Source organism: Gopherus flavomarginatus, chromosome 15 (genome assembly GCF_025201925.1).
Source record: "Gopherus flavomarginatus isolate rGopFla2 chromosome 15, rGopFla2.mat.asm, whole genome shotgun sequence".
Taxonomy (NCBI): Eukaryota; Metazoa; Chordata; order Testudines; family Testudinidae; genus Gopherus; species Gopherus flavomarginatus.
Window position 1 is genome coordinate 15606830 of NC_066631.1, and position 72089 is coordinate 15678918.

General features: G+C 42.4%; 2 protein-coding genes across 3 annotated transcripts in view; both read left to right on the top strand.

Moving 5' to 3' along the window:
• The first annotated feature begins 20518 nt into the window (after nucleotides 1-20518).
• Nucleotides 20519-43709, top strand: TOP3B (DNA topoisomerase III beta). Of its 2 annotated transcripts, XM_050923988.1 has the most exons (19): nucleotides 20519-20603; nucleotides 22220-22383; nucleotides 22459-22677; nucleotides 23228-23359; nucleotides 24419-24525; nucleotides 28742-28816; nucleotides 29769-29965; nucleotides 30453-30609; nucleotides 31768-31881; nucleotides 33662-33752; nucleotides 34111-34265; nucleotides 34536-34641; nucleotides 36279-36425; nucleotides 37179-37352; nucleotides 38236-38364; nucleotides 38841-38990; nucleotides 40158-40258; nucleotides 40532-40733; nucleotides 43187-43709. In XM_050923988.1, the coding sequence occupies exons 4-19, from the start codon at nucleotides 23233-23235 to the stop codon at nucleotides 43666-43668; spliced, it is 2514 nt and encodes an 837-aa protein (XP_050779945.1). In that variant the 5' UTR covers nucleotides 20519-20603; nucleotides 22220-22383; nucleotides 22459-22677; nucleotides 23228-23232; the 3' UTR covers nucleotides 43669-43709. The 2 variants fall into 2 exon arrangements, with proteins under 2 accessions (XP_050779945.1, XP_050779943.1); XM_050923986.1 differs by lacking the exon at nucleotides 22459-22677.
• A 13400-nt stretch (nucleotides 43710-57109) lies between these two features.
• Nucleotides 57110-72089, top strand: part of PPM1F (protein phosphatase, Mg2+/Mn2+ dependent 1F) — a 25409-nt gene continuing 10429 nt past the window's right edge. Inside the window, exons 1-2 of the mRNA XM_050923996.1 lie at nucleotides 57110-57319; nucleotides 69440-69570. Of these exons, the coding sequence (XP_050779953.1) occupies nucleotides 57144-57319; nucleotides 69440-69570 (307 nt within the window). The 5' untranslated portion in view covers nucleotides 57110-57143. The remainder of the gene's footprint in view (nucleotides 57320-69439; nucleotides 69571-72089) is intronic.

The window sequence follows — 72089 nt, forward strand, 5'->3', positions numbered from 1 at the left end:
GGCCAAGGAGTACAGCTAGAGAGACTACAGTGATGCATCACAGTAAAGATGTCTGTGGCAAGCAGACTATGCACTGAAGTACTCTGAATCTCCTAGCAAGTAGTCTTTGGGCAGTATCTGGACTCCACTCCACCTCGGGAATTCCCAGAGAACTTTGCACTACCAATCAGCCTCTGCTGTTTACTGAGTCACCTCATGCCATGGCTGATGTTCACTAATCCAATCCAATGTTATGTAGGGCTCCTACAAGAACGTCTTACATTCAACAGTGCACATAAGAATCCAGCCAGCAGATACAAATGACAAATGCATAAAGAATTAGCTGTTTCCAACATACAAAGCCAAATGGATGTCTTGCTGCTCAGAATATTTCAGTAAGTGAAGCATGAAACCAACTGTTCACTTTAGCTAAACTGTTCACTTAAGCTCGGATGATTAAACTTTCACCAGCGGCTGAAGTATCCTGCAGCCTTAACAGGGATACGAACACATTAATGTTTCACTGGCTTCACCTTTAATGAGCAATGTTCCCTATAGTCTTAAACCATTAACATTCTTGGGAACTGAAAAGATTCCAGTCTCAGAGTGGCTGGCAGATTTCAAATGTTTTCCAGTCTTAAAGAGGCCCCCTCATTGCCCCTTCCATGACAAAAAATAATAAAAAGGGAGAGGGAAAATAGAACCCCCTCTGATTTTTCCTAACATGAGTGAACTTTCATGGTATGGCTCAGATTTTGTGACTACAGTTCACTTTTAATGAGATGAAAGATTGAGAGGAAGGATGGTCCAGGGGTTAGGGGGCCGGCCGGGGCATGTGTCAGGAAACCCTGCACTGCAATGGACTTCCTGTGTGTGACCCCAGGCAAGCCACTTAGTTTCTGTGGCCGAGATCCTTGAAGGTGTTCAGATGCCTAACTTCCATTGATTTCAATACCTAAATAGCCTTGAGCAACTTGACCTGTCTCTCCTGTGGCTCAGCTTCTTCTCTGTAAAATGGAAATAAAGGGACTTCCCTTCCTCACCACGAGGGTGTTGTGAAGGTGAACACGTTAACAGTTGTGGCTGTGAGGGGCTCAGATACCACAGTCATGGAGGCCTAAAATAGTAAAAGGAAGAAAATGTAGCTAAAGTCACAAGTCTGGCTCCAGCACACTCCTAAGAGCAGCCAGCATGTACTAGCTGAAAGAGGACAGTGATAGGAGCAATAATTTCACAAGTTGGCCATTACCTTTAAAAACTCTCAAGTGTGGCTTGTTAGGTCCTTATTTGCCTGTGCTAATGTTTCACATCACGCTGCCCACTCCCAGTTATACAGCTTATGTGATTTATGTGGTATTTCATTTGTAAAGTTTTATTTTCAACCAGCTGGTTATATAAATGTGTCCATTGTGGCCAGGTTGTGCTGATTGGCTGGTGGGCAGGCCTGTGCTGGCGTGGGTGGTTTGGTTAATGGGCTGAGGGAGGGTTTGGAATAGCAGGGCGTTGTGTTGACTCACTGCTGTGTGAGACATGAGCCAATCTTTAAAGTTTTCAGTGGTGCTTTCTCACCTGCAGTTCCTGGTTGCCATTTCTGTGTTTCCTGTGGTGTCGCAGTTTCTTCCTGTTTTACTTTGATCCTTGTTATATTAGTGACCGTATTTCACTCTATAAAGCCCTGTGTAGTTTGGGCCCTGACTTTATTAGCAACCATAGTCCCGATTCTGCTGTCACTCACACAGCTGATAAGCAGGACTCTAAGCAGGAGAAGTTCTCACCTGGCTCTGCACACACTGGATATGGTCCAAACTTGACAGTGGGCTTGCCTTTAAGCTTAGCTCATATGACAACCACAAAACACAAACCTCAGCCCTAGGTAATGCCAGTGATGATTGCTTCACCACAGACTACACAGCAGTTAAAACACCAGCATCCATCTATGCCCTGACTATATTAGCACTCCCACTGCTGTCATTGGTGGAGCTGCACATGTGGGAGAGAAACAGTGGGAGAGTTTAAGATTGATGCTGGAGTAGACAAAGCCTTATTTGCCTAGACTTTAGTAAACTTAAAACCCCTGATCTAAACTCAGAATGACTTGGGATGTCTATCCTATGATCAAGCCCCTGACAGAATGGAAGAACCCCACATTCCCATGCAGGGCCTAGAATCTGTTACAAGCAGTAACTCCACTGAAGTCAACAGAGTTGCATCAGTGTAAAACCAGAATATGGGAGGTTGCCACCTTAAGAGGGAAGATTACCTGAGATGCACTTGCTGCAGTTCTCAGACTTGAAAGGCTGATGGGCTGCAGGAGGGCATTCTCCATAGATGGCCTTCTTCTCTGGAATTCTCTTCCCACATTGGTCAAGTCTGTGGACCTTCAGGGTTCACTGCAAGGCCTGTCTATTCTCTTTGGGTTTTGTCCTGGGTAGTATGTGAGGGGTTTGCGGGGGAAGGAGGGGTTTATCTTGAGGAATTTCTTTCACGTGCCACATAGTCACTTCAGCTATGTTTCAGTCTTAAATGGACCTATGTTTCAAGGAAATAAAAGACAACAATACAATAAATTCAGGACAAAGCTTATTTGTATGGGGCCCTTAAACTGTTTTATTTGTAGTAGTGAAATACAGGGCAAAATGCGTTCTCAAGGCAAGACATGGGATTAGGTACCAACATGCCTGAAAATAAGGACTTGATAGGAGTGAAAGACATGGAGGCTTCCAAAATGCCTGACAGTGTTGTTCTGGGCTGAGGGTAGGATACCTGGCCTGCATCTTGGAGTGAGTGGGTTTCTGGGCTCTGTGAGGCTAAGCTGCTGCTGCCTGCTCAGGAATAGTTCACGTCAAAAAGTCCTGTTACTGTTCTCTCTCTTTTTTTTTTTCTCTTCTTCTTCTGAAAAACAGCATGTTACGCACCTGCATGGATTTCATGTCACTTTATTGTTAGGATTTTTCTGTTTGTTGTTAGTGTGAGAGGGAGGGAAATTTATTGAAGGAGGAAAGAGAGAGGCTGCCTCTCTGAGAGCATGAAAGTCTCTGACACAGGCTCAGGTTCTTTTTGTCGTCCATCTTGAACTAAATATCTTACAGTGTGGCTAAGCCATGAAATCTAATAACTATCTCCAGGTATCTGACGAATATAAACTTCAAGGAGAAAGAGTTCTGTAAGGTGGCCCAAGGGAATATAATCCAAGGAATGAAATGAAATTTGGGAAAGGAAACTTAGGCTGGATATCAGGCACACTCTGCTGATAGTGAGGACTGTTACATTAAGGAATAGACTTGCAAGAGATAAAGTGGAATCCCACTATGTAATCTAAAACTTAATCAGTCGCAACGTTCATGAAAATTCAGCAGGTGGAGTTGGATGAGTCATTCATAACATGCAATTTATTAGGCTTTCTATTTGGCCTCTTTTTCTTGCAACTCTAGCACCCCCTAGTTCCAGCACCTGTGGCTTGGGCTGTTGGTTGGTCACAATTTATTACAAATATTTGGTACTCAAAATTCAAGCTGTTTGAATTAAACAATTCAGTCACATGTTACTGGGCTGCACTGGGAGCAAATTTTTCAATAATGCCTAAGTGACTGAGGAGCCTCTGTTCCATTATGCTCCTAAGTGCCAAAGTTGCTTTTTGAGTCTCCTTGAGCGCTTTTAAAACATTTACCAGGGTGAGTGTAACTCTTAGGATCAGGGTGCTGGTGCAAAGAATCATGACTCAATTTGCATTTTTCATTCCTTGAATATTCTACACTATCCCCATAAAATAGATTAGCACATTGTCACCACTTAGTGAATAACAAATAATAACGAAAGCGATTTTTGGAGTGAACACTCTTGCCAGTGAATTCATTTGTTTGGATTTTTGCAGGAGGCAAACACAAGGAGAATGAACACAAGCTGATATTCAGAATTCAAATGAATAGTATAATTTTTTTCTTCAGTTTTTATCCATTTCTAAGTATCAGGACTAACAGTGCACTGACTAAGGCCCCAAATCAGCACTCCATCCCTATTCAGCAAAGCACATAAGCACATGCTGAACTCCCATTGACTGCAACGGGGCTTAAGAATGTACCTGAAGTTCAGCATGTTCTTAGTAGTGACGGACAAGATGAGGTGGTCTTCCATCTTCTGCGATTTGGGGATTTATTTACCTATTTAAATAAATAACTAAATGAGTAAATATTTAAATAATATTTATTTAAAATCAAATTAGCGTCACTGCTTCAAACTTCAGCAAGTTTAGCTGAGAAGCCATTTGCGTTCTGAGGAAAATTTAGGTCATTTGTTTCATCCAATCTAGTTTGTGGGTCCCTAATTGTAACTGTACCCTGAATTTTTTGTTGGAAACTCCCTCAGCATGAGCCAGCTGGAAAAAGCACACTCTGAGCACAGGCAGTGCAGTATATATCCAGTGCATATTTGCATTAAAAGTTCGTAAGCAAGGTTGATGTTTGTGGAAAATGTATTTGGTGTTTGTGTTTTACTGATCTTTAGAGATTGAAGGTGAGCACAAAGGGGCCACATGTAACAGGACAATAAATCTGGAATCTGCTAGATTTCATAAATGTGGCACACAATGTTTCCTTTCCTGTAGTTGAGAAAATATTGATTTGATCCTTGTTAGGCGATGAATGCCCACAAAATAAACCCCTTTTTCTGGAACGATGACCGGGGAAAGATAAGAGCAGCTAGGTAAGAAATCAGCAACTATTTATCAAAGGCCTCTAAGGCAGTGCAAACTATAGTGAGTTCAAAAGCAAGAGACTTTTAGTCTTCGTACAACTGACAGGGTCATAACGTTTCAAGAATTCCAAGAATCCATGTGGCTGTTCCATTAAACACCCCTGATTAGTGAATGTGCTGATAAACTTCAAGAGTCAGAGGTCAACATTGTGAAGTGGAAGGTACCCCAGGTATCTGAAAGTGTCTTCAGAATTCGTACTTCTCTTGTTCAGTTAACCCTTCCTTCACTTTACAAACTGCTGCTGGGATTGTGAAAAAGAGAGAAAGAAACCATCTTTCAGATAATAGTTTCAACAGCATTCTGTGTAAGTATGGAGGGCTATTTTGAAAGCTATGCACAAATGACCTAAGAGCATCACCTTGAAATTGATTTGGGTTGCTAGTTGTTTTTTTTTTAAATTTCAGATGCATGCTAATGCAACAGGATGAAGAACTAATAAACATGTTAAATACTGCGTTTACCCTCCCAGTTCATCCAGCCTCCTGATCACCCCCTCTATATCCCTCCCTTTACATACCCCATCACATACCTCAGATGATAAAATTATGGCAGCAGCCCATCCATTTAAATACCTTAACCTATCAAATTGCAAACTGGAATGGAATTTCAAAATACCTGACCGGGAGCAGTCACACAACTCTGCCAGCAAATGAAGCTCTCTCCTTTGTTAACAGTTTCACTGTAGTAGCTACTCTTGCTAAGTGACTGTAATAAACAACCACCCACCAATGAGCTAGACATGATTGGTAAGACCAGAGAAACACAGTTGCATGAAAGTGCTATTAGCTCCTGTATAACATAGACACACCTACCAAAGGCTAGCAGACGCCATGGCTTTCTTAGTGCAAGTGTTAGATTTTAAGTATTCTCAGGCCATATCAATATTAGAAAGTTGTACAGGTTGTATTTGTGCCAACATACAGCTGCTGACATTGCAATTTCACTAGCGCTCATGCACGCTTGGCTGCCTTTCCTGGTGCAGCATGTGCTCACAGTGAGTTGTTGTACTGGCAAAGGACACATTGCACTGTAGGTAGGCATCACAGTGCTCCCTGTGCCACCATCCAGTGAACTGCCTGTGGGACTATTTGCAGTGCATTGTGGAATACCCGTGCTCCTACCAGGGGATTATGGGAGTGTGGGGTGAAGCTCCCACAATTCCCTCTGTTCCAGCCCATAATCTTATCTTTCATGCCATTTTTTTAAAACTCCTACAGGTCCCTCTGGTCTGTCCCATAATTTACTGGTTTCAGAATAGCAGCCGTGTTAGTCTGTATCTGCAAAAAGAACAGGAGTACTTGTGGCACCTTAGAGATAAATTTATTTGAGCATAAGCTTTCATGGTCTACAGCCCACTTCATCGGACGCATAGAATGGAACATATAGTGAGGAGATATATACACATACAGAGAACATGAAAAGGTAGGAGTTGCCCAACCAACAATTTACTGTTTTTCACAACAATTTTCAGTCTCAGAACATACAACGCTTCAAACTACATTGTGTTTTTGACCATCTGGAGGGTAAAAAAGTTCATTTCTTGCTCAGTTTAGGACCTTGGCTTGGCTTACCAAGAAGTTTCTGTCAAAAGAAATGTCAGAGAATGTGGGAAAACACAAATGGAGCAGGAAAAGCCATCTCAGAGACAAGCAATGTTCTGTAATGGCTATAATGATTTTGAGAAACACAAGGTCGCAGATAATTAGGAACCTAATTCTTCTTTGAAAGAATCTGTCAAGCTGCTTCCCTAGCTCAAAATAATCGCTGATTGACGTTATTGCTGTGCTAACAAATTCATTGAAGATAATATCTATGTAGGTTGTACTGCCTATGCTAACTAGATGAAGTTCAGTAATTACTGCCTTGCCTTGAAGTAAGACCAAATGAAGATTTCCATTATTCTTCTAACGAAATAATTCTAACCGGGCCTGATTTTCAGAGGTGCTGAATGACTACAACTTTCAGTGAAGTCAAGCTGAGGTGCAGGTGCTTGGCACCTCTTAAAATCAGGCCCATGATTGTTTATGCCAGATATATCCATGTGGCCAGGTGCTTTGCGGGACTATGTCGGAGACTGAGTTCATTTACTGAGAAAGTGAAAGAAATGATTGTCATGCAAATGAAATATTAAAAGAGGAGGAAACAGGCAAAGAGTAAAATTAATTTGTTCCAGTGTTCTGGTCACAGTTGGCTGGTTACTATGACAGTATGTACTGTTTCTTTAAAACTCTACCGGGAAGCCAGGTAGGAGTGGGCTGGTGAAGGTTTTAACACAAACTTTGCAGTAAAAGAGAGAATAAGATGGTGAGTCTGATTCTCCATCCATTGCCTGACACCCTGGGGTAGTCATTTATACCTGAGCAAGGACGATGTAAAATACTGTCACTCTTATCTGGTAGGATTTTGCACCCACTTTACACTGGTGTCAATGGCCATACATCCACATTGGGGCCAGTAGCTTTGGAGATAATATTGTTTTTCCTTATTCTACGAAAGTTTTTTCTTCAGTGTTGGAAGAAAGTGATCCTTTCTGTTATCTGTCACCATTGCCACTTGGCACTTACAGTCCAACCTCCAACACCGTTTTGGTGTGGTCCACAAATGGGATCACAATTCAGTTTACATGTAAAAAAGCACCTGGCAAAGAAATAACATTTAAAGCATCAGCACAGGCAAGAGAGAGAGGCTTGTTTCTTAGTTCATGGGGTCAAAAAAAGTATCTGGCAATGGTAGAAATGGATTGGGCTCCTATTAGCAAGAAGTTCACTGCTTGCAACATGATAGATGTTTCCCTGTTGTGACAGATGCCGCTGCACAGACTTGAGTGGCTTGAGAACCATTGGAGTTGGATAAGAAAGCTACATTGTCAAAGCAGTAAAGAAGTAAATTGTTGTGTACTAGTTAACGCTTGGAATAGAAGGATGCTCTAAAGGTGGGGAGGGGGTGGCTGGAGATGTATGTCTACTGTGGATTACAGCAAAGAAGTTTTATAATATTTGAAGCAAGTGGCTCAAAAGGAGAGACCACCTAAGTGAAACAGCAACTCCCTGACCAGGTTGACTCAGACGGTACGGATTGAGGAGCAGAGGAAGTAGGGGTATAAAAGAAGGGTGCCTCGGATCCAGGGAGAGTTTGGAAAACCAGGAGGATAATGGTGAAATGAATTCTGAGAGTAATGCTTCGCTAGATAGTAATGTACCATCCTTTCCTAATGATTTCTGAGCGCTTGATCAGCTATAGACAGCACCACTGAAATTCAGCCAGCTCTGGGGTGGAGTGCAATAGCATAACAGTGCGTGTGTGCAAGCACATGGCTGGAGGTGGATTTTGACCAAAGAGGCAACAGAACACATTTACTCTTATGAAAAGTATCATGGAATGTATAATGTTTGTGCAGAGCAGACAGGACCTCAGTTTTGAAGGTCTCATTCAAAACAGCCATTCAGCATAAACTATATAGAGCTCACTGTTCCTTCCTAGAAAGATGAAAGGATAAGAAGATCCTGCTGGAATTTGATACTGTGGTTGTAAGCAGTCTAACAATTTCTGGTGCTTTGGCCACTAAGCCATCCCTTCCACCTGGATGGGATCCCAGCATATGTGATGGAAGATGGGGGTGATATGGCCCTTAATGGAGTGAGGGAGCAGTTTAGCTGCAGTACTTTGGACACCTGAAACTTAACGTTGGATATAGGAAGACCATAGAGGAAGGGGTTTGCAATAATCAAGGGAAGAGCTAATAAAAGCATAGCTAAGAAGTACAGCAGAAGCAGGGTCTCTTTAAAGATGACATCTAACCATGTCCTGGAGTGAGAGGCAAGCTTAAAGCCAAGGGAGGGATGGGAGGCTAACATTGTATGCAGGTTTTTGTATTTTTTAGAACACTGGACCAAATCCTCAACTAGTATATATTGGTATAGCTCCACTGAAGTCACCAGCTGACACCAGCTGAGTATTTAGCCTGTTAATTCAACGCAGAAATTTTACATACAAGGTTTGTTCCAAAACAATCAAACAAACAAAAAATTGTTTCACAAACCAGCTAAGATTGCTAAGTGACAGCCCAAAGTTATCATATCCATAATTTACAGAATCCAAGCCTTTAAATGCAAGGAAACGAATCATTAGGGTCATAAAAAAACTTGTGCAAGCCAGATAAAAAACAAACATATTTTCTTAAGTATAAAGAAGCATGTACTTCATCACACTACAATCTTAACTTTGACCGATGGATACTTTTAATGTATTGTTTTTATCTTGAATTCAGTATCTAAATTTTTTCTTTTAATGAATACTGTTAAATTGGAAATATCAGTTAATATATTTATCAATTAACAGTGGAAATATTTTTGTGACATATTTATATTGACTATGTACAGTAGATGGAATTTACTAGGAAATGTATAACATTGATTTATGGTGACACTGTATGTGGACTTGCATTTGAGAACACCATTCCTTATTCTTCTTGACTTATAGATTCATAGACTTTAAGGTCAGAAGGGACCATTATGATAGTCTAGTCTGACCTCCTGCACAACGCAGGCCACAGAATCTCACCCACCCAATCCTGTAATAAACCCCTAACCTATGTCTGAGCTATTGAGGTCCTCAAATCATGGTTTAAAGACTTCAAGGTGCAGAGAATCCTCCAGCAAGTGACCCATGCCCCACGCTGCAGAGGAAGACGAAAAATCCTCAGGGCCTCTGCCAATCTGCCCTGGAGGAAAATTCCTGCCCAACTCCATATATGGTGATCAGTTAAACCCTGAGCATGTGGGCAAGACTCACGAGCCAGACACCCAGAAAAGAAACTTCACTCCTCTGATGATTAGAAACCTTTGTCTAATTTCAAGTCTAAACTTCCTGATGGCCAGTTTATATCCATTTGTTCTTGTGTCCACATTGGTAGTGAGCTTAAATAATTCCTCTCCCTCCCTGGTATTTATCCCTCTAATATATTTATAGAGAGCAATCATATCTCCCCTCAGCCTTCTTTTGGGTTAGGCTAAACAAGCCAAGCTCTTTGAGTCTCCTTTCATAAGACAGGTTTTCCATTCCTTGGATCATCCTAGTAGCCCTTCTCTGTACCTGTTCCAGTTTGAATTCATCCTTCTGAAACATGGGAGACCAGAACTGCAGTGTTCCAGATGAGGCCTCACCAGTGCCTTGTATAACGGTACTAACATCTCCTTATCTCTACTGGAAATACCTCGCCTGATGCATCCCAAGACCGCATTAGCTTTTTTCCCTGCCATATCACATTGGCAGCTCATAGACATCATATAATCAACCAATACTCCAAGGTTCTTCTCCCCTCTGATGAGTCCCCAGCTTGTAACAAAAATTCTTGTTATTAATCCCTAAATGCGTGACCTTGTACTTTTCACTATTAGATTTCACCTGTTATTATTACTCCAGTTTACAAGGTCATCCAGATCTTCCTGTATGATATCCCGATCCTTCTCTGTGTTGGCAATACCTCCCAGCTTTGTGTCATCTGCAAACTTTATTAACACACTCCCACTTTTTGTGCCAAGGTCAGTAATAAAAAGATTAAATAAGATTGGTCCCAAAACTGATCCCTGAAGAACTCCACTAGTAACTTCCCTCCAACCTGACATTTCACCTTTCAGTATGACCCGTTGTAGTCTCCCCTTTAACCAGTTCCTTATCCACCTTTCTCCTTCAAAGCGCTGCTTCTCTCCAGCCACTCGCTGAGCAGCTGCTCCTGCTCCTCCTGAGTCCTCTGGCCTGTGCTCGCAGAGCCGCATCCTGAAAGGGGCTTTAGAGCTGCAGGCCAAGGCCCTGGGGCCCCCTTAGCCCAAGGCCCTGCAGCCCCTAAAGCCCCTGCATTCTGGGTAGCCCTGCCTGCTGGGGGTGGACAGCTTCCCTGCTCGCTCGCTCCCTCCCAGAAAGTCCTAAGCGCCGCCAAACAGCTGTTTGTGGCAGTGGGAAAAGCGCTGGGAGGGAGGGAGTGAGGGGGAGGAGGCAGAGAAGAGGAACTTGTGCAATGCTTCCTTGCAAAGTCAGCCAAACGACATTATAAGGGAGCATTGCACAACTTTAAATGAGTATGTTCCCTAATGGAGCAGCGACGTAACATCAAAACAAAGTTAAGCGGGAGGATGGTAAGTGAGGAGTTACTATATTAGACTGATATCTACACTACCCTTCCTCCTTATGTCCATTCTCCAACCCATGGCTGTTTCTTACTTCATTTTCTTCCCTCTCAATGTTAAAATCTGGCGTGGAGATTACCTGAACATCTCCCAACCATCTCCCCCAAATTCTTAGTTTAAAGCTCTCTTAATCAGTTGTGCCAGCCTCCATCCTAGAAGTCTATTTCCCGCCATACTCAGGTGGAGTCCATCCCAAGAGAACAGTCCTCTGTCCATGAATGCCTCCCAGTGGCCATACATCCCAAAGCCCTCCTTATAGCACTGCTGCCTGAGCCATCTGTTGATCATCATAATCTTGTCACACCTTTGTTGCCCTTCTCTAGGAACAGGTAGAATCCCACTGAAGTTCACCTGAGCCTCGATTTCCTTAAGTGTCTTCCCCAGCCTGGCATAGTCTCCCTTGATACGTTTCAGCGAGAATCTAGCTGTATCATTTGTTCCCAAATGAAGGACAACCAGTGGATTCTTTCCCACTCCCATTAGGATCCTCTTCAGCCTCAGGTTTACATCCCATACCTTAGCACCCAGCAGACAGCACACCCTTCTATTCTCTGGATCAGCTCTGGTAACAGGCCTGTCTATTCTTCTCAGTAAGGACACTTCAATCATGTAGACCTGCCTTTTCCTGGTGATGGTGCGATTCTCTGGTCTATCCCCTGTTCCCTCAGGCTGCAAGTCCTCTCGATTCCTATTGTCCCTTGCAACTTTCTGAAACCCATCCTGTATCCTCCTGGGGCTCATATTTGGTGTTATCTCCATTGACTCTTCCCTTCTTCCTATAGAACTAGCTGCTTTTCTCTTCTTCCTTGCCCTCCCACCTTCAGTGACCACCTGCTGTGCCCTGTCTTCATTTTCCAACTCAGCAAACCTGTTCCTGAGCAATATTTCTCCATCACTGACCCATCTTTTCCTCTGCCTGGTTCTCTTAGTCACATGCTTCCACTGTCCACTTTCCTCACCCAGCAGTCTCCCCTCAGAGTTATTTGGTCCTGCTTCCATCTGCAAGTCTGAGCTTTTCCCTTCAGCCTCCTCATGTCTTTGCTCCATCATCTGCTCAAAACCCCTTCTAAACTCAACCATAGTGTTCACCTGCATCTCCAATCCTCGGATCTTTTCTTCCATCAGCTCTATCAGGCAGCACTTCATGCAGACGAAACTCTTTTCAGGTGCCCCCTCCAGGATCATGTAGAGGATCTCTCTCCAGCTGCTGTTATTTACTCTGTAATTGTACTATTTACGGTAACTCCTTTGGAAATAGATTGTATGGAAGATGCTAAACAAAATTAAGTTGCACTGTATATTGTCCTATGAAAGTCCAAACATCAAACAAAATGGAGACAACATACTTATTCGGTTTTTCTTCCATACTTGTGGGCCTGTTTCTCCTTTACACTACAACGCTTCTACATCTTGCTGGCAGTGTAAAAGGACCTTGCAGTGTGTGTAAATGTAATTAATATAATGAGAATCAGGCCCTTATATCTCCAGGTTCTCGGCTTCCTCATATTCTTTCCCATTAATTTTATTCTAGTACTTTTTTGTCCTCCAACTGTATTGCTGGCTACCACAGGTATATACAGGATTGGATGTATATAGGATTTGCAGCCTAGATGTCTTCTGGCATAGAAGGTTGTTTACCTGATAACTTTTTTTCTCTTCCCCTGGATAAAGAGCTAAAAATTGGAGAGAAAAGTACAAGCAAGATCCATCAAGTTGATTATCCTGTTTGGTTTGGTTTTTTTTTCCCTAGCAGCTAATTGTACATTATCTCTGTCCTTGTCTGAGCATGAGAATCACTATTCAAAGGTTTTTTATTTTGTAGAATGGAAGCTGACTATAATTTTTATCATACCTATGGCCCTCCAGTAAGATCTATTTCAGTGGATATTGTTTGTATCTGTACAATGGAATTCTGTCCGCTCACTCTGAAAGCACAAAAATCATGCACATAGATTTCATGCTCTGAGTTCCAAGCACCTTTTATGTGGCTGCACAGTTCTTACATAGTTTTATAAAGTTTTACATTAACAATTTGACCTGCATTTTCCTCCTTTTAAATTTCTGAGACTTCCTTCCAGATGTGTTTCTGCCTGCCTGACCCTGCTGTCAATATCTGTTAATTTCATGGCCATTTTTGTGTATGTGTTTGGAAACAAACAGGGAAAAGTAAATTTGAAGTCAAGAATGAGCCCAGTGCTTCTGACAGAGGGAACAAAGTCATTAATCATCATCACCAACATCGTGATCCTTCTATATCTTCTTCCATCTGACAAAATCAATGTGCTTCACAAACATTCATCCTCAAAACATTCCTGTGAGGTAGAGGAGCAATATGCCCCATCTTACAGATGAGAGCATTGGATGCACAAAGAGGTTGAGCGACCAAAGTTACACAGTGACTTGGTGGTACCAGTGGGACTAGAAAACAAGAGTCCAGACTGCAGGTCCTGTTCTTTAACCACTAGATAATTTGCCTCTCAGTAACTGTCAAAGAGATGAGACAGACGTTTCACCAAGAAGAGGGACTTTAGTCTTTGAAATAATCAATAATAGGAAGTTGGTGTAGCTAGGAACTGAGATTATTTAGTTCAGTTTAAGCATTTAGCCAAAGATCTAGCATTATAGATTAATAATTAGGAGTAAGGCAGATGAGTGTCTTATGCAATTCCTTGTAGAAAAAGTAAGCTAAATATTTTAACTAGGAATGAAACGTGTCTTCCTCTGACAAGAAGGATGGGAAGGGGCTGCTTCCTTTGTTATAGCACCCCAATCAGACAGCTATAGAGTGGCATTTTTATGGCTTTCAGCTGCCCCAGACAGAGACTGAAGAGACAAGGACCAGTTGAAAGGATTGGGGTGGGGGTCAAATTAGTATGGGCTAAAAATTGCACCTAGTACAAAGGTTACTGTTGGGGGCTGGGTAACTGAGATGAGGGCTGTAGTCCCAATCTAACATTCTGCTCCACTTCTTCAAGCATTCATCTGCTGTCCGGCTTTTAACTCTTGTGATGAGGAATGAACCCCCTTCCCTAATGGCCTGAACACTCTCCCAAAACGGTGATGGGCATCAGTATCAGAACAGAGATAAACAGATACCAAACCCGTTCAACAGAATTTCTAATATACGGGCTAGTTCATCCGACGTGGTAATAATTCTGTGACACAGCATGAAGGTAGCCCTTGTCAAAGGGCTAGGGCACTGGATCTCCCACAGCTCACTCTGACTGTCTGTCACACATTTGGCGAGAGAGAGTTCTGCCTGTCATGGAGAATGCATAGGCTGCAGTTCAGCTTTCCATGTGATACAACTTGGAAGGGAACAATGTGAATTTATAATGTCCTGGAGCCAGGCCACCTGTTACCTAGCGTCGCACTGAAGAAAGTAAGAACAATGCTGTAAAATGTGTGTCTCTGTGAAGTATTAATCCCAGTTTGCTCACTCCTGCCATTGATCTAACAGGAGTTTCCAAGATCCCCATTCCAAGTTGTAACTAACTGCCTGCCTGTCTCCTGCTACCAGCCAGAACCCAGAACCTGGCCAACAAATATGTTGCAGTGTCACTGCCCTCTAGTGGATGGAATATGCTAGACCTACTCCAGTACAGCTAAATATCTGGAGCTGTTTGCCTAGTGCAGTGGTTTACAACCTGTGGTCCACCACCCTCTGCGGGTCCACAGACTATGTCTAAGATTTCCAAAGGGGGCTGTGCCTCCATTCAAAAATTTTTAGGGGTTCACAAATGAATGAAGCTTGAAAACCCCTGGTTTAGTGTATCACATAGATCAGTGGCTCTCAACCTTTCCAGATTATATTGTATCCATTTCAGGGGTCCAATTTGTCTTGCGTACTCTCAAGTTACACCTCACTTAAAAACTACTTGCTTACAAAGTCAGACAAAAAAATACAAGAGTGTCACAGCACACAAGTACTGAAAAATTGCTGACTTTCTCATTTTTACCATATAATTATAAAATAAATCAATTGGAATATAAATATGTGTGCAAACCAGAAAAGGTAAAGTCAAACTGGGCCCAAATCCAGAGGGATCTGCATGCAGATAAACAGGGCTAAAAATTAAACATCCTTCAAGAAAGGAAGATCAAGTGAAAATGTTGAGGCCAAGATGATCAAAGGTGGACTTTGAAGGTAGCCACTGATGGACTCCAGAAAATATCCTCAGGAGAGAGCTTAGATAAGGGCCCTGAACTGAGAAGCCCAGTTCAGCTGGAAGCTGAGGACAGGGATCAAGGAATGCTTGTCAGCTCAAATTACTGGTTCAAGGCTGCATTTCCTATTGACACAAAAGTAACTACTATGAATACAAGAAACTAAAAAGGATGGGGGGGTTGTTTAACTTGTCATCTGGGTCTGCTCATGTTGTCACAGGAGGGTTGTGACAGGATGAGTAAGGCATTGAGGCCCTTACATCACAGTGAAGGAAGCCAGGTAATACCTAGATAGAGGAGTTCAGTGACTTGCCTGGGCACAGTTGCCTAGTGCATTAGGCACTGGATGTAAAATCAAAAGACCTGTATTCTAATCTTGGGTCTGACAATTTGCTATGATTAGTTAGCACTTTTTACCAACATTTGCCTTGCACTCATAGACTTTAAGGTCAGAAGGCAACATCATGATCATCTAGTCCAGCAGTAGGCAACCTATGGCACACGTGCCAAAGGTGGCACGCGAGCTGATTTTCAGTGGCACTCACACTGCCCGGATTTTGGACACCAGTACGGGGGGCTCTGCATTTTAATTTACTTTTAAATGAAGCTTCTTAAATATTTTAAAAACCTTATTTACTTTACATACAACAATAGATTAGTTACATATTATAGACTTATAGAAAGAGACCTTCTAAAAATGTTAAAATATATTTCTGGTGCACAAAACCTTAAATTAGAGTATATAAATGAAGACTTGGCACACCACTTCTGAAAGGTTGTCAACCCCTAATTCTAGTCTGACCTCCTGCACATATATGACTTAGATGCATAGTCAATGTGTGTGTCTTGTTAATGTGCTTGAAATGAGACAGAATTGTGTTTGGGCCATTACAAACTAACTAAGCTAGTACTACTCAAGCCTTTAATTGACCTGTCAATGCTATTTATTGAAAATTTAGAACACTGTTCCCCAGCTCCTAAGCTGCAGATGAAAAGCACTCAGCACAGTTCAGGGGGTGTGGGTGCATCTGGGTTCCTCTAGTGCAAGTGCAACTTAGAGCAGTCCCACGGCTGCCTAAGACTCCTACAGGGCATTCCAGTAGCTAGGATAACAAGGAAGTAGGGATGCCCTGGCTTACTTCCCTGCGCCTCTATAGCAGTGTGACATTTGCCAAGTATTGCCCTATGCTGGGAGGAATCTTCTGTACACTGTGTAAGGCAGTTTTAGCACATCTTTGAGCTGGCAGACAAAGAGATGCTGTTCTTGAGTATACAGAATATGTATTTAGAGCATTAGTAAGTGTTCTTTGGTGCAAGGGGCCCAATTCTCAGGTCTAGCTGAGCATACTTTAGTGTAGTACCTGAGGAAAGGGGGAAAGGCAGTTGTATGCCATTTTTCTGGCTCCCTGAACCTGGTATTTTGGCCCCCTCTGCAAATCAGAGCAATGTCAAAGATGGTCTAATTTACACCCAGCTGCAAACAATCCAAAGAGGGATTGCCAGAATTTCTGACACACCACACATGCTGGGATGGAACGGGTTGGCATAGAGGTGGCTATGTCAGCTTTGTGCTAAATTGGAATTCCTCCAGGCCTCATGTGGCCAGATAAGCCAGCTATACAACCCCTTGCACTATCAGAGCTGCACACACAAAGGGACCGGAGCAGGGCCAAGGATCAGGCCCAGGGTTTTTCAGCCACAAATTAGAGAGATGCAACAGTACCTCCATAGTTAAGGATGTGTCAAAATTTTTATGTTAAATTGGTCATTAAAAATGTTGGTTTTTTACTACAGGAAATTGAAAATATGTATTTGACGTATCTGAAGACGGTTTTAACTTTCATCCTGATTATTCCAGATGTTCTCCAGATGTCGGAGGGATAGACAGTAGAAACAGCAGAATGCGTTGGCTTTAACAAGTCCCAACTTCAGAGCAGCCAAAGAACTAAGAACTTTTTGTTCATTTTGATTTTTCTTGTACAGGTAATTTCAGTCACCAGTCAACAAAACTTACTTCCAATCAGTCAAATAAAGTGATTTGTTCCTACACAGAGAATATGCATGGAGAGGTAAACTCTATCCCCACTGCTTCCCACTCTATTCCGTTTAGGTTTGTTTGCTGCAGTCATCACTGCGGTATCTGGGTGCCTCCTGGCACAGAAGGCCCAATAAGCAGTGGAAATCATGTGGTTCCATTGTGCAGGGTTTGAGGTAGGGGCCTACTGGGATCCTGCATAAAGGGTTTGCAAAACTTGCATATTTGGGGGCTATACTTTTCAGGAGTTTCCTCCACTGCAGCACATATGGGCACATCAGAGACTGGAAGTTGAGATGCAAATACACTGATCCATTAACCAACACATAGGACCCACTGTCACCCTCAGAGGGGAGCACAGCATCCTTCAAACTCAATAGCATAAGTGAAATGGCTCTGCTGCCCCTCTGTGGTGTGTGGAAAGTATTCCATTCTTACCTCCAACCCAGAATAAATCTAACCTAACCAGTTCCAGGATCTGACCCAGAATTTGCTGTCTTTTCTTTGCAGAGAGTACTGCTGTTGGAAAGGCACATTTCTAAGTCAGGCCTCATTTGTAAGTAAGTGGCAAGTGAGCAATCAAAATCTGATTAATATTTTAATATTTAGTTAATCCTTAGTGATCTTGCCAATAGCTTGACCTGAGATAAAAGCCATTTCTATCTAATTCATTATGTGGGAGGAAATAAAGTAGTTCTTAACATTCCATCTTTGTTCCTTTACATTCCAGAAATCAGACAGAGAGGTCACCTATAATTTGTGCATCCATGGCAAGGAAACACGAAGTTAATGAAGGGTGAAAAGTTTGCCTAAACACAGAAGTTGCACTGGTTTAACTTAAATCAGTTGAATTAACTGGGTACAACATTTGTGTGTGGACTCTTTTATAATGTTTAAAACTGAATATATCAGTTTTGCTTGCACATGCGATGTAAGTCAGCTGTAAAGAAGATGTCTGTACACAATTGCACTGGTTTAACTGAATAGGTATAAAATAACACCTTTAGTTATATTGGTAACAACTTTGTTTGTAGACAAACCTAAGTGAAAATCTTAACTGTGAATTTCCCTGCTATTGTGAGGATCACCAAGATATTTAATTGTACTTCAATATTGCTTTTTGCATGTTTCTATTTTATTAAGATTCATTGAATAAAGAAAATACATATATGAGAGTCTGAGAGACTCCTAGAATTGATATTATTTTCAACTTATACCAGAATGGTGTCTTAGAAAATAGTACTTAAGGAAATAAATTCTTCTACTGATAGGAAAGATCACCATTGTATTCAGAAACTCTCTATATAGTTAATTGCGCCGGTGGAACCGAGTTTACTGTAAAATAGGACACTACATGATTCAAGTAATGAATTGGCTTGTATATGTCTACCACAGCCCCCTGTTGGATTTAAACACAACTGTTCAACTGCATATCATAAGGACTAATGTGGGGTATTTTCTGTTTTTTTTAATTGTAGCAGAGGTTAATGTTTTGAGGAGCAACAGTAACTTCTGCTTTACAAAGTCTGCACTGTCCACTCCACGCAGAAGTGCCTAAGAAACAGATAGTGGCAGGAACTGCCATGTGGAAGACGCCCTAGGGAACAACTTGGTGGGGCAGGTTTTATTGCCTTAGTATGGAGAAAATTACCAGCAGAGGGATTAAGAATTAAATTCTCTCTCACTATGTCCAATAACAGAGTCAGGAGGAGGGCAGGGGGCAGCTATTGTTCATCTCCTTTCAACCTTTTCCCAACTTAAGCTCAGCCTAGACCAGGGGCAGTTTTCAAAAATTTCCCAACATTGCTTCCAATTCAGCTCCGCTAGTGTCAGCAACATTGGGAGCCCTAGTGCCTGATTCTTTGTTGCCTTGAACCTTGTGTAGTTATTGTGGGTGCAACACACACCTGCTTTGCCCTTTGTGGTGGTGTAAACTGTGCAAGATGCAGGATAATGAAGAATCAGACCCCTGGTGTAGATAGGGCTTCCATGGCTGCCCATGTCATAAGCACTGTGTCCATAAGACCTACTTTGATCAATGTTAGAGGATGGGTCCTGATGCTCCATTGCCCTTGTGTAGTCATTTATACCTGTGCAGTGAGTGCAAAACACTACCACATCAGAATAGTTGTGTTTTACACCCACATGCACTGTTGCAAAATGATTGCATAAGGTGCAGGCAGTTTTGACAATGCTCATGATTTTATTGTGACTCTCACAATATTTGGTATTATTCTTAAAGCCCCAACGCCCAGAGTCAGGTGATTTACTAAGACTCTCAACTTTTTATTTTTTAAGGAGGTTTTTAGCCTTCATGGTTATGGACAAAAGCTGGAAAACATGAATCTCAAAGACTTAAAAACCAGAATAAAAAGAACCCAAATGTATCAGTTTGGGTGTCTATTTTGTAATTTTTCAATGCTTAAGAGTGGCAATACTGTGCACTGCCAGTGAGAGTTGGACCCATGATTCTTCGAATGTAGGGTTTCCAGGTGTCCAGTTTTCAACCAGAAAATCCAGTCAAAAAGGGGACCTGACAGTGTCCGGTTAGATCTACTGGCCAGATGCCCAAAGTCCGGTTACTGGGGGCAGGGGAGGGGCTGAGGACTCACTCATGCCAGCCCCTACTCAGCCATGGCCACCTCCAGCTCTGTAGATGAGGCTCTCCTGACCCACGCAGGGAGAGTCGGAGAAGGGAAAAGCAGTGAGCAATGGAGGAAGAGGGAAAGAGGAGCGAATGGGGGCGGGGGTCAGGACAGGAGTGGGGCCTCAGGGGAAGTGGCAGAGCAGGGGTGGTTCCAGCACCCCACCCAAAGCCTGCAACTCTATTCAAATAGCGGCTGCTTGAGGAACCACAGCAGCACTGGGGTACCAGTGTTGCTCACACCAGAGGAGCTGAGCCAGCATGAGCAGATATGCTCCCAGCCACTGAGAGCCTGAGGGGGTGGGTGGCTGAAACTCTGCTACAGCCCGGAGAAAAGCAGGCAGAAAGGCCCCGCCACCACGGGAGGGGCCCCTGGGGCAGAGAGGAGCATTGGAGGCACAGGGGAAGGGATTGTTTTCGGGGGAGGGGAGAGGTGCATCTCCATGAAAGTGACAAGAGGGGCTGTCCCTGGGGGAGAGGGAGGGGCCAATGAGGGAGAGCATCATCCTGAAGACAGAGGGCGGGGCCAGTGGGGGGACAGCCTCTGCCTGAGGAGGGGGAAGCTGGCGGGGGCGATCATTTCCCTGAGGCCAGGGGGCGGGGCCAATGGAGGATAGCCTCTGCCTGAGCGTAGGCGCGGGGGAGGAGCCAATGGGGGGAGAGCATCTCCCTGAGGGCAGGCGGAAGAACCAATGGGGGGAGAACATCTCCCTGAGGGCAGGGCGCGCGCTCTCTCTCTCTCTCGGAACAGGGGGAGGGTAGGGGTCAGTCCTCTGCAGCTTCCGGCGCCGCGTGACCCGGCAGTGGATGCGGTGTCAATGGCGGCGTACGGAGGCTGTGGGGCGGGTGAGCGTGCCGCTACGGGGGCGCTTTCTGGGTCAGGGGCTGGCGGGGAGACCCCGGTCCCGCGGGGCGGGACTTGGCCCGTCGAGCGCCGCAGCAGGCGCCGGGACGGGGCACAGGGACATTTCGCCTTCTCAGGGTGTCTCCGCGGAAGCGGCCGGGCAGGGAGGGAGCGGGTCCAGCACTGTAGCCCGAGTGGGAGCTGCCCTCGCCCCGGCGCAGGGAGCCTGACCCCCGGGGGCGGGCAGCTGGGCCGTGACAGGGCCCCGCTTCTGCGGTGAGATCGGGCAAGGCACAGCGCTCCCTGTGCGGCATCCCGTCTGCGAGATCGGGCCCCTGTGACAGCGGCTCTGAGCGCTGGTGTCACCACAGCGGTGTGAAAGCCGCCTCCGCTGCCCTCCGGGGACTGCGAGCGTTACAGTCGCTTTACAATTAAGTGAAATCGGTACCTGTGGAATTTGCGTCGTGAAACACCCGGCGTCGCTCAGGAGTTTCAGACTAGAGCAACCCAGAGACAGGGGAATCGGACTGTGGTTTGGATCAGGGATTCTCAACCTTTTTCTTTCTGAGTCCCATCTCCCAACATGCTATAAAAACTCCACAGCCCACCTGTGCCACAACAGCTGGTTTTCTGCTTATAAAAGCCAGGGCCGGGGTTAGGGAGTAGCAAGCAGTGCAATTGGCTGGGGCCGGATGCCACAGGGGGCCCCCCTGAAGCGATGGGTTTGTCTACACTGGCAGTTTAGAGCACTGCAACTTTTTGCCTCTGGCATGTGAAAAAACACCCCCCTGAGTGCAGCAAGTTTCAGTGCTGTAAGGCACCAGTGTAGACCGTGCACCAGTGCTGGTAGCTACACCTCTCGTGGAGGTGGGTGTTTCTAAAAAGTGCCATTACTACACAAGGCACGTGAAACCAGCACTTCAGCCTTGCCAGTGTAGACTAGCCCTAAGTTGCTCAGGCCTTGGCTTCTGCCCTGGGTGGCGGGGCTCAGTGCCCTGGGCTTCAGCCCCGTGCAGTGGGGCTTCAGCTTTCTGCCCTGGGCCCCAGTGAATCTAACACTGGCCCTGCCTGGTAGGTCCCTTGAAACCTGTTTGAGGACTCCCCAGGGGGCCCCTGGTTGAGAACCACTGGTTTAGATAACATGGGAGAGGAGAACGGGGAATGAGAGAACTACTTAGTTTGTTTTGGACTTGGAAAAACAGTGTTTAAGAATGCTAGTTCCCATTATGGATCATCCATTCTGGAAAGTTGTATTTGATGAGTGAAAAAAAATAAATCATGGGGTTTTAAAGTAGGCTTCCGAAAGTGGAAATATCTATTTTCTTCAGTCGTTTAAAAGTGTCTGAAGCCCCCAGAGGAGTTCCTGGTTGAAAAACTATGGCAGCTTTCATCCTGGAGTGAATTCTTAGTCAAACTATAAACCTCTGCATGTTAATAGAAATGCTGACGCCCCTGGTAAGTAACCACAGGAATACCTAAAGACAGCACTAGAGGAAAGGAATAGCTATTTGAAAAAGACTAGGAACAAGAAAATGTGTATTGTTGGCACACTTTTGTATACCATTTTTTCCGCAAATGATTTCACTTAATTTTGAGCTGTTATTTTTTTTCTTTTTAGGTCAAAGGATAACACAGGGAGAACAAACTGTAGTTTATGCTAGGCTAAAATCCCATGATTAAGGTCTGAAGCCCTTGGAACTCCTCAACTGAAAATGAAGACAGTGTTGATGGTTGCAGAGAAGCCTTCTCTGGCTCAGTCTATAGCCAAGATCCTCTCAAGAGGTAAGATGGAAAATTTGCTAATTTCTTCAGCCTTTTTTGTTTCTCTTTCTGACAAACAGTATGTTTGTATTATAGGGACTAAATCCATTAGAACATGCAAGCATATGGAAGTGAAGCAGTTTACTGATTGCATGTTACAAAGGCTACTGGACTTCAGGAAAGTTGGGAGCTAAAAGAACCCTGGACAGCTAACTTGGATGCTGTTGGGCAGCTGTCACCTCCCAGTGTTAATCTGGGCTGCCAGCGGCAGACAGCTGATCATGAGGAAGCTGTTTGGCACTCAGAATTGAAAAGGTTGTTATAGAGCTCTCCTACATCATTCCATTTTCCCATACCCTCAGAAAACCATAAAATTGAAAAACAAAGTAGCAGCCTCTGTGACAGGAGTCTGCTTTTGTTATTTAATATAGTATTTTTACTGTACATTGAGGTGTACTGTTGTTGAGAGATGCCGAATAAATGGCAGATCCCTTGCTCTGAGGTTTTTCTGGCTTAAAGGCATGAGCTGGTACAGTACAGGTCATATATAGAGCAGAGTGTGTTCATTATACTTGTGTTGATCCACAGGAGATGTTGAGCTAGCTTTCAAAAGGAAATTTTGAAAGAGAAGAGGAAGGAAGTTTGGGATATGTTAAATAGAAGGGTGTTCCAAATATAAAGTGATATGTTAGTAAAGGCTCAAAGGTGGGAGTTGGCAGGAGAGAAAGTTGTTTAGAGAGTGGAAAAGAGTTTCAGGGAAATCTGAGTTGAGAAACAGAGAGAAGAGCGAATTTCATGATGCAAGAAACAAGATTACTTTCAGTATTTTAGCGCCTGTTAATAATAATTATTTTTATTGTAATAGGAAACATGTCCTCTCATAAAGGGCTGAATGGAGCATGCTCTGTACATGAGTACACTGGATCATTCATAGGACAGAGTGTCCACTTCAAAATGACATCTGTGTGTGGTCATGTGATGACTCTGGATTTCATAGGTATTGTCTATCTGTTATTTGTTTGAATTTGAGCAGTTTGTGCAACTTTTAAAAAACAACCACACTGGTGCAAAGTTAACTCTTGACTGTAAAATCAGTGTCAGTGCTGCAGTGAACATTAGATAAGAGAAAGGAGGTTGAAAGGAAGAATAGCCTTCGAATTAAGACGTGAACTAAAGTCGGAAGCTCTAGGCTTCATGCCTCACACTGTAACAGACTTTGTGTGATCTAGGGCAAGTCACTTACCTTCTCTGTGCCTCCATTATTTTAATTTGTAAATGGGGAGATGAGAGGCTAAATTTGCTCAAGTTTGTAAAACACACTGAGATTCTTGAATGGAAGGTACTTTATAAGTGCGAAATATTATTAAAAGGGCACTGTCTAAAATGTGATGGAATATTCAAGCATTGTGTAGTGGCTTAAGTACATGACTGGAAACTAGGAACTCCTTAGCTTCTAATGTTATTTCTGTCACTGACTCACTCTGTGACATTGAAATTGTCATTTGAGAACTGTTTTTCAATCTGTAAAATGAAGATGATACTTAACTACCTCACAGGTGTTATGAGTATTTAATGGTTTTCACAGTGCTTTGAAGAGGTACAGTTAGTGCTATAAATTACAATCAACAATGACTGTGAGATATGAAAGACAAAAGAAACAAGCTAATGGGACCCAACTGACTATATAGGAGAAACAATGAAATTGACTATGCATAAAGGACTTTTAAATGCTCAGAGTGAGTAAATTGCGGAAATAGAGGGGAAAAAAGCTTTCTTTCTCCTCTTTAATCTTTCAGTTATAGCAATGTGTTACAAAACAAATTTCCTTTAGAAATGTGTTTTTAATTGTCCCTTTAAAATATGACTGATATTAATATAAATCAAAGTTAAAGGTTATTATGGTTCCTGGTGGAGGCATATGAAGGACTGAACTTCCCTAAAGAATGCCATTTCTGAAGACAGCATGCTATGATAAGCTTTGAAAGCCAGGTGTTTGTACAATAAGTGTTTCATTTAAGATATTTAGAACTCCAGTTAATACTCTTTCCCATTTCAGGAAAATATAACAATTGGGACAAAGTTGATCCAGCAGAACTTTTTAGCAAAGCCCCTACAGAAAAGAAAGAAGCTAACCCCAAATTAACTATGGTGAAATTTTTGCAGGTACTTTTTATGAGATGTATTTTAAAACTGGTTGGAGGTGGTGGTGGTTTTGGTTTTTTTGGGGGGAGGGAGAGAATTAAATGGTTGGTGTTCTCTCTAACTACAAGCATGACTAAATGTATGCATCTAGGAACAAACAACATAGGCTTCATATCCATGACATGAGGATTCTATCCTGGGAAACAGTGAATCTGAAAAAATTTGGGGATCGCCGTGTATAATCAGCTCAACACGAGCTCCCATGTGATGCTGTGGCCTCAAGGACTAATGCAGTCCTTGGATACATAACCTCTCTACTCCTGCTTGAGATTCCCTTGTTATCTGGCTTCTTTATTTAGCACTAGTGCAGTTGCTGCTGGAATACTGTATCGAGTTGTGGTGTCCACAGCTCAAGAAGGATGTTGATAAATGGGAGAGGGTTCAGAGGAGAGCCACGAGCATGATTAAGGGATTAGAAAACCTGCCTTATAGTGATTGATAAGCTAAATAGATTGAGCTGCCTGAATCTAAGAGAATGTTAATCAAGTCACCCCTTACAGTCTATAAGTACCTACATGAGGAACAAATATTTAATAATGGGCTCTTCAGTCTAGCGGATAAAGGTATAACATGGCCCATTGGCCGAATGTTGAACCAAGAACAATTTACCAATGGTCATGATGGATTCTCCATTGTGACAATTTTAAATCAAGATTGAAAGTTTTTATAACAGATATACTATAAGGAATAGTTTTAGGAAGTTTTATGGCCTGTGTTATACAGGAGGTCAGACTAGATCAGTGGTTTTCAAACTGCGGGTCGCAACCTAGTACTGGGTTGTGGAATGTAAGGCATTGGGTCATGGCGGCTCTGGTCAGCACTGCCAACCAGGCCATTAAAAGTCTCATTGGCAGTGCTGCCCGGCTAAGGCAGGCTAGTCCCTACCTGTTCTGACACTGCTGCGCCCTGGAAGCAGCCAGCAGCACGTTTGGCTCCTAGGCGGGGGAGCAGGGCCACAGGGCTCTGCGCACTACCCTCACCCCGAGCACCTGCTCTGCAAGTCCAGTAGCCAGGAACTTCCGGGGCATAGCAAAGTCAACAGTGCCAAGACAGTCAGGAAGCCTGCCTTAGCACCCCTGCTGCACTGCTGATCGGGAGCCACTTGAGGTAACAAAATCCCATATCTTTGTCTTCTGGCCACTAGTGTAAACTAGTGAGGTTCTACAGTGCTTCATTAATTTAATGAAGCACTGTAATGCTTTTAGTAGCACTATAGCCTTTTAATAGTAGAACTGAATCTGTCTACCCCCAACCATGTCCTTCTCCTTTCGGATGATTTTGGAAGGGTACCATGTCCTTTACATTCAGCACTGTAACATGTCTTCCAACTCTGCCCCCAAAAGGCAGGTGGTTTCTCGAAGTCTGAAGTATATGTTATTTCTTGAATTGTAGCTATCTGTAACATTTTGGAAATCACCCAGACCAATAATGGTCTCTTTCACCCTCTGCTTTGTAAATTTGGATGTCTTAATGCTATGCTGTTATGGTTCAGCACTCTGACACCAGTAGTCAGCCTACAAGTATAATCCCATCCTGGCTTCCCCCAGGCAAGTTACTTTGTGCAGGGTGACCTCAACAATCCCTTCTGATCCTGAGTCCCCCTAAATCTGTTTTTTCAAGTTCTTAACTACCTGACACTTGGACTTTTCCCTGCTGGTTTATCACCCAGAGGTGTGAAACTTGCCCCCAATTCTCAGTTCTCAGTTCACTTTGACACATACCCTCCACACAATTTGCACAACAGGTAGAAATAAACAAAAAATGTATTTAATAAAAAAAATCGTAGATTCAAAGATGAAATAATAAGGAAAAGCAAACGCATACAGGTTACACAGAAAATAAACAATCTCAGGCTTTACACTTCTGTACAATATCAGTTAAATAACTTGTATTAGGAAAAGGGTACCTGTTTCCTCTGAACAGTTTCCCAGTATGCCCTCTGTCCTAGAGGGGATCCATTGCTTCATAGACAGCACCTTGCTTAGATGCTGCCCCTCAGTTTCTGGATAACCGTCACTTCAAATGCTTTGTAGTCTTTTTTTTTTTTTTTTTTTTTTTTTTTTTCCCCCACCTTTTCTCAGACTATGTTAATTCATGGTTACACAGGGGTGGGGTGTGTGTGTCTCAGACTAGGGGTTTCATTTCAGTTTCAAGTTGTTTCAGGGTTTTCCCATTAACTTCAATGGTCCACTGTTGTCTCTTCTTGGCTGGACAGTGCTAGGTGCTTGGAGCCTGCCCTGGGAGGTTCCCTCCCTGTCTGATTGCCTCACCGCACTGCTCGGTAGTGCAATACAGTTACAATTGCAACTTTCTCCGCATGTATATGTATACAGGTTATGGTTATGAATGTATACATATATCTCCTAGTGACCATCAAGTTTAGGACATTACATGCTTTCATAAAAGACCTTACTTGACATATATTTATACACAATAACATTGTATATAACCAGTCGATTCAGTTGCTTATTCTTTGGGATTCATAGAATCATAGAATATCAGGGTTGGAAGGGACCTCAGGAGGTCATCTAGTCCAACCCCCTGCTCAAAGCAGGACCGATCCCCAACTAAATCATCCCAGACTGGGCTTTGTCAAGCTGGGCCTTAAACCTCTAAGGAAGAGATTCCACCACCTCCCTAGGTAACCCATTCCAGTGCTTCATCACCCTCCTAGTGAAAATGTTTTTCCTAATAGCCAGCCTAAACCTCCCTCACTGCATCTTGAGACCATTGCTCCTTGTTCTGTCATCTACCACCACTGAGAACAGCCTAGCTCCATCCTTTTGAAACCGTTGGTGTCTGACTGTCACACCATCTTCGCCCCATCCCATATCTTGGGAGTCTTGCCTTTCTGTGTGCTAGAATACCATCTGGGAAGAGAGAGATGAGTCTGCTCCCAAATCTGGGGTTATGGCTACACTACAGGGCTCACAACAGTGCAGCTGCATCGCTGTAGCACTGCTAGTGCAGATGCTCTAAGCCGATGGGAGAAAGCTCTTCAGTGGACTTAATTACTTCAGCCCCTGCAAGTGGAGGTAGCTTTTTTGGCAGAAGAAGCTCTCTCACTGACAGCACTGTCCACACTGGTGCTTAGATTGGTGCAACTTAGGTTGCTAAGGGGGGTGACTTATTCATCCCCTTAAGCAACATAACTTATACTGACATAAGCCGTAGTGTAGCCATAGCCTCAGTCTTCTTCACTACAGAAGGCAGCTCTTTGTTAGTCCACCAGGCCTTCTCTCTTTTATTGTTATAAGCGTCTGTTTGGTTAGTGCTAAATCCTTGACCCATTGAATTCAATTTTGCCTTTGCCTTCAGAATTTGACCCTTGATGTGTCACTCTGTACAATAGGCACAACAGGCACACCATTCATTCATTTCACAATTCACTTCATTTGTAGCACGCATAAGCCCTGGAAAGTGAGCTGTTTATTAAAACTAGTTGTGTCCTTTATTTATCACTCCCCACAAATGCAGTCTCCAGAAGGCAGCTGTATTGCTGGATGTGCAGTGTGCCGATGGTTGCTTTTACAAAATAATACTTTTTGGAAATCATAAGAATTTGCACTTCTGTCCTTCTGAGGATTGAATGCGTTTTCAAATGATGAGTTAAACTTTGACTTCCTTGTGAGATAAGATAATAGTATCCCAGTTTTAAAGATGTGGAAATTGAGACACAAAGGTTAAAGGACTAGCCCAAGGTTATACTTGCTGTCTGTGTCAGAGCCAGGAATAAAATCCAGATGCAAGGAAGCTGTTGAGGTGTATAGTCATTGAGAAATCCCGAATAAATAGTAGGTTTTTGCCCTGAGATTTTTCTAGTTTAAAAGCACAAGTAGGTACAGTGTACAATCATACACCACTGTGTGTTCTTTATAACTATATTGATTCACAGAAAAAGTTTAGTTTTTTTCAAGTGTTATTTTTTTGAAAAAGGAGAGGGAGGAAGGAAGGTGGAGAATATGATCCCAGGTTTCTTGGCTACCAGTCCCATCCTTTAGCCACTATACTCCTCTTCCCTTCTACTGTGGTTCTTCCCCCCAATAAAGTCTCTGTTTCATCACCTATTTGGAATTTGAGTTTACAAATGTAGAAGATAAATATACTAACATTGAAAGAGTTAGGAACAGAAGGAAGTTGCTTTTCCATTGTTGGAAAACTTTAATTTCTTTTATAGGTGGAAGGAAGAGGCTGTGACTACATTGTTTTATGGTTAGATTGTGATAAGGAGGGGGAAAACATCTGTTTTGAGGTAAGATTTTCATTATTATTTTATTATAAAACCATAACACATGTAAGTTTACTATATATTGTGTTACCAGGCATTTTACTAGTTTATGGATATGTACTAAAGGCTACACAAATTAGACTAGTAGATTTTTAAGGCATGGAATAACTTGGTGAATAACTCATGGATTTTCAGCATCTAGAGCAATAGTTGCAAATCATAAATCAATCTTGTAGCTTTTGTTTCTGTGTCGAAAGTCGTTCTACATCTCGCAGCTGGAATAATTGTTTTATTGTCTTTGTAAAAACTTGGTCACCACAGTGCTCTGTTAATTGAGAAGGTAGAAATTTTAGCTTGTAGAGGCCACCTTAAAGTGCACGAGAGATTTAGATTTGGTAAACCATAGGTATAGAATTAAAATTAACGACTTTTCCACAAAAGGATATAATGTATCACTTCGTACAGCCTTACTTCCATACCTATCCCGCACCTGCAATTAACACACTATATTAGTGGATTTGGCTATGTTTTATTTAGTGGTTCTAATAAAATTCTGTTCATCTGCAGCTTTATTTAGCACTGTCATGATGACTGGATTGTCTTTTGAGGCCTTAAAAGGTTAATTCAGATTGAAGCTGTCAAGCTTTTGCAGGGTGATGCTGCGAACTCTGCAAAGCAAAATCCCATGGGTATTTCTTTTTTGCACTTGTCTAGAAATAATGCTTCACTTTCACCAGCTGTCAGTGTTTAGTTAAATAGGTGCTTATGATGTGTTTATTCCTTAATGTGTTTCTAATGTGTATATGAGCAATACTGCTCTTGCCAGCATGTTAATGGAAAAGCATGAAATCTCATTGGTGGGAAGAAAGTGGTAATATATTGGCTATTAGTCTGTGTAATCTTTGTTTTAGAGATGCACCAGCACGAAAACCCTTGCCTTCCTATTACTGCTAACACGTGCTTCTATTTCCCCTAGGTTCTTGATGCTGTTCTTCCTGTTATGAATAAACCTCGTGGCACTGAAAAGACCGTTTACAGAGCAAAGTTCAGTTCCATTACTGACACAGACATCTGTAATGCTATGAACTGCCTGGGAGAACCCAATCGTAATGAGGCTCTGTCAGTGGATGCACGCCAGGAGCTGGATCTGAGAATTGGCTGTGCATTTACAAGGTAACAGAGAAGATTGTTCTTGGGCTGATAGTTGTTTACCTAGTTTATACATATATTTTTTAATTAAAACCGTAACCCTAATTTTCTTTTTAATTTTAACTTCTTTGTGAAATTTAATTCCGTTTTTATGAAAGAGCCACTGATTGTCCATTGCAGTTCTGATATACGTGTTCTCTGGCTAAAGAGTCTTCTTGAACCAGGCTCTAAAAATTAGGTTTACCCTGGTTTCTATCTCAGTCCCTTTTCCCAGTCTTTTCAAGAGGTAACAGGATCCCATGTGGAAATATTTTATTTATTTATTTTATTTATTTATGACATTGACTATTAAAGATTTTGGTCACTCTTGAAAAAATATTCTGAGGTCTGTGTGTCCTTACATTGATATGTATCCATGTGGGTTTATGAAAATTTCCCCTTTTTTGAAGGGAATAGAATTTATTAACATGCAAAAATTTTTAAACAATTTTGTCAATATTTTCTCTCTTAGGTTTCAGACTAAATATTTTCAGGGGAAATATGGCAATTTAGACAGTTCACTCATCTCCTTTGGGCCATGTCAGACCCCGACACTTGGATTCTGTGTAGAAAGACATGATAAAATCCAGTCTTTCAAACCTGAAACTTATTGGGTGCTGCAAGCCAAGGTAACTTTTTCTGCCATGCATAGTTGTGTGTTTTGTTTGTATATGTGAAATTTAGTGCACATTTTATCAGTAAAATTAATTTTATTTTGTCTCTATGTATTAACTTACACGCTTGTATCAGCTCTCTAGAATTCAGATTGCCTATAATTTACAGTCTAAAGAACTGATGGATTTTTATTCATTTTATATGCATGTGGTCACTTGTCACAGAACAGATTCAAAGATGTCAGCTTTAAATTAGTGATTATATGCACAGTTTGTCAGCCTTCTTGAATCCTAGCAGTCTAAACTTAGATTCAGTCAGAATGATTACTCGAAATGGGTTGCTTTAGATCAGTGAGTCCTTGCACTGATCCTCTAGTTATAGTCAATACATGATTTAATTAGCCAGCAAAAAACACATTGCTTCAAAACTCTCAGGCTCAGCAAAGTGTAACACTCAGTGTGCTAATTGCCAGGTGAGTCCTCTGAATACTTTGATGGGTCACACTAGTTTCACTAGCCTTGCTAGTGTTGAAGCTCTGAGAACTAACCAAAAAGTTGTGTTTGTGTGTACACTGACTTTTTTAAACAAGTAGTAGCAGGATGATAGAGCAGTCTATTAGCTTTTTATCTTAAATGAAAAGATGAAAGCTAATGTGTGTCAGTTCTTGTTTCCTTTCAGTCCTGCATTATATGCTTCTCCTGAATGTCAACATCAGATGTTGATTTTCTGTTCTCCAAGAGCCTAAGTTTATTAGCATCTTTACCAGGATGGTGGAGGTTGATACTTCTTTACAATCAGAATTATAAACCTGAATTGCATTATTCATCTCTGTCTAAGATAATTACAAATCAATAGTTATCTGTATTTACAAACTATTTTGATTTATCTGCTGCCTATCCCATGTCATTTAAAACACCCACAATCACTAAGGAACTTTAAATCGGTCGTTCAACATGTCAGCTATTTGACTACTCTGCAAGTACAATGAAACTTATCAGACTCTGAAATTCCAGCTAGGCCATCTACAACCCTGGCCCTAAGAATCCACATCTTTCTCTGAAGTCCTTGCAAAAGGAGGCTTTAGACTGTGCCTGGAAGTTAATAATGCTTGAGTGTGTCAGCCTGTACTTCAATACAAAACATTTAGATTTTTTTTTTCCTCCTCCCCGTAGGTGAACCATGAAAAAGAAAGTTCTCTCACTTTGGAGTGGGATAGAGTGAGGGTGTTCGATCGGGAGATTGCTCAAATGTTCCTAAACATAACAAAGATGGCAAGAGAAGCAAAGGTAAGAACAGTAGTAAGTACAAGTAAAGCCATATATCATATGGCGTAAGTACTAAGTAATTTATATATAAAATCTATTTTTCCCCCTTCTAATTCTGAAATAGAAAAGGTATTCAATAAAATGTCATTTTTGTCTTGATTTTAGTTCAATTTAGTGTGCATGCAGAACGAAAGGTAGAAGAACTATGATTGTGGTTCACGTCATTTTAGTGTTAGTGGAAGCCCCTTTCCCATGGCACCTAGCACACTGGGATCCTCATTCATGGATGGGACACCTAGGCGCTTGATAATAGAAATAATATTATTGACTTTGGGAGTTGACATCACTCATGGTGGAAGGCAGCTTCCTTTAGACAAGAAGTCTGTATTACTAAACCTGCTGAGAAATACTGCTTTGTCCTTGCTGAATAGATTTCTTATTTCCCAGGAGATACTTTATAATTTAATTACTTATGTGGCAATATTCCTGCAGTGTGTATGGTTAGGGCTTCTGGTTTTTTTGGTAGAGTTGTTCTTAGCAATTTTTAAATTTTACATAGATGTCCAAAATTAGGGGTTTTCCAGGCTTTCTGTTTGTACATACTGTAAAGAGTAGACTATTTGTAAATCTTTCCTGGTATGCTTTAACATAGTACTGTTTCGGACAGCACTACATTAAAGCACATGGGAACCTTTCGTGTGCACCAGCAGAACCTACACGGACCAAGTAATGCATTTAAGAAATCTCACTCCAGTAGTCCACATTACTGCATAGATAAGCCCTTAGATACAAGTAATAATTTTCTGGTATTTTTCAGATAAACACCTGGAGATTTTGGGGCTTTGGTTTTTTTGGTATAGTGGGTTTTTATTGGTAAAACCTAAAACAGAAGCCAAACATACATAGTATTGTACAGTCTGTATAGCCAATTAACTGGCAGTTCCATTCTATACAGTACTCGTTTGACAGTACATTTGGATTTATGTGCTTAAACCCAGCAAGTTTCCAAGAATGTGGATGAAGCCTTTAAAAATGTGGATTATACACCTCTACCTCGATATAACGCTGTCCTTGGGAGCCAAAATTTCTTACCGTGTTATAGGTGCAACTGCGTTATATCAAACTTGCTTTGATCCACCGGAGTGCACAGCCCTGACCCCCCCAGAACACTGCTTTACTGAATTCGTGTTATATCGGATAGCATTATGTCGAGGTAGAGGTATAGTTAGAACTGATACTGTACTTGGATTCAGGACTGAATCATTAGCTGATTGAAGTGACATGCAGCTGAGGGAGTGGGAGGTAAAGATGTAATAATATACTGTATGGAGATACACCTGTCTCATAGAACTGGAAGGAACCCTGAAAGGTCATTGAGTCCAGCCCCCTGCCTTCACTAGCAGGACCAAGTACTGGTTTTGCCCCAGATCCCTAAGTAGCTCCCTCAAGGATTGAGCTCACAACCCTGGGTTTAGCAGGCCAATGTGCAAACCACTGAGCTATCCCTCTCTCCATCAGTAAGCTACCTCTCTCCATCTTCTAACCTGGGGGCTAAACTGGCCTCCAGCACAAAGACATCTTAGGGCCAGGTTTTCAACCTTACTAAAACTTCCCCTCAATCAAATTTCCTTGAAATAAGAAATATTTTAGGACTTGGGGGACACTAGCTCAGAGAATAAAACAAAATAGATAATACATGCCTGTGTAGTGCTGTTAGAAGATGAATTATGAAACTAATGCTAATATCATGAATTAAGCATGTTCAGAACTTACAGGGGAAATACTTGTTCTGTTTTTTAAGGTAGAATCTGTGAGTAAGAAGGAGAAAGCAAAGCAGAGACCACTGGCGCTGAACACAGTAGAAATGTTACGAGTTGCCAGCGCAGCTTTGGGTATGTAGATAATGTGGAGATATAAATGTTTCAGTTTTAAAACAGTTTTAAAATGTGTTAAGTTCTGACTCATCTCATGAAATAAATGAAGCACATTTAGAACACTTTGTTAGCATTGCAGGCAAGTGATTACTAGCTACAGTGTAATATAAGATCATTATGTTAGCAAAGCAGAATTGATACAATGTAGAGAATTTGTCAGTAGTGAAGGGTTGGGTGAAGTAGCAGATTCTGGTCATGAAATGCTTTTGTAGAAAATACACACACCATAGTAGTGCATTTAAGACCTGTCATGGGGAAATGTTTGCTAGGCAGAGATTAATCTTCTGCATAGCTCTATGATTTTTTTTTCCTCCAGGAATGGGTCCACAACATGCTATGCAAATAGCAGAACGACTTTATACTCAGGGTTATATTAGCTACCCTCGAACTGAAACAACCCACTATCCAGAAAACTTTGACTTGAAAGAATCTTTGAGACAGCAGACTAATAACCCTTACTGGGCAGAAACAGTAAGTATATTAAGCAAAATTTGAAATGCTTTACAAGTTCTTTCTTGGCCAGTGTTCTTGGAAAAACAGTATCAAGAAATCCATGCTACCAAATAGCACAAGCATCTCTTAATGGTCTATAGACCTAAGCAGTCATAATACAAATTTGTAACTGTGTTTATTTTCTGTGGTTTGTGTTCTTATGCATTTGATCTGACAAGCATATTAGTTTGTAGAGAGACTTGATGTGTTATTAACTTGTTTCTGCTTTCTCCTTTTCATTTTGTCTAGGTAAAGGCATTGCTGTCAGAAGGTGTTAATCGTCCAAGGAAAGGTCATGATGCTGGGGACCATCCTCCAATTACTCCAATGAGAGCTGCAACAGAAGCAGAACTAGGTGCATACAACTCTTACTATAAAAAAACAGAGGAGTTTGCAAGAGGGTTGGGTACCTGAGACAGTTTGGAAACCCCAGCTCGTATTTTCTGGAAGAACGGAGTTACTGATCCTGTTCTGGTGTATAAACAAAAAAACCCAGTAAAGTTAGTGACTGCACCGGAACTCCTGAAAAACTGAAACAGAAGTATGAGGAACAGTAGATTAATGTACAGAAAACTACATTATATTAATATTAAAAATTGACTTAAACTCGTAATGGCAAGTTAATTCAGAGCTAAAAATGAACTACCATTCTTGAGCCTATATATTACAGTACCTTTAAGATCAGTGGGCAATCAATGTATGCTGTAATACCGAAGCTTGAAAGAGTGGATTTAGAATAGAAGGCAGCTTTTAAGTCTGAATTTATTTTCTTAGGGATTGTAAGTGAAATATTTAGTAAAGTAACTGACTTTTTTTGCATTTTCTATAACTTGTCCTTTTTTTAAATTAATTTTTGCCTTCCTGTACTCTCTGATCTCTCAAAGGGAGTTTGTATAGTTAAAAAAAAAAGAAAAAGATAATCCATACACTGTTAAGAACTGTAATTAAAATCTTTATGGAAAAGAGATGCTGGCACTAATCTGTAGTTTTAACAAATGCCTTCAACTTTCCATAAATCAGTCAAATAGTCGTAGCTTCAACAGAAAAGGCAAGAGTGTTAGGGTATTGAATGATTGCATAACTGTTTTACAGAGGCCTGCAGCTTGGTAGACCATATTGGGCATGGGAACGGGAACCAAGAGGTGTGATTTTTATTCCAGCTATGCCAGTGGCTCATTATGTGAAATCTTGGCAAGTCACTTAACCTTTCTGCAGCTCAGTTGACCTACCTTAAATTGGGGATAATGATGTTTACCCACCTTTGTAAAGTGCTTTGAAATCCACAGGTGATACTATAAATGCTGCTGCTGCTAATAATAATTATTTATTACTATTACAGAAACATTGGAAACTCAATGAAATGTAAGCTGTGACTTATTGCTAAATTAAAACTAGTAAGAGGTGATCTATTGCAACACTTGTGCGGGAGGCCACTAGAATTTAGTAATAGGACTAAATTTGGGGTTAGGTTTAGCAGTGGGATACAGCAAAGTCTTCTAGCACTAGAGATGCAAGTTCAGATCCTGATTTTAGATCATACGTAAAAATAAATGTGAGGATCTTGGCCTAATCCTTTCAGTTGCACACATAACTAAATCAGGTCACAAGATAGCACAACTGGGCTTCTTTGCTCAAGAGAGTATTGGCAGTGGTTCTGCAGCAGACCTGTGTGAGGAAACTTGCGCAGCCCTTGCCTGACCTATGCCTGTTTCATTCCAGTGCTACTCATCTTTCACTTTCATGAGAACTGAGGTGACTCATATCTTAAATAAACTAAAGGTGCTATTGTGCAGAATTCTAATGTGTTTTGGGTATACAGGGACTTCAAGAAAGAAACATTAAAAGAGAAAATAGGTGAACTTTTAGAGTTGTTTAACTTTAAGTGCCAGTTTTTCCTGAAAAGTTTATAGAAAACTGGGTTTTTTTCAAACAAGTATTCTATAGAGCAAGATGATTAGATTTTATGTGGGTAACAAGGTGTTGTCTCTTCAGGTGGTGATGGATGGCGATTATATGAATATATCACTAGACATTTCATTGCCACTCTCTGTGCTGATTGCAAATATCTCCAAACCACCATTTCTTTTATTATTGGTCCTGAACATTTTACCTGTGTAGGAAAGATGGTTATTTCACCAGGTAAGGAAAACATGGGAACAACAATTTGGTTAGTTATGGCTTTCTTGCCCCCCCCCCCCCCCCCCCCAATAAAAAGTTGAAGAGGAATTAACTTAAAAGCAGGGGATTTGAGGCCAGGGGTGGGGGAAGGGATTTAAAACATTAAAATAATAAACCAACTCTTGCTCTCATCCCCACACTTGGATTTCCCAGTGTGACCCAATTTAGGATTTCTGTTCCAGTTATGCCCATAACATGCTAAGCAGCACTGCCCCTGCACACAGGAGGAGACACAAACTGTTTTAAATTGTATGTTCTTCAGTTTTTTATTTATATTTGCTAAGGCAAACTCATTGTTGGTGCTAAAAGGAAATAATTTAAGGCTTTGTGCTAATCTTGCCTAATCACACTTGGTATTTTAAAAAACCTCACCTGCCCCTTTGAAGTTCAATCTGACAACGGTTCTATTTCTGGCTAAGGAGGGCTGACTTTTGGGGCCTGCCAACAGCATTCCAGAATCAACACAGAGGGGTTAATCATGGGTGGTGGAAGCAACTCTTTCTACAGATTCAGTGCATTATTTCCTTAATGCTCCCAGCCTTACCTTAGGGAACAGGAATCTAGTATCCATGATCTTCTGTGTGGCAGTGCAAACAACCATTAAGTCAGCTTCTCAGCCTTGACTTGTATAGTACAGCCCCAGTTAGAATTAGAAAGTATCTTGCCTAATGGAAACTGAACCGTTCCACAACTTTCATTTATTTTTATTTACAGGGTTCACCGAGATTATGCCCTGGCAAAGCATCCCCTTAGAGGAGAGCCTCCCCGACTGTGAGAAGGGAGATGTTTTCCCAGTCAGTGAAGTAAAACTGCTGGAGAAACAAACACATCCTCCCGATTACCTGACTGAAGCAGAACTCATCACACTGATGGAAAAACATGGCATTGGTAGGAACTTTGTCTCCCTTACATGATAATGTAATACTCCTCCCAGAGGGCAAGGAGTTGCCCTTCTGAAGTTTTTCTATCAGGAATGGCCTTTTAGTGTTCTGCAAATATGTTCAATGATGGCTTATGTTTCCTGTCAAATCACAAAGTCCTTGGCATCTTTTAGGTGGCTTTCAAGAATCTGCCCGCACAATTCTCCCTCTTTCTTCTCTCCTATCCTCATCTCATTTCATGTCCACTACTCTTTTGGCCAAGGAGCACCAAATAGTATTCCTTGCATAACCCCATCAGTGTTACTCCTCAATTAACCAGAGATTATATGTGCTCCCTCCATCCAGGGACTGACTTCCTGCCTTTACAGCATGCTTTGTACATGTTGGCTCTGGTATTTTAATGTAGCACGTACATTTCAGTATTACAATATTTATTTTTTACCTAAACTGTTTCCTAAGTACAGTGAACTGCACACCTCCAGTCCTGCTGAAGAGGCCAAGTTATCCCCCTTATTCTAGTGGAGTTTCATTCATATATATATTGGCTGACAACATACAATAAGAGAAAGCTATTGCCATAATAGCGGTCTTCCTGGAAGCAGCAAAAGAGTTAAAAGCAAAGTATGTGTTGCAGAATTCTTGTAACTGAAAAATCATTCCTGCAGATTTGAAAAGAACATATGAATTATTAAGCAGGAAGGGAAGAAGTAGCTGAGAAATGGAGAATGATGTGGAAAAGGGGGGAGTACTGAATGTTAGCCTTTGCCCAAGGCATGAGAGAGAGAGTTAGTGTCTGACTTACAAACCAGGAAAGGGGAAGAGAGACTGGAATAATTGCATGTAAAGTTGTCATTTGTGTTCAAGAAGGATGTTGTGTTTGTGTGTGACAGGAACTGATGCAAGTATCCCAGTTCACATTAACAATATCTGCCAGCGGAACTACGTCACAGTGGAGAGTGGTCGCAGACTGAAACCTACAAACCTTGGCATTGTTCTGGTTCATGGTTACTACAAAATAGGTCAGTTGCTGCTGTTTTATTTTCTGTCATTTTCTTTTCATTTAACTATGTTCCTGGCCAAATCTGGACACCGAGAGATTTTAAGGATCATTTACTACCCCAGACTACAGAGCTCATTCTTGTCATGGAAGCATAGGATTTAGGCTGTGCACAGTTTGTCCCCCCACCACATGCTGAGCTGCAGTGATGTCTGGAGAAAGCCTCTTCTTCACCCCCTGAGAGAGAGGAAAAGCACAATGACTGCATCTCTAGGGACAGGAGGATTCATAAAGAAGAAACCAAGTAGTAGATCTTAAAAGGCTACTGCCAACTTACAAATCACATTTGTCTGAAAATGATGTACTTGCAATCCCTAGCATTATAACTAAAAAATTATTTTTTTTCAGTTTGCATTCTTTGTTCATTTGAGAGCGATTTGTCTGACAAATCTCCCCGTCTTGTCTGCCAATCTCCTTGTCTCTCTGACTTCCTCTTAGATGCAGAGCTGGTGCTTCCTACAATCCGTAGTGCAGTAGAGAAGCAACTCAACTTGATAGCTCAAGGCAAAGCAAACTATCAGCAAGTTCTGGAGCACACCCTTGATATCTTCAAAAGGAAGTTTCACTACTTTGTTGATTCTATTGCAGGTAAGGCTCCTTCACACCTAAAATTCTCCAACTCTGGCTAATTGTTGATAAGGACTTGAGAGAATCCATAATTCTTTAGGAGATCTTTCAAGGGGCTAGGTACACAGAGAACTTGGATGAACAGCTGTTAACAGCGCACTCATTCTGAAGTGCTTCTGAGTGTCAGGGTGCAATGACACCAAGTCCAAATGAACCTCTTCCAGGTTATTAAAGAGTCCGATAAACGAACAGTCTGTCTGCCCTTGCCTAGGGTCTTCAGCCCCAGCTCTGGGCCCTTTAAATTCAGCCCTTTATTCGGGCTCCCAAATAAGCTGCAGACCTTTCTTGGGGTTTATGGCACTTTACCCGTGGCTGTTTGGGAACCCAGGGCCACCCACTGCTCTGGGTTTCAACTCAGGACCCTATAAACAGCCATGTGTACTTCTCAATTCTAATAGTTGCTGCTTCTTTCCTGTGTTCTTTAGCTTCACCTTTTATCTCCGGGTTAAGGTTCTGAGGTCCTCTTTCTCCCTGAAAACCCAGCTTTGCATAATGCATCCAGAAAACGAACCGTGGCTATTCCTTACATTTGTTTGGCCAGAGAGGAGCAACCTGCCTTGCCCCCTCTGATCCTGCTCTGAGCCAGGAACTGAACTGCTAAGGGCAGACATCTCCTTTTATCTGGGCCAGCAGGGTCCTGATTGGCTGTTACTAGCCCTTCAAGCCCTTGGGGGGCCAGGTCTGTGTAGTTTCCAAAATAGCCACTTTGGAGAAGCCTCTGTAGACAAACTTGCTTCTTGAGGTAGGGTGTGGTAGGACAGTGGAGCCCCCAGGTGGGAGCTGCTAAGGCTGAATACACCCCCATCACAACAGCACACACAAAGTTGCACTTGAAATCTGTCACCTGGATGCATGGTGGTAGGTATTAAGAAGCAAAACACTAGAACTGGCTGAAATATATTGTGTCTTATGCATGCTCAATACAGCTCTTTTTAGAAAGCTTTTTTAATACATATATTTGTTTTGCAAACAGAGTGTACAGATACAGCATGTTTGTCGCTAAACATTGTATCTGCTTCTGGCCCAACAGTCTCCTTTCTCAGACTTTTTGTGCAGAGAAAGGGGTGACTTTCGCCATGAAAAAGGTAGCAGCAGAGTTCCAACACTTAGGCAATTTCTTTTCTGCAGGTATGGATGAATTGATGGAAGTGTCTTTTTCACCATTAGCTGCCACAGGCAAACCTCTTTCTCGCTGTGGCAAATGCCATCGTTTTATGAAGTACATCCAGGTAAGGTAACCTAGAGATTGAGTTTATACTTCAAAAGTTACTTGCTGAAGATCAATAGTTAAAAATATCTTTTGCCTTAATACATTTGGGTTCATCTGTATCTCGTCTCAGATGCCTCTCTGTAAAACATAGTAGAGCTTCTCCAAAGGCCCAAAGCAGGTTCTCCCCATGGAGCAGACCAGATGGCAATAACAGTTGGGTTACTGGAGGTTTTGAACCTTACAAAGTGGATCAGAGCTGTCGCTTATTTGGAGATTCTTTCTCTATTTCCAGGCCAAGCCAAGCCGTCTGCACTGTTCTCACTGTGATGAAACATACAGCCTTCCCCAGAATGGTACCATCAAACTCTACAAAGAGCTGCGTTGCCCCCTGGATGACTTTGAGCTGGTGCTGTGGTCTTCCGGATCCAGAGGAAAGAGCTACCCACTGTGTCCATACTGTTACAACCATCCACCCTTCAGGGACATGAAAAAAGGTAGCGCTTCCATTGAGATATAGAATGATCAACCACATTGTAACAATTTTAAAATCAATTGTTTGTTTGGTCTTTTGTGATTCATTTTTAGTAGATTCCCAGTCAGTGGTACAAAGGTTAAAATGCTGTTCTGTTCAGTTAAATAACTTCAAAACCAAATCATAAGTGTCTATATTTGTTGCCTCCCAAAGGCTCCATATCAAATATGCAGAGTTTAGAGCTGAAAAAAGTGCTTTTTCTAACCAAGTTTCTAAAAACAAGCTGGGGCCTTCTCTCTGCCCCTTGATTGTCACTAACAAAGTTTCTGCAATTGGATTTTAGTTCAGTTGATGATGCATGAGAAATAGTAGAAACCAGTTTGTTCTTTCACAGCTTTATTGGCTCTTCTGTGCTAAAAGGAATTCTTTAAAATTGTTCGTCAATGAAGTAATTGGCTATGACTTAAAGATACACAGGAACAGATCTCTTGAGTAGGAAGGTGCTATTTTTTTCAGTCACATTTCTGGCTGTTCCTGCACTTAAGAATCTAACAATTTCCTTGATAAATCCCTATCTACAGTGTTTGGTTTTAACATCTGAACTAATCTTGAAACTTGGTGTGAATTTCCTTTAGACTGAGAAGAGGTACTTGCTAGAGCTGGTAAAGCAATGAGTTAAAGGCAGGGAAAATAGGGGATTAACTAATTTTTAAATTCTTTTTATTCACTAACTTTTTAAAATTTGTTATTATTTCAACTCTAATTTTTAAAAAAATTATTTTTGGCCATTTTACTTTGATAAATTCCACCAAGTTTGTCTGTGTTGGCAAAATATTTGCCACAGTTCCCCAAAATAAATAAAATATTTGAAAAATACCATGGTATTTTTCAGTCTCATATTTGGCTAGTTATGTTAAAAAAGAGCCTTTTTCTAAACACCCGTAATGTGGAGTGGGATTTTTTTTTAATATGAAAACCCCCTTTACTGTTTGCAGTAATGTAGTATTTTTCAGTTTATAAAGTGGACACTCTGAGCATTGGATGGACAACTACAGCAGCTTTTATAAATCAAAATAAATTAGAAAGCAGCCTCTCTGCACATGCAGGGTATCCTTCATAACACTCAATATATTCAATGCATCTTACTGAGCATTCCAATGAGAATAACTTGCAAATTAATATGCTAAGTTTCATAGATCTAATTGTGGCAGACATGGAGCTACTGTGTAATAATTTTATGAATTCTGTGTGTGACCTGATCTGTGAGATAATCACTGTGTAGCTATATTGGGATATTGGGTCATCCCATAGGAATGTATTGGTCTAGCTTAATGGGAGGCTATTGTAAAAGCAGGCAAGAAGGAAACAAAATGGCTCTAGATAAAAGATCCTGAGAGAGAGGAAGGGAGGAGTTGTCAGTGAGCTGTCCCTGGAGAACACAGACTGACAGGTTCTGCAGGATTGTTTGAAACAAGTGGGGCCTTCCCTAGCTTCAAGGGAATGGTAAATTTAAGGGAAAGACAGGAATGTGTGTAGATTTGGTCAGTGTCTTAAGATCTTTTTCTCTGAAATGCTTTTTTTAAAATAAACAATACTTTTCTTTGAGAGGGCTCTCTGGTCACTAGATACCACTACTTGTAGCTCCTGGAGGAATGGGAACTGCAGGTACTGAACCTAAGTCAGTCTTGCAAAGGTAATCGTGGTTGTTACACAAGGGACTGCAGCCCAGGGACAGGTCTGAGAGTGCTGGAGTCATGTGATTTTTACCACAGGCAAAGCGGTGGCATAAAGCCTGATACCTGGAAGAGGAGTGCACTCAAGGAGAGACAGGAAGGGGTCAGAAGTGCATTTAGCCTGGGAACTGTGAGACTAACTTCTAGCTAAAATGCCAGGTTTTTTTATCCTCAATATTCTCATTCATATTAAGGTAGCACTTAGAGGCCTCAGTTGTGGATTGGGGCTCTATCGTGCAATGGTAATACAACACACACACACACACACAATAAAAGGTGGTTCCCTGCTCCAAACAGCTTACAATCTCCATATGAGACAAGTGGACATAATACACTTTCTCACTGAAAATAGATTTATTTTCATTATACATTTTTCCATTACTCTTCATTGTATAGCGACACTTGAGAACTCTTCAGAGCAATCACAGTGGCAGTACAGAACAAAGGTTTTGCATGTCCTACTTCAGAGTCACTGATACTGGACCCAATTTTATATCATTAGGTGATCTTTATTTTAACATTAGATTCTCCACTGAATTCTCCTTGTTTCCACATCTAGACTTCTGAGCTGAGAAGACTGAGTCAAGCCTGAGACTCCACCCTTAATCCACTGTATTGTGCATAGGGCTCTCAGGGTATATAGGGTACCTTTAGCTCTGTTTAAATCCTACATCACATTGCCTGCAAAATGCGAAAATAGAACACAAAGTTTCTGATGATGTGGTTTTACTCTTTTCCCTAGGGATGGGCTGTAACGAGTGTACCCACCCAACATGCCAGCACTCGCTTAGCATGCTTGGAATCGGGCAGTGTGTGGAATGCGAGAATGGGGTTCTGGTACTAGACCCAACATCAGGTCCCAAGTGGAAGATGGCCTGCAACAAATGCAATGTGATTGTGCACTTCTTTGAGAATGCCCACAAAGTGCGAGTGTCACCAGAGACCTGCGAGTCGTGTGATGCAGCCCTTGTGGATGTGGATTTTAATAAAGCTAAGTCTCCCCTTCCTGGTGATGAGACACAGCATTCAGGCTGTGTCTTCTGTGACCCTGTGTTCCAGGACCTGGTGGAGCTTAAGCACGCTGCCATGAGACACCCTATGCACCGTGGAGGACAGGGGAAAAGGCAGGGTCGAGGAAGAGGAAAGGGCAGGAGACCTGGAGGGAGACCCAACCCAAAGAGACCCAAGGACAAAATGGCTGCTCTGGCTGCATACTTTGTATAATGCTCACACAACAGCTATTAAAAATTAAACCTTGTATAAAATTTTGTTTTCTTCTCAGTGCATTTTAAAAATATCACTGATCACTTAAATTTTGTCTTTTTTAGAAAAGTAAAACAGTTGGGATTTTTGTACAAAGTTAATTGTTATTCACACAAATGCAAATACTAAAAATCCCCCTGGGTGACCAGTCCTGACCAACTACATGCTTCTGAATCCTTTTAAAATTTGAACTGGAGTTCATTTATCTGGGCACAGTGCATGGAGGAGACGGAGGAAAATTCAGCAAACTTACCTATAAGAATTTCCTGTTCGTGGCAGAAAAAGAGACTTAAACTCTCCCTTTGTATCATTCTCTAGTAGCTTTTGTCAGAGATCATTGTCCCATTGTTGTAACCTTAATATGAGGCTTTGAAAATGAGGCTCATTTGCGTCTTTTTAGGCTGGGTCTTCAAAAATGAGGAATGATGATAGCTTTGTGCTAAATTGGAATTCCTCCAGGCCTCATGTGGCCAGATAAGCTAGCTGTACAACCCCTTGCACTATCAGGAGGCTGTTAAATTGTCAAATCAGGACCTGCAGTAGGAAGAAAGCAGCACTGATCACTTCAAAGCTGTAATTACGTACTGTATGAGGAAAATGTTGCCCACGGATTTGTAAGGAATATGAAGATGACGGTATGACAGTGAACATTATAGAATCATAGAAATATAGGGCTGGAAGAGACTTTGAGTCATTTCATCCATCTCCTCCATGCTGAGGCAGGCTTAAATATACACCGTCCCTGACAGGTGTTTGTCTAACCTATTCTTAAAAACCTTGAAAGATGGATATTCTACAGCCTCCCTAGGTAACCTGTTCCAGTGTACTTAAAGTATGGTGCCCAAAACTGGACACAGTATGACTGCTGAGGTCTCACCAGTGCTGAGTAAAGTGAAACAGTTACCTCCATGTCTTACATATGACACTCCTGTTAATACCTTGCTAGGGGCCAAATTCTGACCCCCCCGTTCTAGTCCTTTTTATGCTGCTCTAGTAGCATAAAGGGAGGAGTAGGCCCCAAGGAGCATTCCCATAGGGAAGAGGCGTGTAGGGTGGGCATATGCGGCCCTCTGCTGTCCTCTCTCATGATCCCTGGTATAGGTGCATGCCAGAAGACGACATGGTGTGCATGAGAGGAGGAATGGTAAGAGTATTCTGGGCTCTAGCAATTCTGGACTGCAGAGCAGCTCATAGGCAGCCAGATAAAGCTGCTGTAAATTAGAGCAGCTCCTAGGAGCTGCACTTACTTTGAGAGGCATAATACAGAACCTGACCCTCGTCATGCATAATGTGCCATCACCGTTTCCTGGATTTTTATTTACTGTTGAGCTGATGATAAATAGGGTTTGTGCCATCTGTACCCCAAATGCTCATTTTACCACTGGTTAATTGAGTTCAAAAGCAGGGTGCCATCTAAATTTTATATGGAACACAGATGCTGAAGCGACGGGTGTCGGATACATCTCTGTATGAATAAATGTTTATAAATATATTGGGTTTTTACCATAGCTCAAAATAGGCATTTGCTCTTGTATGTTTTAAAACTGAGAACTGCATTCCAGCATGAAATACACACCCAGCAACTGGTTGCATGATCCGCTGGCAATAGAAAAATGACAAGCCATGGCCAATGGTGCTGGAGAGGCCTGCTGTTTTTATTGGTCTGTTTTATGCATTTTCTGAACCACTGAACCCAAATAAGGGCAAGTCAATACTAGAATCGCTACAGCGGTGCAGCTGTACCAATGTAGCTGCACCACTATAGCGCTGCTAGTGCAAACGCTATGCCATGGGGAGAGAGCTCTCCCATCAGCATAATTACTCCACCTCCCCGAGCAGCAGTAGCTATGTCACCAGGAGAGCTTCTTCCACCAGTGTAGCATTATCCACACCAGCACTTAGGTTGGTGTAACTTACGTCGCTCAGGGGGAGGGTTTCACACACCCGAGCGACTTAAGTTATATTGAAGTTAAGCGCTACTGTGTGCAGGGGTCTGCAACCTTTCAGAAGTGCTGTGCCGAGTCTTCATTTATTCACTCTAATTTAAGGTTTCGCGTGCCAGTAACACATTTTAACATTTTTAGAAGGTCTATATTATAGACTTATAGAAAGAGAACTAAACTATTGTTTGTATGTAAAGTAAATAAGGTATTTAAAATTTAAAATACAGAGCCCCCCTCCCCCGCCCCGGACTGGTGGCCAGGACCCGGGCAGTGTGAGTGCCACTGAAAATCAGCTCATGTGCTGCCTTCGGCACGCATGCCATAGGTTGCCTACCCCTGGCCCTAAGGCATGATGTCGCAGTCTAAAACCTGTCTCTTGCATAAAGTGTTCTTTTTCTTCTATAAACACTGAATCTTAGTGGAATAAGAGTTTTAGAGCATTAAATGGGATAGCTTCTTTTCAGGCCTTAAAGTGTTTGTTGTTTTTTCTCAGCCTCATAACAATTAAACGTTTATGTTCGTATCCCTTGGGGAGCTCTCATTGACACCATTGTATTCTAATCCTCTCTGCTTTTCTGTGCTTCCTCCTTGAGCAGCATTCTAATGGGGCAGAATGAAAATGCCTATCTGCTTTAATAGATTCCACTGTCTTTGTGCTAGACTGGCAATTGGTGGTGACTCTGCTGCGATATATGCTGTGATTGCCCCCAAAGTGTGGGATTCATATCCTCTTGGCAATCCGCCATTCCTCCTTGCTTTTGAACAATACCTGAGAACATTTTTCCCTTCCGAAATTGCTTTTATTATAACTTCTGGCCACAGATAGACAACCTTCCCCTTCTATCTATGTAGGAGCTCTATTTCTCTTGGGGCCTGATCTGTGCACGTTCCAGCAGCAGAGTGCCATGACTGCCACTGACATCACAGGTGGGCCTCTAGTTTGTAATTCTGAGGGTGTCTTTATTCAATTTTGCTTTTAAAATATATTAATAGATTGTTCAGACTCCCAAGTACCCGCGTCTTTATAAATGATCTTTCCTTTGAGCATATTGGCAGGGTTTGGTTCCTGATTGCTGCAGGATGGAAACGGCCCAGCAGAGGGCAGCAAAGAATAACTGAAATGGCATGTTTGCTGTGGTGGTGTAGCCCTGTTGGTCCCAGGATATCAGAGACACAAGGTGGGTGAAGTAATACCTTTTATTGGATCAACTTCTGCTGGTGGAAGGTACAAACTTTCAAACTACACAGAGCTCTTCTTCAGATCTGGGGAAGGAAGCAGAGTGTCTGGTGGCATGGTTATCTTCCCTGTCCTCTTCTGAGTGTGGTGAAGACTTGCACGTCAAGCTGTCACTGGCAATTGTTTTCCACAGAACAAGAGAAGGCGAGAACAGTGAGGTGACTGGAAATTTTGAGTATCTATTTAAAACAAACTGGATGAAAGGCACATTCTGGGTTGTATTTTAAAAAGCACAAAAGGGGGAGAGAATTTTCAAATGGACGAGGCCCCTGGAGATGCATCTCTAGCATTCAGGTGAGCTTTGTCTATCTCATGCTTATGGATCTTATTGTGAAAAGTCAGATCTGTCAAGTTAGAGAGGAGCTATAGCAGTAGCTCGCAAACATTTTTACTGGTGACCCCTTTGACCCTTTTACATAGCAAGTCTCTGCGACCCCCCCTTAAATAAATATATTAAAAAAAGTGTTTTTAATTTATAACACCATTATAAATGCTGGAGGTAAAGGGGGTTTGGGGTGGAGATTGACTGACTGCTTTTGACCCCCCATGTAATAACCTCATGACCCCCTGAGGGGTCCCGACTCCCAGTTTGAGAACCCCTGAGCTATAGCTTATAAAATGGATCTCTTCTACCTTTGCATTACTTTCGTAGGGTAAACTCATTGTGAGGATAACTTGTGTGTATTATTTGAAACCTTTCTTTTAAAATGCGTGGTTTGTGACTTTTCAATCTATTTTGGAAAAGAAGAGGGTGCGGGGGAGGGGGGAGTGGCTGTGCGCAGGCTTCAGTTGGCTCCTGTATAATGTGTAAGACGCAGGACCGGCCCTAGGGGTTTGAGCGCCCTAGGCGGACAGCAATTTCGCCGCCCCGCGCGCTGGTCCCGCGGCTCCAGTGGAGCTGCCACAGTGGTGCCTGCGGAGGGTCCGGTGCTCCGTGGCTCCGGTGGAGCTGCCGCAGTTGTGCCTGCGGGAGGTCTACCGGAGCCCCGCGAGGAGCTGACTATCCACAGGCATGACTGCGGCAGCTCCACCGGAGCCGCGGACCAGTGGACCCTCCACAGGCACCACTGCAGCAGCTCCACCGGAGCTGTCTGCCGCCCCCTCCAGCAAAATGCCGCCCACCAATTATTCTGGCGCCCTAGGCGATTGCCTAGGCTGCCTAAATGGTAGCGCCAGCCCTGGTAAGACGACAAAAATAAATGATGTGACTTATAGCATTGAGTTGCAATTTTTGTCCCTGCCTGAGGAGGCACTAATGCACCCTATTGGCACAGCTGGAGTAACAATTAGGCTTCTTGGGAGCATAGGTGCTATATAAGGTGGACAGGCAGTGAAAGAAAGAGGCTTAAGACTAGTGAGAGTATCAGAATCTGGACTTAAAAGAAACTAGGGGCAGGAGATGATTTTATCTGAAGGGAGAAGGGATGTGATCTCTGGATGGGAAGACAGATACAGTGCAGAGGACAAAGATATAATTGAATGTGTGGTAGACAGGGTAATGTTAAGGCAAGCAGCAAGAGAGGACTAATTTATTCCAAGTTTGGGCTCACTTATGTAAACTGTTTATATCTGGGTAATTTTTGCTCTCAAAAGAAAGTGTAATGTTACTGGTAGAGGGTAATTCTAGTGTGCTCCATCCCCTACAGAGATTTAATTTGTTTGAAGTTGCCCACCTCATAGCCTCTCAGGTTTAGAATTTACTTCCTAGATTGCTATCTTTCCAAAATGGTTTCAGGACTCATAAATGAAATGAAAAGTGAATAAACTATACTATGATTGAAACACATACAATATATAGGAATAGAACTTGTTCTCACAACCTCTCGCCCTCAGACCTTTTCCAGAACAACTAGAGATGGAGTCAAATTAGGACCTGTAATTTAAAATCTGTGCCTTCCCCTGCATTTTGGGGGGATTGAGAATGAAATCACTAGATTTAAACCTTAAAATTTTGAGATTAGATCCAGACCTATGGAGAAGCCTGTTTTCAAATCCTGTTCAGCTGAGGCTCAAGATGACAGAACACACTTTCACTTTCTTGGGCCCAAAGTGTGAGGAGAACATGACTCTACAAGAACAGGGCTTTGCCCATGTGGAGCAGTTTGCAGAATTGGGGTCTTAGTTGCTAATGGCCTTTTCTCTTTTCAGTGTGTATTTAAAAGCTGAGGGAGCAGGGTTAGAATGAACTTGGCCCTGCTGGCTAAAAAACATAACTTGGGAGCAGAGAAGCCTTTAACACATGGATAACTCAGGACTTGATGCTGCATTATGTTGAGAAGAGCCCTAAACTTCCATTACCATGAGCTTGGAAAGCTCAGCCCCTTGAAGAACTGAGCCCTGAACCATGTAATTTGAAGCCTGTGATAAAGGTTATAATGACGTGTGGTTCTTACATAGCCCTTTATATTTTCAAATAACTTTACAAACTCCCTTGTGAGCTACCCACATGTAACTGCACAGGGTTTTAACACAAAGACCCCTCCCCATTTTGTTTCCAGAGATAGCTCTCGTGTTCCAAAATATGTGAATGTGTATTAGCTTTTTTGATGGGATGGGGAAGAAAAAGGAACTTAAACGGTCTTGAATAGACATGTCTGGGAAGAATGGGGGCGGGGGGGAAAACTCAGGGATTCAATGCATTGCAGCTACGTGCAGCAATACTGAAGTCATTGAGTTCTAGTTATTGCTGAACTTGCTTAATCTATAGTGAGCTAGAAATGCTACCCCAGCAGAGTTCCGTAATGAAGTCAACAGCCAGCACAATGGGCAGATAAACTGGTAACAATGACCAACTCTTTTCTAAAGCTGGTCTAATTGGACACAACTCTCAATTTTTATTTTACACCAGCTGAGGATTTGGCCCCATATTCTTGTCGTAAATGGTGTAGAGGTGCTGTCGGCAGTTTAGGTTGCCATGTTTCAACCTAGAGGTGGCTGCATTTTAGTGGTGGATAAAGTGATTGCTATGTATATAATTATAAAGTGCACAGTCAACTTGTGGAACTCCTTACTTGAGGAGGTTGTGAAGGCTAGGACTATAACAGCATTTAAAAGAGAACTGGATAAATTCATGGTGGTTAAGTCCATAAATGGCTATTAGCCAGGATGAGTAAGGAATGGTGCCCATAGCCTCTGTTTGTCAGAGGATGGAGATGGATGTCAGGAGAGAGATCACTTAATCATTGCCTGTTAGGCTCACTCCCTCTGGGGCACCTGGCATTGGCCGCTGTCAGTAGATAAGATACTGGACTAGATGGACCTTTGGTCTGACCTGGTACGGCCATTCTTACGTTCTTCTGGAAGAGGGTTGATATATAAACGGAACAGTGAATTTGGTGGTCACTTTAGTAGGGTGTCTCAGTCATAGAATCCCTTCTAACAGTCTTTGAAACAATTATTATTAATGAGGCTGTGGAAGACTTTCCCCATTTCAGAAAAATCATAGCGGGGATGGGAGGACAAATTGTGAATTCTGGTAAATTAACATAGTCATGGGGAGCCAATATATTTCCCTTACTTGTTCTCTCACTTTTCCAGTTGGGACTTTGCAAAAGCCAGTCAGTATAAACCAATGGAGCACAGACTATATTTCCTATAGGATAGCCTTTCTTTGCTTTAACTTCCTATGGTTCTGTTTTGGCTGCATTTTAAATGAAAATTATCAAGACTGTTTCTCCTGTTCTGTTGGAGGCTTTCCAAGATGGCCAGTTTCACACTTTGAGAATTGCTGGTGTAAGGAAACTCACCTTTCAGTATTCACCCACGAAAGTTCATGTTCCAATATGTCTGTTAGTCTATAAGGTGCCACAGGACTCTTTGCTGCTTTCACCTTTCAGTGGCTAGGAACTCCTGGTTCTTGGGTACTGCACTCTACCGTGGCTTTCCAGCAGCCAGCTTTTTGTTCCTTCATCCTCCAAAATAGTAATTCTGTGTATAAATGGGTTACGTCACTCCATTATTTTGGACTACATCTTGAAGCTACTATAGTATTTGATTTATATAGTGGATTAACTAGTTATTGCACAGTTAGGAAGTGATAAGCACAGAATCTTTTTTTAATCCCTCTAGTGCAAAGGTAGCATTTCTGATAGTTCTTGGACTGAAATAATTGAATGAATTTGTCCTTCATGTCTATCAGAGAAAAATACTGGCCCTGTTGGATTTTAGTGATGTTTATTTTGGATTGGGAGCGGCTTGTGCTCTGGATTCATAGATTCATAGACTCTAGGACTGGAAGGGACCTCGAGAGGTCATCGAGTCCAGTCCCCTGCCTCATGGCAGGACCAAATACCATCTAGACCATCTCTGATTGACATTTATCTAACCTACTCTCAAATATCTCCAGAGATGGAGATTCCACAACTTCCCTAGGCAATGTATTCCAGTGTTTAACTACCCTGACAGTTAGGAACGTTTTCCTAATATCCAACCTAAATCTCCCTTGCTGCAGTTTAAGCCCATTGCCTCTTGTTCTTTCATTGGAGGCTAAGGTGAACAAGTTTTCTCCCTCCTCCTGATGACACCCTTTTAGATACCTGAAAACTGCTATTATGTCCCCTCTCAGTCTTCTCTTTTCCAAATTAAACAAACCCAATTCTTTCAGCCTTCCTTCATAGGTCATGTTCTCCAGACCTTTAATCATTCTTGTTGCTCTTCTCTGGACCCTCTCCAATTTCTCCACATCTTTCTTGAAATGTGGTGCCCAGAACTGGACACAATACTCCAACTGAGGCCTAACCAGTGCAGAGTAGAGCGGAAGAAGGACTTCCCGTGTCTTGTTTACAACACACCTGTTAATGCATCCCAGAATCATGTTTGCTTTTTTTGCAACAGTATCACACTGTTGACTCATATTTAGCTTGTGGTCCACCTTGACTCCTCGATCTTTCTGCCATACTCCTTCCTAGACAGTCTCTTCCCATTCTGTATGTGTGAAACTGATTGTTCCTTCCTAAGTGGAGCACTTTACATTTGTCTTTATTGTACTTCATCCGGTTTACCTCAGACCATTTCTCCAATTTGTCCAAATCATTTTGAATTTTGACCCTGTCCTCCAAATAGTTGCAATCCCTCCCAGTTTGGTATCGTCTGCAAACTTAATAAGCGTACTTTCTATGCCAGCATCTAAGTCGTTGATGAAGATATTGAACAGAGCCGGTCTCAAAACAGACCCCTGCGGAACCCCACTTGTTATACCTTTCCAGCAGGATTGGGAGCCATTAATAACTACTCTCTGAGTATGGTTATCCATCCAGTTATGCACCCACCTTATAGTAGCCCCATCTAAATTGTATTTGTCTAGTTTATTGATAAGGATATCATGCGAGACCATATCAAATGCCTTACTAAAGTCCAGGTATACCACATCCACCGCTTTCAAGGTGACTGTAGCTAAGAGGTAGACAAGTATGGCGTTCTGACATTTGAGCTAATCTAGCAAAAAATGAAGCAGAAATGTCTGTGTTTAACCCATAGCTCTACAAGATAGAGGCCAAGAATCCCTCTGTTAAATAGCACCCTAATACAGAGCAGTTTATATGAAAGGCACTAAGCCATGGCGAGTGGCGTCTAAAAGTGGAGTTGTTAAATGACAATCCAGGTTTCTCCTGCTGTAAATCAATAATTAGAATGCTCTGGATGGTTGGAATATTTGGCTTATTACAGCTTGTGATTCAGTGACTCAATATTCATGGCTCTGTTAGGTCAAACACAACACAGCACCATTTGGTATGTTTATTTTGCATGCTGTGTGGTGTGCGCTGCCTATGCTATGCTCCTGTTAGAGCTATTCAGTGCTCTTGCTCAAGTTTTGCTTCTGCTTTTGTGTGCGCCTGTCGCTTGAGGTTGTTGGGGTTTGTTTTTGTTTTGCTTTTAATGTAGAATTGGAGAAGGCAGTTTTGCAAACAGGTGCTTGGCCCAACAAGAAGGTAAAACTGTTACCAGCAGCAACTCCAAGTGCACATTGGAAACTGCTGTTGTCTATGGAGTCTGAAGATGTCTAAGGTGTGCATAGATGATGTTTTACCTCTCCTGGGGTCAAGGAGGAGAGGCTAGAATATAACTAGGATTAAGAATTTTAAGTTACAAAGAGGGAGATTTAGGCAATTAGATTTCATATCAGGGTAGACTTTCTGATGGAGCTGTTAGATTGTGTAATAGTCTCCAGAGGGAAGTGCTAAAAGGTCCATCTGTTGGGGCATTGAAAATTTAGACTAAACAGAAAAGTAGAAGACCAGAGAAATAAATTCAGTCCTGCACTTGATAATATAATAGATCTTTTCCATCTCTAGACTACATGGATCAAATCAGAAGAATAGTATTGTAGCCTAGATGCATCTGGTACAACTATTCTAGGTGGGTGCTTGTGATGGTTCTCAGGGTACCCAGGACGAAGTCACCTTCTTACCCTCGTCTTTAGTGTGAGGTAGACTTGCCCATGGTAGCTGGATGTTAGCTCCCTAACATCACCAATTTATTAGCCACTCAAGGGCACCCCTCTGGGCTATGCTAGCCCTGTCTTTGCCTTGCAGGTTAACAATAAGGGCACCCAAATCTCTTTGAAGCATTTCCCTGTAATCCAGCTCCTGGTATTGGCTACTCACAAAAATCCAAGGCTCCTCTGTCTCCAAAGGAACTGTGTACCCTAGTTTACCAGTTTTTTCCATAAACCACCGCTCCTGTATAACACACAGCATTCATGAGCACTTAAATAATACAAAAGTAGGTTACTCTAAAAGAATAAAGATTCAATTAGAAACAGAGTGATGGAAACAAATGGTTACAGTACAAAACGAAATGCGAACTAGGGCCTACAGTTACAAATAGTCATCTTTCCTATCTAATAAAGTAGGTTTTCCCCCAAAGTTCAGTATGCTGGAGAGCTGTCTGGCTTCATGGGAACCAGGATCCAACCTTTCATGGAAACATCCCCACTCTAATAGATGTCTCCTCAATGAATTAATTCAGAGTGCCTCTACCCACTCTGGGTTATACTAGAACAGTCTCTTTTGTCTTTATTCATAGACAGGGCCACCCCCTGTCTGTTACAATGTTCATTTTTTACCTCGAGCTGGTTTTGATTGTTGCTGTTGTCTTTGATGGTTTTCCATTGACTGTCTTATGATGGGAAAATGGTAGACAATTGAGCCTTGCATTACATCGTTGGCTAACTAAGAAGGGGTGGCAACTCCCTCCTGCATGAATAGGCTATCACGAAGCAATGTTAAAAATTATATACTACACAGGTTAAGAGAAGAGTATCTGTACATCTGGGTATAATGCTTAGATTATCCTCAAACACAAAGTTTGTTTTTAAAGTCATCAGATACATATAGTGCAAGCTGTTAAATTTAAGAATACAGTTTAGATATTAGGATGCAAGTATTCTGGTACATCATTCGCAGCCTGGGTGTCTCACAAAACTTTGCTGCTGTAACTCTCAACGTGGGCGCTTCAGAAGCAACCAAGCAGCATAAAGGTCACACCCTGTGTCATGTGTGAATACAGGGGCGCATTCGGATGCATTAGATACTTTTCCATTTCTCTGTCAGAGGTGCCAGTAGATGAGGATGAAATTCAAAGTAATGGTTGATGACAAGTCAACAGTATTAATTAAAGTAATTAATTAGTTACTGAAGCTGGTTGAGAAACAGGAGGGAAAATCAAACTGACACATGGCCAGAAAGGGTTAAACATCCTGCAAAATAAATAACCCTCAAAAGACATGTAGAGGGATAATGTTTGTGGTTTTGTGTATTTACATATGTATGAGTAGCGTAGACAATGTAATCAACAGCCCCTGTCTATGCTATATTCTGATAGTTCAGAGATCAAAAGAACATCCTAGCATTTAAATTAATTGTAAACATGGGATATCTTGGTATTCATCTCTTTGAAATATACTGTAAATGGTGGAGGAACAAGCAAATTGCTTTATGTTAATTCTATAGCTAAGTATTGGTGATAGACCTCCTTCAAAGTCATCCTAATTACCTTTTGTTCCCAGAACTCCCAACTTGTCAAAGAGGACATGAAATTGTATAAAAGGTCCTTGGGTCCTGATTCTGTCATCTCAGATCTGCTTGAGGCTTCATACAGGGGAAGCTTAGGCAAAAGAACTGAGCTAGAACACCCTGCAATGACATTGGACTATAACCTATGAACTATTTCCGAAAGAACTCTTTGCAACTACAAAGCTCACCATCTCTGCTATGAATCTGAACCTCAATGAATTGAACTCGTCTGTATGTATATTGATCTTTTAACCATACTCTCTCTTTTTTTTTTAATCAATTTTAGTTTAGTTAACAAGAATTGGCTGTAGCGTGTATTTGGGTAAGATCTGAAACATTCATTAATCTGCGAGGTAATATGTCTGATCCTTTGGATGAAATAAGATTTTCAGGCGTCTTCATTGTATTTGACTTAAATACCTGGATGGAGGCCTGAGGCTGGATCATTTTAAGGTAACTGTGTTGTTCCGACTTCTCAGGGCTGGTGCAAAGATGTTTCGTGCCCTAGGCTCCTCAACTGAGCACATGCACCAAATGTCTGAAGCTCCCCTGCATGCCTGTTGAGCAGGATTGCTGTGGTAATAACTCAGCAGCGGAGCTAGGAACTAGAATCTGTTGCCTGTGGACAATTTCCCATCTCCAAAATGGATGGGCCATTACACAAAGTAAAACTATTTCCCCATGCTTATTCCCCCACCCACCTACCACCCCCCCCACACACACAAGGCTTGGCTACACTGGCACTTTACAGCGCTGCAACTTTCTCGCTCAGGGGTATTAAAAAACACCCCCCTGAGCACAGCAACCACGGGCAGGTGGAGTACCTGCAGCGCTGGGAGAGCTCACTCCCAGCACTGGCGCCGCGACCACACTTGCACTTCAAAGCGCTCCCACGGCAGCGCTGTACAGCTCTAAGTGTAACCATACCCACAGACACAGTTCCTTACATCTCCTTGTCAATTGCTGGAAATGGCCCATTTTCATTACCACTACAAACAGTTCTTTTTCTCTCCTGCTAATAATAGCTCACCTTAACTGATCACTCTCCTTATAGTGTGTATGGTAACACCCATTGTTTCATGTTCTCTGTGTGTGTGTATATATATATATATCTATCTTCCTACTGTATTTTCCACTACATGCATCTGATGAAGTGGGCTGTAGCTCACGAAAGCTTATGCTCAGATAAATTTGTTCGTCTCTAAGGTGCCATAAGTACTCCTGTTCTTTTTTGCAGATACACAGCTGCTACTCTGAAACCTGTCATCTCCAAAAGGAATTTCAAAAGGAGCAGGGCAGCCTCAGGAGCACCTGTAGAGGCTCTGGGCAGATGCAGGCAGTAGCCCAAGGGGGCAGTTGGCTGGCCTGCTTTCCAGTGAAACATTTGACCCAATCATATGCTCTGTGCTAGAGAATCAGCGTTTTCCGGTGGAAAAGTGTCAGGCGGCTGGCCCTAGCAGCAGCCCACGGTGAGACTGGCAATGAGGTTGTGTGAAACATTTAAAAAATCCTTTGCAATATTTTGTTTGTTTGATGGAAAAAATGAAAAGGGTGGTGGTGGGGGGGAAAGGTTCTCGAGGTCAGCCCCCCGGCTCTCCCTAGGCCTTGGCCAATGCTTAATTTGTAATGAAAGAGGCAGGGCCAGCTTTAGACACCACTGGGCCAATTCGGCAGAGGGACCTTCTGCTGCTGCAGCAATTGAGCTGCCTCCAAAGACAGTGGTGGGACTTGGAAAGCAGCTCCTTTGGGATGTTGGGGGGTCCAATTCCAGGGAATGAGCTGAATCATCCTAAAGCCGGCCCTCGAAAGAGGTGCTGGTGCTCAAGCAATTTTTTACATTTATAACTGGTGCAGCAAGCCCAGAGGGGTGTGTGTGGGAGGGTGGGGGGGAAGACTGTGCACAGCCTAGCCCAGAGGTGCTGGGGCTCATCCATGGCAAGCCAGGCTGCCACAAATTAAGCACTGGCCTTGGCTGAACTGCAGCAGGCAGCTCCCTGTGTAAAAACCCCTCCCAGTGAAGCCAGAGCCCTCCCCACCCCCTCTTCGCGCCGATTCAGCAGCTCCCGCCCTGCCCCAGACACCAGTGACACCCCCCCCCCGCCGCGCCGGATGGCTCCTGGCCCCGCCCCCTGCAGCTGGTCCCTCCCTGTTACCCTTAAAGCCGCCGTCTCGGGCGGTTGGTGGCCTCGCCCCGCGCCCCAGGCAAGGCGGCTGCCGCGCCCGCCGGGCCGTACCAACGCGGCCATGGCCTTGCCCGCGGAGGCGGCCCGGGGTGTCTTGGGCTCCCTCCTGCGGGACTTCCCGTCCCCGCTGGGCCCGGAGGATCCCCTGCCCTGGAGCGCGCAGGGCAGCGCCGCCCTCAGCAGGGCCGAGGCGCCGGGGGAGCTGGCGGAGCTGGCCAGGCGCTTCCTGGGCGGCAGGTGAGAGTGGGGGCGGGAGGCTGTATCCGCCAGCCGGGACTGCGCCTGTCAGCCGGGGTGAGGTGGGGACGGGACGGGCAGGGAGCTGGGCCAGTCAGCTGGAGTGGGGGGAGAGGGGCTGGGTCTGTCCGCTGGAGCTTGGGGGGGACAGTAGAGCTGGGGGGGCTGTGCTTGTTAGCTGTGAGTTGGAGGGCAGTAAAGCGGGGGGACTGGAGGGGGCTGTGCCCATTAGCCAGGGTTGGGGGGGGCGACACACTAGGGCTGGGGAGGCTGTGCCTGTTAGCTGTGGCTTGGAGGGCAGTAAAGCAGGGGAGTATGGGGGCGGGGGGTTGTGCCTGTCGGCTGGGAGGGACTAGAGGGGGCTGTGCTCATTTAGCTGAGGCGGAGGGGACACAATAGAGCTGGGGAGGCTGTGCTTGCCAACCGGGAGGCGACTGGGGGGACAAGGATGCCTGTGCCTGTCAGCTGGGGATGAGAGGGGGCTGTGCCCTCTGTGCAGGACGAGGAAGAAAGAAGAGTGTTGTGCCCACTGGGAATGGGGGCTGTTAGTGGGGGGGGGTGTTAAGTAATGTGGGTGTATGATTGAGTGGGCTGGTGGAAGAGAGTGAGGGGCTGTACCATGTCTCTTTTCTTATGCCCATGGGTTGGGGCACATGGTCTGTTTTCGGGAAGCACTGAGTAACTGTCTCTCTGCCCTACGTGGTGCTGAAAGCTGAGCCATTTGCACTGACACTTCCAACTTTACATGGTAGGGTGGGAAAACCCTATGTCCAGGGTGCCTATGCAGGCTTGACAACACTCCCTGAAGTCATCTGGGGCATGAACCAGAATGACAGGCACCCCATGGTAAGCAGTGAAACTGGTACAAGGTGGCAAAGGTGTGCAGAGTTCCGTTGGTGTAACTGCAGAGAGTGAAGCTCCATGCATGCAAACAGGAGTATTGGCGAGTCTAGGATAGGAAAACTTTGCTATCACCTGTTGAGTTGCACTGGTGTTCACCACACTGGGAACTTTAGGTGGACTGGCATGTGTGATTAGACTTGCTCTGAGCCAGGTTGCATGACATAACACACCAGCATCCTAGTTGTACTAGGATTTCTAGTGTTGCTAATGTCCGTGGAACTTAACAGATGTGTGGTATGGTAGGAAATCTTCAGAAAACATCCCTAACCTTGACATCCCTTGGTATCGTTATTGTGCTATCTACTACTTGAATTGGACTAAGTTTAAAGAGATGCTGTCTTGAAATCTAATTAGTATTAAAAAAACAAAACAAACCTAAACACAAGGTTTTTTAATATATATTCTCCTCCAACCCCTGCAAACTTTTGTGCTTTTACAGTCTCATTTTCTTTTTAAAATGTTTCTTTTTGCTTTGTGACAGATGCACATAAATGGGGGAAACTAAAGGTCCCAATCCTCCAACTGGATTTATGTGGATAAGCCCGGGATTTCAGAGTGGGTCTGGGTGGATGCTGTGTTCCACCCATGTGTAGATCCAGCTGCAGGATCAAGGCTTAAATGATTGACTCAGCATGGAACATAACTCACTTTGCACAAAGGGCTGTCAAATGCACAAAATAAACTGAAAAAACACAATTTTTCAGACTTACTCAAGCAGACTGCAATTGAAGTATGATACTTCTAACTAGAATAGATACAAATATTTAGACAAAGTTGACATTGTCATTTTCAGCTTCCAAGATTGCAATTGTTAACAGCTTGCCATTACAAACTTATGCTCCTTTGATGATCCTACATCACAATTTCAAGGAAAATATTTTTTTCTCCTTGATCCTAATTGGTGGAGGCTCCTTCTCATAGACTCAGATTTTAAGGTTTGAAGGGCCTATCATGATCATCCAGTCTGACCACCTGCAGATTGCAGGACACAGAACCTTGCCACTCACTCATGTAGTAGGGCCCGTAACCTCTGGCTTTGTTGTTGCTTTATAATTTAAGCAGTAAATGATGATTCTCTACCCAGCCAGAACAACCACATTATCTTATTCATGTAACCCTTTGACCTCTTATTCTCTTCCCTCACATTGTCTGTCTTTCTGTTTTGTTACATTTTGTCTCTGGTAAATACTTCAGAGTAGGGACCATATTTTATATGTTCTGCAAAGCACCTACCACAGTCTGTGCTTTATAAAAGGTAATAATTGCAGGTGACTTGCAGAAGAATACTGTGGATTTATGTAGATCTTCATGGGGTCTTCTAAATAAAAAGATGGCTTTGTGCAGTCAAAGCAGCTAGGGATTAATGAAGTGAAGAATGAAAGAAAATTAAGATTGCTTCCATTTAGGTACACACACCTCCCTAACATATGTAAACTGTGTATCCAACTTTCTGGTATGTGTGTGGTGGGATGACATTGGGTAGGGTTTTCAAAAGCATCCAGGTCATTTAGGAGTACCAGTCCCATTGACTTTTTTAACAACTTATGCTCCCAAGTCACCTAGGTAAATAAATTCACATCTATTTATTCAATGACATAGGGGCTAAAACTCAAGAGTTCCTGGCCCCACTGCAGTGCTCTGACCTCTAGACCACACTTGTCTCTTTGACAAATGCAATGATTTTATTTTCAGCACTTGAGTGCATAAAAAGCATAGCTTTGAAAGGATGTAAGTTTTCTCTGAAAAAGTCAAACATTTTAACATAATCCTTTTTTTTTTTTTTTTTAAATGCAGCTACAATATATTCCTCTAATATCAGTGGCCTAAAACCTGCGATTGTCAGGCTATTATGGCTGGTGTATTAGATTACTACTCTAGAGCTTTCCAACACTAGAAATGCAAATAAGTTTCTGATTAAGATCAGATGTGAAGATTAGTGTAGTGATCTCAAGACAGTCCCCTTTATGAACTTGTAACGGAGTTGTCTTTGATCAGAGCACTGTTTAATGAAAGTGTTGTATTTTAAATTGGATCTGAAATAAATGGTGTGCTCTGTGATTTCTAAACTGTTCATAGATTAGAGTGGTTCTAAATGTGCACTTTATGGATCCCACCGATACACGGTGGTGCATGTCTTGAACAAACACTCAGCCAACTGATCACCAAGTGAACCAAGGTGATGATCCTAAAAGGAACTCTGTGCAGGAAAAAGGAGCTCTCTGTGTTTTGGTCACTTGAAAAAGAACTAACTTTTAGGAATTGGGGCTTCTGCTAGTTACAGCTGCAAATTCAGTACTGTTTTTGTGTGAATCAGTGAAAGTGGAGAGTCCTTGCTGCTTTTGCAGTGCTTTCATCCTTCCTATCACTCATGCTGTTTACACAGAAAGGAGCTTGTCCTGCCAGTAGCAGAATTCTTCACATACCTGCCCTCCAGCCAGTTGTGATAACACAGCCTATGTCTGAGAGTTCCTTGATTCCTAAAACCTCATTCTAATAGTCCCCCCTCATCCCGAGTTATTTATTCTTGGTCTACTATTAGAAATATTGAGAGAGACAGACAAGGCAGCTGTGTAATAAAGCAGAGTAGATAAAAATGGCATAGGGACCAACAACACACTTCTTCCTTGTGGAACGCTCTGAAAAATCAGAAATAACTCTTTAATAAAGGACATAGTCATTTCATATTATCCCCTGCCTTGCCATAGAAGGGAGAAAAGTGAAGCATGGAGTCTCGTGCAGCATTGCTTAGGCACAGCATACACAAGTCTAAAATGCCAGATATCGGGGTCCCACTACAAAAAAAGGTTTTGCCATTCAGTTTGTGCTCTTGGAGCTGATGCCACTCTGGAACCAGAGGTGAAAAACATAACTCATTCCCAAAAGGACTGCCATGTGGTGGAGGTGGTCATCCAAATATTTGCATACAAGGGCAGAGAAATGATTTTGGGAAAGAAAGAATTTTGTGGACACAGGGCTCTACCGGAGAAAGACTCTGGTGTTCTGGTAGCACGCAGCCTCATTTTTCATATACTGAACACTCTAGACTGATGGTTTCATACAGTCTCTCTCACTCCTCCTCCCCACCATATTGAGGCTTTGCACAATAAATCATAATATAGTTTTAAAGGATAAAGAATCACAATAAGATTTTCAAACTAAAACCCAGAAGAACAAATGGGGAAGACAAGGAAATGGCATGGGAGGAGAAAGAAAAGAGAGGGCTCTAAAGGCCGTAATTTAAAAGAGAGAAAAAGCTATTAGATGCATTATGGTTTTTATTTAAAAGTGGTGAAGGCTGTCTATAGTCAAGGATGGGAGCAGGTTATGAAACTTAAGATCATCACAGCATAGATCCAGTCACCTGTTGCTGTAAGATCATTGTCAGTACAGACACTTATCAGGAATAGGCTCTAATATAGACAGACCTACCACAGTTAGACTTTAAGAAAACAGCAGGATCAATTTAAAGCTTGGTGGTGGTTCTTTTCTTCTAGTTTGAGATAGAATTGTACAAGAAGGTTTTGAGTAGTGTGAAATTTTGGCGCTACAATATCCAACTTCTGTGGTGAAGAAGGGCCTTCTAGGTGATCAGATTGTAGTTTGAAGTGAAGCTCTGCCTGTAATTATTTTAGTAATCTCTGCTCTGTCAGTTACTTCATTTCCATTATAGCCAGCACTGGTGTGCAGGTCAACTCTTTGATGAGTCCGAGGGCTTGTCCACATGGCACTGGCAAAACACACCAGAAGGGTGAGATCTATAAAGTGCTCTAATGTTCTGCACTCTGACTGCCCTGTGTAAACTCTGCTAGTGCAGTATAAAATATCTAGATTGTATTAACATAGGAGTACGTTAATATAAACTAGGTATCCTTAGAGTGCACCAGCTGCATCTGCACACAACTGCAGAGCACTTTACAGATCACACACTTCTGGTGTGCTTTGCTGCACTACATAGACAAGCCCAGAATTCATGGACTGGCAGCATCCTTGTTTCTTGAGATTGCATCCAGTGTTGCTGTTTGGCAATCTAATGCAAGGAAAAACACTTGTTGCCTCTGGAGGGAGCCGTGTTCTGACACCCACCAGTAGGAGAAGGGTTGCTGGGGCAGGGCTTTTGAGAGGAATGAGTGGAAAACTAAATGGGATTCTGCAAAGGACTCTGAGGACCACCGGTTTTGCAATTTCTGGTGAAGAAGCAGCTAGCTAGCTCAAGCCCAATCTAACTCATGCTCTCAGTACCCTCTGTTGTCTTTATAGATGGCACTGTGAAGAATGTGTTGTTTTTTTTTTTGTTTTTTTTTTTTATAGCTCTGTTATTATGCACAGCACTTAGCGGTCATGGTCAAATACTTTCCTTGTCTGAGAGATTGTGCAGTCTGAGGCATTGATCCTGGAAAGACTTGCACATGGGCTTAACTTTATACACTGTGAGTAGTGCGATTTAAGTCAACAGGATTGTTTGCATTCTGCCAAGTTAAACACATTCCCAAGCATTTGCAGAATGAGGGCTTGTGAGAGCTTAAATAATACTCTTATATTTTTTGTGGAACTTTTATTTGAAATATATTTCCAGGTAAAAGTCACCTTCCATGAAGACTTACAGAAAATGGGTCAATGTGTAAGGTATCCAGAAACGCTTTCCAGTAGCTTTAAAGGTTTTAATTAATCTGAAATTTTATTAATTTACCCAAACTGGAAAATAAAGTGAAATGTGTCCCCTCCTAATGTAGAAATGTTCCAGATTCCCTTTTCAAAGGAGCTGAAATTTATTAGAAGATGGTGGCTACTTGGTTGCATACAATATAGAACACAAGCAGGTTTCCTGTTTGAAGAGACTCTACTACAATAATTGTTGTGAGACTCCTCCTAACTTCCTGTTTTGACTCTCTCCCCTACCACCAATGCCTTTCTGACTGTTTTTTTTTGTTTTAATCTTTTGTTTGCAAGTACACATTCACCATCCTGTTCATGGTTTTCAATAAATGTCAAATATTTCCATTCTCAATAAGTGTTTGTCCTCTCGTTTTCCTTCAGTTAATGTTAAATTTCTGGTTTCAGAAAAACACTTCTTAAAAGGAAAATCGAAATTATTTTAATTTTGCCTCGAGATTAATTGTGACACTGATTCCACTAAATCGCAGTAACGCTCTGATCCAGCATTCCCATTTTTCAAAGGGCGCGTAATGTGCTTTTTATCTATTTCACCTTTTTCCCATTGCATCCCAATTTATTTTCCCTGACAGGGAGCCAAGTATTACTCAGAGATATGCAGATTGTGTTCTGTGGGAAGTATGTGAGAGGAAAAAGGGTGCAGTAGTGCTGCCATACCTCTGCTACAGAGTACAGTTGTATGGGGAGAGAGAATAACTGGAAGTGCCTGGAATTATCTAAGAACTGAAAATAAGTCTTAGAGTAGGGGAGGAAGGAAAATTGTATCTGCCTCCGGCTCAGAGCTTAACTTTGCTTTATCTTAGCAAAGTCTTGACCATTACTTTAGTTCATGCAATATGGCCTCATACCAGGCCTCTGATACTAAAGGTTTATATCTCAGGGCCTCCTCTTACTACAGCTTCCTCTTCTAAATCAGCTCCTGTTTCTCCATACAATCTGTCTCCCATGAGAAGAGAGAGATTGTAACTGTCCATTGCTCCCTTCCTCAGTTAATCAAAAAAACCTGAGAGAGCACTAATCACAACATGTCATTCATGTTGTTCTAGCCCAGGGGTAGGCAGTCTATGGCAAAGAGAAAGTGTAACATCTTAGCCCAGCATAAGGTGGCTCACGAGCTGATTTTCAGTGGCACTCACACTGCTCGGGTCCTGACCACCAGTCTGTGGGCCTCTACATTTTAATTTAATTTTAAATGAAGCTTCTTAAACATTTTAAAAACCTTATTTACTTTACATACAACAATAGTTTAGTTATATATTATAGACTTATAGAAACAAACCTTCTAAAATCATTAAAATGTATTACTGTCATGCAAAACCTTAAATTAGAGTGAATAAATGGAGACTCAGCACGCTTCCAACTTCTGAAAGGTTTCCAACCCCTGTTTTAGCCAGTCCTTCAGCCACCCACTGGCTAGGCTATCAGTGGCACTGGACACCCGATAGACATAGCGCACCACAGCCCAGAACCCCTGAGTGATCTGCCAGCTTCTGCCTCCCAAATAGCTGGGATTACAGGCAAACACCACTGTGCCTGGTATGGTAGATAGTGCTGCTAGTAAAACACTATAAAATATAGCTCAGAACTACTAGGTTCATTTCAGGTTTAAAAAGGATACTGCAAAGCTATTTTTCCACAGCTTGCTTGGCAGTGTCCTGCTCTTCCTGAAAATGCTAAGGAATCTTCAGTGAATTTCCTTTTGGGGGTTGAGTAGTAATTGGCAAGAATGGAAGGATGTGATGTGATGGTTTGTAATTCTTTCCTTCGCTCAGAGGGCATAATCTACCAGGAATGTTGCACACTTCCTGCGATTAGAGGTCTCAGTGAGACCTGTGCATTACAGCATTTCCTGTGTTTTAAAGTTCTGTCTAGGGTCCAGCCCATACTGAGCCAAGGCTTTTGAAGGTAGAACCCTGCTGAGCCTGGAACCAAAGTATTGAACACTATTCTAATGTCAACTAGAAACCTGGTTTAGCTTTCAAATTCCATTCACAAGGCACCATAGATAAGTCTGGAAAAGATCCTTAACTGTGGCTCTTAATGGCCATTAAAATATACTGTGATTTTTCTTCCTGTTTCACCCATTTTCTTTCCTGCTGTTTTCCTCATAATATTTTCTGTTTCCATCTCTGAAGATAGGACTTATATTGACACTTAATCATGGTACAAACACTTGCACGATTTCTAGGCGAAGAAAAAAGATGTGATGCTAGAATATCTTAAGTAACGTTCTAACTAATAGCTTGTCTGCATTAGATGTTTCAAACGTATCTGGCTGAATGAAAGCTCAGATGGGAGTATAGGCTTTAACTTAACCAGCCTAGCACAGGTTAATGTATATGCTACTTTGTCTGCGCTAGACTTTTCAAACATGTTAACACCTTTACATCATAGACCTTGTCTGTACTACTGCCTAAGTCGATATAAGTTATGTCGCTCAGGTGTGAGGCCCCCCTCTCCCAGCAACATAACTTACATCAACTTAGCATGATGTAGACACTGCGTTATGTCAGCAGGAGATGCTCTCCTGGTCATGTAGCTTTCACCTCTCGTTTACATGGAGTAATAACGTTGACAGGAGAGCATTCTCCTGTTGATGTAATGCATTTTCACCAGACATGCTGCCAATTTAGTGCTGTAGTGAAGACAAGCCCTTAGTCTAGACAAGACTGAAAGCCTGACTTCCTCATGTTATGCCTTGTTCTGCAATGCAAAGACTAGCTGTGCAGCTGACAGTTGCTGAAGCATTCTTGCGCTCATGTTGTATTTAATTCTCCTTCCTTCCTCCTTCCCCCCAAAGATGCAGTAGCTCAAAAGGGGAGGAATAGAACATTTGTTGCATTTCTACGTAGGTTGACTACATTTCTCGTTTGCAAGGTGGTCTTGAAACTTCGAGTTGTCCATTGTGTCAGCCTAGTCCTGCTAGCATATTCCTAGTAAGCAGATGTGGTTTGCTTTTGTCTGTTTGGATTGGATAGGAAAACAAAAACCTTTTCAGGCTTAACCATGCACTAAAAGAAATGACAAAGTAGCTTCTGGTTTTCCAGTGCTTTGAAATGAAAGGAGGACTGCAAATACACTTCTGTGTGGTTTTGGAGTATTGAAGTCACTCTCAAACTAAAGTAGGATATCCCTGCTACAGAACATTGCATAAAACAAGCTTCTGTATTAGCAGCCAGCTGATCTGCATGAAGAATTCTGTTTGCTGTAGCAGGAGGCACGTGTGGCCATGAATACTTGACAAAGTCTGTCTTTCTTTCAGCAAGGATTTTTGAAATACAATGAAAGCTCTTTTTTCTGGCATGTTGGGTGAATAGGGGGTGCTTGTAAGTGAAAAATGCCAGTTAAATAAAAGGAAGGAAGTTTGTGTGCAGGAGGGGGCTCACCTTGGGCATCTCTCCACAAGTGGCAACCTGTCCCGGCTGCTCCTAGACAGAGGTGTGGCAGACAGTTCTGCACACTGCCCCCACCTTGTGCGCTGGCTCTGCATCTCCCACTGGCCAGGAACCACAGTCAATGGAAGCTGCAGGGGTGGCACCTGCAGGCAGAGGCAGTGCACAGAGCTGTCTGCTGCACCTCCACTTAGGAGCAGCCGGGACAGGTCGCTGCTTGCGGAGAGCCACCTGAGATGAGCACCCCCAGATATGGGACCTTGCACCCCCTCCCACATCCCACGCCTCCTGCGCCTCAATCCCTTGCTGTTCCCGCGCCAACCGGACTATAAACCATACTTTCAATGAAGATCAGAAATGCTGGTTTATAGACATTTCTGGTTGGTGAAGTGTTGGATAAAATAACTTTTACTGTACATTTGAGTTCTTAACACCACTAGGAACTATAAATGTTCTTGTAAGATTTGAAAACAGGAGTTTGAATCTTTATAGAGCATTCGTTACACTAAAGCCAGCCAATTTATGCAGGCCTTCCCAAACTCTTTCCAGGAAACCCTGCTCCCACCCAAACCTGTCCTTAACCTGATCAGGATGGCTTACTGTTTTACTTCTTTGGATGCAGTGTTAATATCCTGTGTATATCCAGAGACTCTCAGAGCCATGTTTGAAGTCCTGTGTTCATGAACTTCTTCGTTCCCAGTATTCTTGTTTCTATTTCACTGCCTCTCCTCCCAGAGATCCTCAGCAGTGAATTCTTGATGCCTGCTACACAGATATTACATATGAAAGGATTATTTTGCAGTCTGTAGCCTGATTTAGAGTGTACTGATAAATTCCCATATTATCCAAATTAATATTAATTTTATTTGATTTTAATAATAATTATTATCATCATCAATATTAATTAGTATGAATTTTAGGCTCACCAATATGTTTGATCAGAAGATAAAAGTTCTTGTCCTGAATCAGGCTCCCCAGAATTTATAAAGGACCCTCGGGGGTGTGACAGGAAGCTCACAGTGAGACAGATATATCCTTAAAGACTTTTTATTAAACTTAATAATAATAAGTAAATGGTAAAATACCCAGAGTTACAAACTTACAATTGCATTACTGCTATTCAAAAGATACATATGATAATATAGTATTATATTCAACAAAGCTTTGGTTAATATAGTCACACCCTTCCTTGATAACCTGGTCGTAAAAGACACAGGAACAGCCTTGTAGTTCAGGTTTCTCAATTGTTGAGTGAGAGATGCAGTGCTTAGAAAATGCTAACCTAGGGTTTACTTGACTAAGTAAACTTAAATCAAAACCTAGTAAACAAACTAAGAATAAAACTTAGGGAAACCAAGCTTCGCCTAGTTCCTTTGAAACTTAAAGTTTAAGAACAACAAGTATAGCCTACTAATAGTAGCAGTCATCGTAGATAGATAGAATAGATAGAGTGGAGGAAGTAAGTGAGACTAGAGTAAAGTGAGAACTGGAGTCCTCTGTTGAGGTGGGTCACCTCTTTTATAGGGCAAAGTGCCGGAAATCCTTCCTCCTATGGCCATATTTCATTCCTCACTCACAAAATGTTAGGGTACACTTACCCCATAGGCTAATATCTTTATGCGTATTGATGATAGGTATGTACGCACATCAGTCTCTTGTGGTGTACTTGTTAAGTCTGTGGGTACAACATTGAAAAAAAACCTATTCCATTCTCCATTGGTCTAGATAAAAGGTCATAGGCATGGATACTCATCCATTTAGATAACAAGCTATAGGTCAACTTTGCTTTCCGAGTCAAAGGTCTTAATATAGATATGCTAACTTTGCTTTAGCTTAACATACAAGATATGGCCTGTAGGCCTCTTGCATTACAGCCAAACTTACTTTAATGTAAAATTTATAAACCTATTACAATAAACCAAATATTTAAACTATAAGAAAAGATATCTATGTATATATGTATGTGTCAAGCATCAGAGGGGTAGCCGTGTTAATCTGGATCTGTAAAAGCAGCAAAGAGTCCTGTGGCACCTTATAGACTAACAGTCTATAAGGTGCCACAGGACTCTTTGCTGCTTTTGTGTGTGTGTGTGTGTGTGTGTGTGTGTGTGTGTGTATATATGTGTGTGTGTGTGTATATATATATGTATACAAGCAAGCACGTTAGTCCTGTAGGCTACAAGTCACACATCTTTAAAGTTGGAACAGATTTGCCTTGAATCTGCAAATTCATTATTTAAAGCCTTATCATGAGTCTCTTGTGTGTATCATATAAAACTCTGACTGTGCATGTACTATATCTGTTCAAATCCTAATCCACAGTGGACAGAATGGACACTTTTTTTTCAGTTCCACCCTGCACTGGTTTGTGGATCCTCAGCTCAGGAGAACCTGGGGACTATAATGCTAGAGGCAAAGCATTCTAACCTCTCTCTGACCTATGCTGTGCTAAGATGTTACACGTTCTCTTTGCACAAAAATTCAGTCACCTTTCCCTTCACCCATCCAAAGTGTATTGGAGCGCTGGATGCTATGTGTTTAGTGATGTGTGCACATACTATATACTGGGATTCTAATGTGCTTTGTAATAACAATGGATAATTATCCACATTTCAAGGAAGAAATTAGCAAAGACCCACCAAAAGAAATGAGTATTGGGGGTGGGAAGCTGAATACCTCCCATCATATCTGTTTAAAAATAAATAAGTAAATAAGACATGGCACACAGTGAGAGAAGCAAAGTGCCTGAGCTCAGTCCTAACAAGGCTCTGTAAGTAACAGTTCCCATCACAGAAGACAAGAGCACAAGATGCAGTCTGTGACTGAAAGAGTAAAAATGAGGCAGCAGTTCGAAATCACACTTCATGCACCTCCTGCCCCTGCGTTCTCAAGGGAACTGCTTCTCTTTGAGTCTAAACTGAGTTTAGAAACTTTTAAAGGTTTGTATACTACAAATACTGTTAATAGTGAAGTGTGACACTTGTTTTCAGTGGTCTCTGGAGACTATTAGAGTTACATCCCTGACCAGGAGTCACAATTATTGGTAGCTGCTGGAGCTTTCTAACTTTTTGAGCCATGAGGTTGCCGACTTCAGGAAGGCCGTGGTTCAGTTTAAATTTAATACAATATATTTTTTTTCTTTTCTTCACATCAGGGATGCACCGCCTCTTCTTGCAGCATCTTTGATCCACGCTGCAATTGATGAGGTGCTACAGACTGATCTTTCTGTTTTTAAGAAGCAGAGTGTGGAAGAGAAGGAAGAGGGAGACCAGGGGAAGTTCACCTGTAAGTATAATATCCCTCTGTGGATTTCCACAGGGTGTCTGCTGGAACACTTGTAGTTTGAAATATTTCCTAGAATACCTGGTGGGATATTTTGGGAAGCCAATAGGGAGCAGAGCTTTCATCACGCTACGGAATGTGAGATGAAGGATGGTTTTGTGGTCAAGGGGCAAGCATGGAGTCTGGAGACTTGGACCAAGACTTTCAAAACGTTAGTGATTTGTGGTGCCCAATAAAGGGATGTGATTTTTCAGAAAATGCCAAGCTACCTACTTCCTGAAAATCAGAGCTGAGTCACATTGGGAGGAGTAACTGCGCTCATGAAAAGACTTCTGTGAAGAGTTGATTCAGTCTTTCTTGAGTTGTTTGTTTCTTTACATGAGTAACCTTTTCAGTGATTAGCTAATGGTAGTCCATTAATGTGCCTTTTCAGTCCACACTGGAATCAGTGGGGTCTCTACTATGCAGCTACATTAAATATCATAAGTGCAACCCATTTAAATCTTTGAGCATCTGTGCCCACACTCAGGGTCAAGATGACAGCACCTACGGTCACGCTTGAGCCTGCAAGTGTCAAAATTCCAGGCCCTTACATTTGGTGAAACAACTGCCTGAAGGGGGGTTCCACAGAGGATGGAGTTAGGCTGTCCTCAGTGGTGGCAGATGACAGAGCAAGGAGCAATGGTCTCAAGTTGTTGTGTGGGAGGTGTAGGTTGGATATTAGGAAAAACTGTTTCACTGGGAGGGTGGTGAAGCACTGGAATGGGTTACCTAGGGAGGTGGTGAAATCGCCATCCTTGGAGTTTTTTAACCCGGTTTGACAAAGCCCTGGCTGGGATGATTTAGTTGGGGTTAGTACTGCTTTGAGAGGGGGTTGGTCTAGATGACATCCTCAGTCTCTTCCAACCCTAATCTTCATGTTTCTATAAGATCATCAGTACTGTAAGGACCATGTGATGATTGATGGAGAACTGTTCTTGGACCTTCTACCTGGTGCCTCCATTTTCTCACAACCAGCTTACATTGGGGTAGGAAACAGACAGTTGCGCACTGTTTGAGCACCGTGTAACAACCAGTTCCATCACATTTATTGAGCAGAATTTTTAACTTTAAGCCTTACCAAACCTCCTTTTACCATTTGATTTGGAGCTAGAGTGAGGGTCGGATGCTGCAGGAATCGGAAGCTAGAAATGGAAATAATCTCTTGGGTAATCTAGTCCATCCTAGACAATGAAATGTTATTTCCTGTTACGCACGTTCTCCAGTCTGTTTTTTAAAGCCCTACAGGATGGGGCTTCTACTTCTTACCTTGCAAGACTAATCCACTGGCCATCAGGTTCCATTGTCCAGAAATCTTTTCTGATATTCAGCTTAAATTTTCTTTCTTAATTTCATCCCGTAACTCTTGGCTGTATCCTTTTACAGCACCCTAAATATTTTCTCTCCCTCCTTGATGTGTACAGCCTTCATATGTTTGTAGACTGTTATCACTCCCCCTCTATGTATGCAAAGAGCTGGTTTAAATCAAATTGGCCAAGAGCTAAATAACGAGTGCTAGTTCTCCTCCTCCAGAGCATAGAAAAATTATGTAGTGGTAGACTTCAACAGAAACTGTGGGAAGGGAAGTGCAGGAAATATAAACAAAATTGTTTTTAAACACAGTCTTCTCAAGACATTCAGCAGGTTTTTAGTCCCACAGATTCAGGAAACATTTTTCATTCATAGGCCAACCCAGTTTGCTTTCTCAGAATTGAGCTGATAGTAAATTGGCTCCATCTCCTGGGATACTTGAAAACTGCAGGCCCTTATGTAAAGCTGAGCTACTTAGAATTGTGATCATCTCTCAATAGCTGCAAGCATTTCTTTATGAAACTGGCTTGTTCATTCCCACAGTATCCTAGATGACACTGTAGATGCCTCATAAGCCTTTCATAAATTTTCAACCTCATGGGCCTCACTTCTGCCATTCTTACTCACTTGAGTAATACCTTTCTTTGAGAGCAGTCCCATTGATTTAAATAGAACTACTTAAAGAATAAGAATGGCAAAATAGCTCATGTTGGACAAAGCACTAGTAATCAGAAGTATTCACTCACTGCTGCTGTTTTCTGATTCATTGGATTTAATCCTTTTGTATTCTGACTGTGCTAACAGAAAGTTGCCTAGAGGGGGTACACAGTGGTGTTAACTTCCCATGCTTCCTGTTTTTTGGGGGAAGGAGGGCAGAGTTGACTGCTACAGCTCCCAAAGTAGGTAGAACCAGTTAGTAAGAGATGGGATCAGCACTCTTCCCAGGCAGCCTCTGCCAGCGGGGTTCCTATAGAGCCTGGCTGGAATTTAAAGCTGCCTTCACCAGTTAGAATCCTCAGGGCAGTATGGTCATGATACTGCTGATTACCACCCTCTAGGATAATCTGCTTTCCAAAGCAACTCTCACACAGGGTTAAGGAGATGCAGTTTGTGCCCTGGGCACTCAAGGTGAAAGTGTGGCTCAATATTTGTATCCGCTTGATTGGATTCTA

Coding starts and splice junctions, on each gene's coding strand:
- TOP3B (XM_050923986.1), top strand. CDS start 22,314: ATGAAGACAGTGTTGATGGTTGCAGAGAAGCCTTCTCTGGCTCAGTCT. Junction 28,817..29,768: donor GGGAAAACATCTGTTTTGAG/GTAAGATTTTCA, acceptor TATTTCCCCTAG/GTTCTTGATGCTGTTCTTCC. Junction 37,353..38,235: donor GATGGAAAAACATGGCATTG/GTAGGAACTTTG, acceptor TGTGTGTGACAG/GAACTGATGCAAGTATCCCA.